At 42.3% G+C, this 60,948-nt stretch overlaps 4 protein-coding genes across 14 annotated transcripts in view; 2 read left to right on the top strand and 2 right to left on the bottom strand.

Annotated features, from left to right (window-relative positions):
• Positions 1-1,070: 1,070 nt before the first annotated feature.
• On the top strand, positions 1,071-22,399 carry LOC112220417 (suppressor APC domain-containing protein 2). Of its 2 annotated transcripts, none has more exons than XM_024382319.2 (6): positions 1,071-2,230; positions 15,682-15,812; positions 18,637-18,783; positions 19,475-19,579; positions 19,880-19,996; positions 20,262-22,399. In XM_024382319.2, the coding sequence occupies exons 1-6, from the start codon at positions 1,420-1,422 to the stop codon at positions 20,388-20,390; spliced, it is 1,440 nt and encodes a 479-aa protein (XP_024238087.1). In that variant the 5' UTR covers positions 1,071-1,419; the 3' UTR covers positions 20,391-22,399. The 2 variants fall into 2 exon arrangements, with proteins under 2 accessions (XP_024238087.1, XP_024238086.1); XM_024382318.2 differs by having other exon boundaries at positions 1,076-2,230; positions 19,877-19,996.
• Positions 22,400-28,345: 5,946 nt separating this feature from the next.
• On the bottom strand, positions 28,346-31,749 carry LOC112220418 (zinc finger protein 664). Of its 3 annotated transcripts, none has more exons than XM_042302358.1 (2): positions 31,490-31,749; positions 28,346-30,546 (listed from the first exon to the last, which is right to left on the bottom strand). In XM_042302358.1, exon 2 carries the CDS (start codon positions 30,398-30,400, stop codon positions 28,952-28,954), a length of 1,449 nt encoding a protein of 482 aa, XP_042158292.1. In that variant the 5' UTR covers positions 30,401-30,546; positions 31,490-31,749; the 3' UTR covers positions 28,346-28,951. The 3 variants fall into 3 exon arrangements, with proteins under 3 accessions (XP_042158292.1, XP_024238089.1, XP_024238088.1); XM_024382321.2 differs by lacking the exon at positions 31,490-31,749 and adding an exon at positions 31,131-31,237; XM_024382320.2 differs by lacking the exon at positions 31,490-31,749 and adding an exon at positions 30,791-31,118.
• LOC112219723 (PH and SEC7 domain-containing protein 1) lies at positions 31,166-47,281 on the top strand. 7 transcript variants are annotated; one of them, XM_042302353.1, is made up of 17 exons: positions 31,166-31,251; positions 31,833-31,973; positions 32,066-32,214; positions 33,223-33,317; positions 35,310-35,867; positions 36,190-36,268; positions 40,970-42,266; positions 42,445-42,525; positions 42,655-42,826; positions 42,960-43,049; positions 43,174-43,217; positions 43,425-43,597; positions 43,796-43,866; positions 44,007-44,152; positions 44,491-44,635; positions 44,896-45,042; positions 45,154-47,281. In XM_042302353.1, exons 5-17 carry the CDS (start codon positions 35,331-35,333, stop codon positions 45,436-45,438), a joined length of 3,267 nt encoding a protein of 1,088 aa, XP_042158287.1. In that variant the 5' UTR covers positions 31,166-31,251; positions 31,833-31,973; positions 32,066-32,214; positions 33,223-33,317; positions 35,310-35,330; the 3' UTR covers positions 45,439-47,281. The 7 variants fall into 7 exon arrangements, with proteins under 7 accessions (XP_042158287.1, XP_042158290.1, XP_042158285.1 ...); XM_042302356.1 differs by having other exon boundaries at positions 35,176-35,867; positions 36,208-36,268; XM_042302351.1 differs by having other exon boundaries at positions 35,176-35,867.
• Positions 47,282-60,176: 12,895 nt separating this feature from the next.
• The window catches only part of LOC112219724 (paired box protein Pax-8-like), a 13,373-nt gene continuing 12,601 nt past the window's right edge, over positions 60,177-60,948 (bottom strand). For both annotated transcript variants that reach the window (XM_042302349.1, XM_042302350.1), the window contains one exon: positions 60,177-60,948. This exon is cut by the window's right edge and continues 345 nt beyond it. The gene's annotated coding sequence lies outside the window, so the exon portion shown is untranslated.

Below are 60,948 nucleotides of genomic sequence, written 5' to 3'. Positions count from 1 at the left end.
TGGCAGTGTATGTGCGTGACAGGAAGAGAGAGACAGGGTGAAAGGAAAAGGAGGGGAGGGAGGCTGGTAGAGAATTGAGGATTAAATTGACTCTGAACCTGCCGATCAGTAAAAGAACACCACTCACATTGGCAGTGCAGTCTATCTCTCTCTGTCACGTGCACACACACACATGAGCATGCACACGCACGCACACACACCATCTTTTTCTCTAGCTATGCTACCACATAGGAGCGTGCACAAGCTGACCCCGGTGGAGTAGCCAAAGAGGGTTTACTGTTAAGATAATTCCTTCCATTAATGACCAAAGCCACTGGGTGTAGGACTTTCTACTGTATGCAATTGTCAGATCCTTTACTATGACAATCAATTTGATCTCACCCTCAGGCATTCAGTGATTCTGTTCCCAAAATCAATATGTTATCAATAATGACTAGTACTGTGTTGGTTGGTTTACAGTGAGAGGAGAGAGTAGAAACAGGGATACATCATAAATGTAGCCTATATAAGTTGCAGCATTCCCCGTGACAGAGTGAAACTTAAATTACATCAAACTAAAAGTTGTCCTCAAGGGATGAGAGAAGAATTCAAGTCTGAGCAAGCGAGGCTTGAGGATGAAATGGAAGTGACTGCTCTTCTCTAATGATGTATCTACACAGAGGAAAGACAAGATAGCTGTGACTTGTGTTAGCTATAAGAACCTTTTTTCTGAAGATATATTACGATATGTTTGGTCATATAAAGCTTACAAAGCCCTATATGTTAAACAATGTGAAATATTAGTTGCTTAGTCAGTTAAAACACTTTCATTTATGGAATATAGTGGTGATACAATGCTCTAATGTACAATGTATCACTCATAGGCTACAATGTATCATACGCCTATTACTATGTATAACCATTATTGTAAACATCTTGGATAAAGACTGCCTATTTATTTATTTTTTTTTACAATTAGACCCGGATGTAGGGTAAACACACATATTTCCTCACTCATTAAGTGGGTAGGGTATGAATCCTTGGGCGAATAACGTCCGGCTCAATGAATAACAAAAGCACAACTCAAACCTCTACCTTCCACAAGTTCCTACCAATAAGCGCACGGCAATTCTGACGATGACCAATGGCTGTGTCCCTAGACAAATCTGCGCAGACTTTTGAAGGACTGTCCAGTTGAAAAAAAGTATCCTGGAGCTGCAAATCCGGAGAGAGAAAGCAGTGTTTCGTCAATGGAAGGCATAAAGAGAAATGGGTAGAATTTCTAATTCATTCTGAATAAATATAGTAGGCTAGGCTACTTATTACAAACGAATAGTTGTTGTATCACGCGCAAAGTAATAAGACTTTATAACCACGTTATAAGATATATCTTGGTGAGGTTTGAGTTTGCCATTATTCAGTTCAACGATTGATAAATGAATGGCTTTGATAGTGACTGATCGGAGGTGCAAATTGAACGGGTCATCGACAATTTACGGTAGGATTGGCACAAGAAGAGAAGGCAAGACAAGCAGAACCGGTAAAATGCAGCCTAAAGACACGGAATATTCAACAGATGGGTTACCCAAAGCATTTTTACACAGTTTGAGGACACTCTTTGACATCCTTGATGACGGGAAGAGAGGGTATGTGCACATATCGGAGATTGAGAGTCGATGGCAAGGGGCAGATACTCATGATTTGCCCGGCGGGGTGCTGGAGTGCCTGAGGCGGGCGGCCCCACCGCATGGTTGCCTGACATTTGAGCGCTTCGTGGCGGGGTTGCGATACTCCATGCTGAACCCGGACAACAACAACCAAATGAAGGGCCCGTCTGCCGTGCACCCGGAACACCCGCACTCTAAACAGCACCATCTGCCAGCGCAAAAAACAGCCCCGCTTTCTGCCTGCTCGGTCGGAACTCGGATTGAAAACAAAGTTATTCCACTGGATCCGAGCAACGGGACCAACAAAACGCATCACAACCGCGCGTCCTCACTTCAGAGTCGGTCCAGACATGAGGAGGGGAACACTGGATACCCAGTCACCTCTGCCGCAGGTGGCCCCGTGCGGTACACCAATGCGGGTTATGAGAGATCAGGCAGAAGTTTGGAACGGATTCCCATTGTGCTCGAAAGCGGTTCGTATCGAGAAGATTCGGTTCGAATGGTGAAGCAAGCTCATCCACAGCAGATTCGGGTGAGGTCCATAGAGTCCCTTGCGCTCGAGTCACCAAGCCTCCAAAAACCAAGTAAGTTTGAATGTCACTCTTGATTGATTTCACATTGTGATAAATTAAATACATATCTGAATGAGTATTGAGTGGGTCTGCAGGAGAGATTAATTATCTAAGATCAGGACCAGTCATCCATCTCTCTCTCTCGCTGTCTCTCTCCATGGGTGTATTTTGTTTCTCACTAGGGTAAGCGATCGGGAAAGATTCAATGATGTAAAGCTCATTGATCGTCACTCAGTAATGAGATCAAGTGGGTTGTAAACCGGTCAGGGCTATTCTGCTGTCTCAGTCTCATTGACCCAGGTGTGGACATAGAGGGGTATGAAACATACACACGAGCACTTATCATCGCTATACCAGACACACAGACATCCTCTCACTAAACCTCTGCAGCACAACAGGTTAAGTTCCAGGTTACAAAATGTTTAGCATCAAACTAAATCAGTAGTGTAAAGTACTTAAATAAAAATACATTAAAGTATCTACTTAAGTTGCTTTTTTGGGGTATCTGTACTTTACGATTTATATTTTTGACTACTTTTACTTTTACTGAACTACATTTCTTAAGAAAATAATGTACTTTTTACTCCATACATTTCCCTGACACCAAAAGTAGTCATTACATTTTGAATGCTTAGCAAGATAGGAAAATGGCCCAAATCACACAATTATCAAGAGAACATCCCTGGTCATCCCTACTGCCTCTGATCCTCTGGGCACACTAAACACAAATGCCTCGTTTGTAAATTATGTCTGTGTGTTGGAGTGTGCCCCTGGCTATTTGTACATTTTAAAAACACTAAAATGGTGTTTGAAATTATTTATACCTTTACTTTTAATTTTGATACTTAAGAATATTTTAGCAAATACATTTACTTTTGATATTTAAGTATTTTTAAAACCAAATACTTTTAGACTTTTATTCAAGTAGTATTATACTGGGTGACTTTCACTTTTACTTGAGTCATTTTATATGAATGTATCTTTACTTTTACACAAGTAGGACAATTGGGTACTTTTTCCACCACTGGACTAAGTGTCAGCTGCCCTCTGAGCTCTTGATGCATGCAGTCTAGCAGGTTGACGTTTATTGTCATGAATCCTGCCCTGGAGGCAGAACTGAGCGATTTCCTCTAGATGGGCCAGCTGCAAAGTCAATATTGGCTATGTGTGATCCACCGCCTCCATTCAGCCTTATGTAGACTAGTAACATTTGAAATGGCTTTTTATTTATTTTTTACATTGGATAAAAGTAGAGATTCAGAGCTACAAAATGGTATATCATACACTGCAGTTGAGAAACAATGAGAAAGTAATTCTGCTTTGAAAGTTGACAAACTTGTAACCCCACTTTTGAGAAAATGTCCCTTGAATGTTTTGGTACACCTACTGGAGAGCTCGTCTTTGTCTACACCTATTCAGCATCGTTCACACACCCTTAAGCCTTAGCCCCACCTATCTCTTTACAAAACTCCAGGTAAAAATACACTTCATCTAGTACTTGGCCTATATCCTAATCTGACTTTAAAAGTGTCCAGATAAAAATATTTTATTTATATTTTATAATTAGCCTATTAGATGATGCTTACCCAGACATTTGTCGAAGTAGATGGGTCATGTGAAAGAAATGCTATAACCACCCCCAACCACATCTAGAAAAGTGGATGGGTCACTATTGTCTAGACATGTACAGTACACATGTTCATGATATACAATAGATGTCCGTAACCACCCCCAGACATACCTGGCTAACTTGATGGGTCATGTAATCATTCTATTGCAAAGTAGAGTCTTTTGTTTAGACATGTAGCCAGCTAGCTAGCTAAACAATGAACCATAATCCCAGCCCATAGCTACAGTACAAATGGATTGTCATAGCTAGCCACTATGCATGAAATGATAGAGTATGAATCTGCAGGTAGGTAAAACTGTTAATGTTAGCTAGATAGCTGTGTACTGTACATGTCTAGACAATAGTGACCCATCCACTTTTCTTGAAAGTCCAATATCTTAAAATCTTGACTGCTGACATGCAAAACATTTTGGGGCTGTATCAACAGTGGACTAATGAAAAAGATACCAAAAGATAGTTTTTGAGTGGATTTTCCATTTAAGATTCAGTGCTGGCAGTCAACATATAATAATAAAATAATGAAAAACAGAACACATTACCTGGAATGACATTCACTCTCACAGGTGGCGAAAAATAATAAACTGAAAGCCACAGCCCCAATAGGCCAGGCCTCCAAAATCACATTGATCTGTCAAAGTCGTTATTTGATTTCAGACTAATTGAATAGGTTGAAAGAACCAAAGCGTAATTTTGGATCATACCAATTAGAAAAAACACTTCAGATGAAGAACTGTGCCGTCCTACTTTTTACAGTGCAGGACAAGTACTGTGCAATAGGCTCCATTTTGAGTCAGCTAACTGATTCCCAGATCTTTTGATCACATCCTTTCTTTTAGTGTGAAGGTGCCTACTCTGAGCTTGTCATCACAGCCTTGTAACTTCTAATTTGACCTCACCTACACACATGCTAACACCAAACCTTACCCTACACTACACACATACTGCTAGTGTCAGTGTTTATGGACAGCTCTCTTCAATAACGTAGCTGTTTGTTCTCTCCCTCTATGTGAAGATGATAAGACCAGCCACACCGCTGCTGTACATTTTCTAGCCATGGAACCACTGGAACCACTGCCAAATTGCCACATTAGAACAGTTAACCAGAGCCCACAGCTAGGGGCCACAGCTAGGGGTCAATCCTTCCACACTCGCTGGTATTTTACTAATGGGTGAGCTCAGCTAACTAACCACCATTATTTCAAAGCCCTGGTATGCCTTTTAAATCTCTCCGCTCCAGTGAAAAGTGTGTAATTGAGTAATTGGCCTCCAACTTGTCCAGCGTGAGTCACAGATCATGTCTCAAATTCCTCAGGATGCTTAGCCAGAGTTTAGACTGGGGTTTGGACTACTGCTAACGGGATCATCAGCCCTGTGCCCTCATTAGACTGGCCTGTGTTCACCGAGGTCGGGAAAGCCATGAAGAAAATCCTGCTTTGTCGCACACACACACACACACACACACACACACACACACACACACACACACACACACACACACACACACACACACACACACTCTCTCACTCTCTCTCTCTCTCTCTCTCTCTCTCTCTCTAATGGCCTTGCTGAATCCAAGCCTGTCTGTCTGTATAACTGGGAATGTCTGAAGCTATAACTGTGACATGTCCGTGAAGAAGCAGCCTGGAGGCCCTGGCTAGCTACTTACATCAGTGCCACAGAGCCACTCTAGAGGAGCCTGTACATGGGATTGGAAAGTGTGGTGATTGGTGATGTTAACTCCCCCAGCAAACCCGCTGGATTAGAGCAGATTACCACACGCAGGGTAATTGAGGCACGGCAGCTGTGAAATTCTGCCCACCCCTGAAGAAGCGGCCATTACCCTGCACTCCCTCTCTCTCTCTGGCACCCTATTATCTACATAGTGCACTATATAGGGAATAGAGTGACATTTGGGATGCTGTCTCTTCTTGGGGGATGTCCACAACCATGGATAGAGGTCACGGCTGCCCCTGTGGTACTCAGTGAAGAGGCTGATGTGGTATTGGAGCAGGGTAATGGGCCAGCGGCTGGTGCTGGATTGTGGGCTATGGTTTACAGAGCTACTGACCCCAATACGTTAGTGTCCTGCCAAGGTTATGCTGAATTAAAGGCATAATAACAATTATCATTCCTCTGGAGCACTGGAAAATAATTCCTAGACTTTTAAAGGCAGCTTCTGGACAGCATCACTGTGTGGGTGAAATGACATCCATGCTATATGATGCTCTAAACATTAGGAAAGATTTAACATTTTTCATGGCTGCAGATCCTGCTGTTCTATTTCTGTGTATCTGAGCAGTGAGCTGTAGGCAGCCAGACAGGCGGAGGAGGCTGTGTGAAAGTGGTTGGACAGAGACAGAGAGAGAGAGAGAGCCTGTCAGAGCTTGCCTTCCTGACCCGTCTGACTGCAGATTAGCTGTGAGGTGTGAGGAACAACTCACCTCAGGAAAAACTGGCTCGAGAGAGAGAGAGAGAGAGAGAGAGAGAGAGAGAGAGAGAGAGAGAGAGAGAGAGAGAGAGAGAGAGAGAGAGAGAGAGAGAGAGAGAGAGAGAGAGAGAGAGAGAGAGAGAGAGAGAGAGAGAGAGAGAGAGAGAGAGAGAGAGAGAGAGAGAGAGAGAGAGAGAGAGAGAGAGAGAGAGAGAGAGAGAGAGAGAGAGAGAGAGAGAATACTGCTATAGACAACATGACATCACCTGTGGATGCATGGAGCAATAGAAACTGTTACAAAGACGTCCCTCAACTGCCTGGAATGTTATTCATTCACAGCACAACAGAGTTAGGAATGTAGCACAGGCAAAGTCAGTGCCATATGTGATAATGTCAATATTTCCATCAACACTGAGTTAATAATAGACAATGCTACGGTAAATGTTAAACTATTGTTAGCCTTCTATCCAAGTGTTAAAGAGACTCTATAATGAGTGCAAATAAAATGAGCTGAGTCTAGATCAGTTGAGTGTGGTAAAATAAGCCTACAGGTTCCCCCGTGGGTCACCATCTTATCTTCAGCTGAGCAGCATTCATACTCTGTAGGGCAGATTCTGACCCTGATATGATGATTTCAATACTAACTAACTATCTTTCTTGCTGTCTCTCCCACTGTCTCGCTCTTTCTCTTCTCTATACTCTCTCTCACTGACTGGCTCTTTCTCACATGCTCCCTCAACCTAACCTCTCCTCTGCTGTACAATCAAAAAAGTTTTTCATCACAATTTCTTGCTGCTGGAATGGAAAAACAATACCTGTTGTGTTTATGTGTTTCGACCAAATGGGAAATGGCACATCGACAGAGGAAACCATTTCAATTAGCAATGCTGTTATAAGGTGTGCAAATGAGGCTTACGTACACTGGTAAACAATATCCTCTTTGGGTGCCAGAGTCCAACTTGAAGACTATCTAGAAACACTAAACTAGGGGCTTTACATATTTCTTCTTACATATTTGGCCACTCTGAACCCCACATACTTCTGCCCTCAAGGAATTATATCCAGTTACCGATTAACAGGATTTCTGGGAGTCATGACACAACATGGAAGAGTATCATGTTTTTTCTGCTCTGTTATCTACTATCACCTGAACTTGCATTTTCTTCTCATCTCCCCCCCTCAGAAATGTAACTTGTCCACATTCAAAACAACCAGAGGGAAACCTCTTGTCTCTCAGTTGATATTGGTTAGCAGGGAGGTTAGCTTCCTCGTGTGGCCACCATAGGCACTGCAGGATGTCTCACACACAAAATCAAATCAAATTCTATTTGTCACATGTGCCAAATACAATAGGTGTAGACCTTACAGTGAAATGCTTACTTACAAGCCCTTAACCAACAATGCAGTTTTAAGAAAAATAAATGTTAAGAAAGTATTTACTCAAATAAACTGAAAATAAATAAAAATAAGAAAATAGAAAAATAACAAATAATTAAAGAGCAACAGTAAACTATCAGTAACGAGGCTATATACAGGGGGTACCGGTACAGAGTCAATGAGCGGTGGCACAGTTTAATTGAGGTAATATGTACATGTAGGTAGAGGTAAAGTAACTATGCATAGATATTAAACAGAGTAGCAGCAGCGTAATGCAAATATGGGACGACAATGGAAATAGTCCAGGTAGCCATTTGATTAGCTGTTCAGGAGTCTTATGGCTTGGGGGTAGAAGCTTTTAAGAAGCCTTTTGGACCTAGACTTGGCAATCCGGTACCGCTTGCTGAGGACTTTGGCAAATTTTATGGGGTTCCTCTAACACCGCCTGGTATAGAGTTCCTGGATGGCAGGAAGCTTGGCCACAGTGATGTACTGGGCCGTATACACTACCCTCTGTAGTGCCTTGCGGTCGGAGGCCGAGCAGTTGCCATACCAGTTGGTGATGCAACCAGTCAGGATGCTCTCGATGGTGCAGCTGTAGAACTTTTTGAGGATCTGAGGACCCATGCCAGGGGGAAAAGGAGTTGTTGTGCCCTCTTAACGACTGTCTTGGTGTGTTTGAACCATAATAGTTTGTTGGTGATGTGGACACCAAGGAACTTGAAGCTCTCAACCTGCTCCACTACAGCCCTGTCAATGAAAATAGGGGCGTGCTCAGTCCTCCTTTACCTGTAGTCCACATTCATCTCCTTTGTCTTGATTACGTTGAGGGAGAGCTTGTTATCCTGGCACCACACTGCCAGGTCTCTGACCTCCTCCCTATAGGCTGTCTCATCGTTGTCAGTGAGACACACACACACTCACAAGATTTGGGGTGGGTTTGTGGTGATAATGTGTTAGTCTGATGTTATCTCTGGTGATTCAAACTCAAATTTGCCTGATGTGCACCATGCTTCAAACAAAAGAGAATTGTTGACTTGCATAATCAAATCAAATGTATTTATAAAGCCCTTCTTACATCAGCTGATATCTCAAAGTGCTGTACAGAAACCCAGGCTAAAACCCCAAGCAGCAAGCAATGCAGGTGTAGAAGTACATAAAGCTGGAAAGGGTTACAAAAGTATCTCTAAAAGCCTTGATGTTCATCAGTCCACGGTAAGACAAATTGTATATAAATGGAGAAAGTTCAGCACTGTTGCTAACTCTCCCTAGGAGTGGCCGTCCTGCAAAAATGACTGCAAGAGCACAGCGCAGAATGCTCAATGAGGTTAAGAGGAATCCTAGAGTGTCAGCTAAAGATGTACAGAAATCTCTGGAACATGCTAACATCTCTGTTGACGAGTCTACGATACGTAAAACACTAAACAAGAACGGTGTTCATGGGAGGACACCACGGAAGAAGCCACTGCTGTCCAAAAAACCCCATTGCTGCACGTCTGAAGTTTGCAATAGTCACCTGGATGTTCCACAGCTTTACAGCAGAATATTCTGTGGACAGATGAAAGTTGAGTTGTTTGGAAGGAACACAACACTATGTGTGGAAAAAAAGTCACAGCACACCAACATCAAAACCTCATCTCAGCTGTAAAGTATGGTGGAGGGAGCATCATGGTTTGGTGCTGCTTTGCTGTCTTAGGGCCTGGACAGCTTGCTACCATTGACGGAAAAAGGAATTCCCCAGTTTATCAAGACATTTTCTAATACAATAAAATTGTATTTGTCACATGCGCCGAATGCAACAGGTGTAGTAGACCTTACAATAAAATGCTTACTCACAAGCCCTTAGCCCTTAATCATCAATGCAGTCTTAAGAAGTAAAAAGTAATTGAGGAGCAGCAGTAAAATAACAATAGTGAGGCTATATACAGGGGGCACCGGTATAGAGTCAATGTGCGAGGGCACCGGTTCGTCGAGGTTATTGACGTAATATATACATGTGCGTAGAGTTATTAAAGTGACTAATGCGTAGATAATAACAGAGAGTAGCAGCAGCATAAAAGAGGGGGGGTGCAAATGGTCTGGGTAGCCATTTGATTGGATGTTCAGGAGACTTATTGCTTGGGGGTTGAAGCTGTTTAGAAGCTTCTTGGACCTAGACTTGGCACTCCGGTACAGCATGCCGTGCGGTAGCAGAGAGAACAGTCTATGGCTAGGGTGGCTGGAGACTTTGACAATTTTTTGGTGCTTCCTCTGACACCTCCTAATATAGAGGTCCTGGGTGGCAGGAAGCTTGGCCAAAAGTGATGTACGCTCTGCAGTGCCTTGCGGTCGGAGGCCAAGCAGTTGCCATACCAGGCAGTGATGCAACCAGTCAGGATGCTTTCGGTGGTGCAGCTGTAGAACCTTTTGAGGATCTGAGGACCCATGCCAAATCTTTTCAGTCTCCTGAGGGGGAATAGGAGTTGTTGTGCCCTCTTCACGACTGTCTTGGTGTGCTTGGACCATGTTAGTTTGTTGGTGATGTGGACACCAAGGAACGTGAAGCTCTCAATCTGCTCCACTACAACCCCGTCGATGAGAATGGGGGCGTGCTCGGTCCTCCTTTTCCTGTAGTCCACAATCATCTCCTTATTCTTGATCACATTGAGGATGAGGTTGTTGTCCTGGCACCACACTGCCAGGTCTCTGACCTCCTCTATATAGGCTGTGTCATCATTGTTGGTGATCAGGCAATCCACTGTTATGTCATCGGCAAACTTAATGATGGTGTTGGAGTCGTGCCTGGCTGTGCCGTCATGAGTGAACAGGGAGTACAGGAGGGGACTGAGCATGCAGGAAGTCCATGATCCAGTTGCAGAGGGAGGTGTTTAGTCCCAGGGCCCTTAGCTTAGTGATGAGCTTTGAGGGCTCTATGGTGTTGAATGCTGAGCTGCGGTCAATGAATAGCATTCTCACATAGATGTTCCTTTTGTCCTGGTGTGAAAGGGCAGTGTGGAGTGCAATAGATTACATCATCTGTGGATCGGTTGCGGCGGTATGCAAATTGGAGTGGGTCTAGGTTTTCTGGGATAATGGTGTTGATGTGAGCCATGACCAGCTTTTCAAAGCACTTCATGGCTACAGATGTGTGTGCTACGGGTCGATAGTCATTTAGGCAGGTTACCTTAGTGTTCTTGGACACAGGGACTATGGTGGTCTGCTTGAAACATGTTGGTATTACAGACTCAGACAGGGAGAGGTTGCTGTTCTATCATACCTATGCAGTGTGTAACCGCCATCTGTATGTTAATCATGTCGTTGTTCAGCCACAACTCGGTGAAACATAAGATATTACAGTTTTTAATGTCCTGTTGGTAGGATATACGTGCATTTAGCTCATCCAATTTATTTTCCAGCGATTGTGCGTTGGCCAGTAGTACGGATGGCAAGGACAGATTAGCCACGCGTCAGCGGATCCTCACAAGGCAGCCCGATCTCTTTCCGCAATATCTTTTCCGTCTCTTTCTCCTGCGAATGACGGGGATGAGTGCCTGTTCGGGTGTCTGGAGTAAATCCCTCTCAACCGACTCATTAAGGAGAAATGCTTCATCCAGATCCAGGTGAATAATCGCTGTTCTGATTTCCAGAGGCTCTTTTCGGGCAAAAACAATGGTAGCAGCAACATTATGTACAAAATAAGTTACAAAAAATGTGAAAAAAACAAACAAAATAGCATGCATGGTTGGTTAAGAGCCCATGAAACGGTAGCCATCCTTTCTGGCGCCATTACATTTGGCAGGAGAATGTTAGGCTATCTGTCCGCCAATTGAAGCTCAACAGAAGTTGGGTGATGCAACAGGACAACGACCCAAAATACAGATGTAAATCAACAACAGAATGGCTTCAACAGAAGAAAATACGCCTTCTGAAGTGACCCAGTCAGAGTCCTGATCTCAACCCAATGGAGATGCTGTGGCATGACCTCAAGAGAGCAGTTCACACCAGACATCCCAAGAATATTGCTGAACTGAAACAGTTTTGGAATGGTCCAAAATTCCTCCTGACCGTTGTGCAGGTCTGATCCGCAACTACAGAAAACGTTTGGTTGAGGTTATTGCTGCCAAAGGAGGATCAACCAGTTACTAAATTCAAGGGTTCACATACCTTTCCCACCTCAGTGTGAATGTTTACACGGTGTGTTCAATAAAGACATGAAAACATATAATTGTTTGTGTGTTATTAGTTTAAGCAGACTGTGTTTGTCTATTGTTGTGACCTAGAGGAAGATCAGATCAAATTTTATAACCAATTTATGCAGAAATCCATATATATCCAAAGAGTAGCCTAGCTCTATGTATTTGATACTAACATTATATAAGAGCAAAGATACCCAAACACTAACATGTACCTAAAGTTTATGTTATTCCTTACAGCAAATGGTTATGTTTTCATTTAATGTGTTAGGTGATGGGTACCCAGAAGCATATACAGAGTTCCAACAGTATTGGGACAGTGACACATTTTTCTTGTTGTTTTGGCTCTGCACTTTGAATTTGAAATGATACAATGACTATGAAGTTAAAGTGCAGACTGTCAGCTGTAATTTGAACGAATCGTGAATAATGACGAGTGATAAAGTTACAGATGCACAAGTATCAAACCCCCAAGACATGCTAACCTCTCACCATTACAATAACAGGGGAGGTTAGAATTATTTGGAGGGGTATGATATTTGTGCATCTGTAACTTTGTCACTCATCATTATTCATGATTCATTCAGGATTATCCGTAATCATGGTAGCATCGACATGAATGTAGAAGTGTTTAGAAACATATTCTATTCTTATTTACAATAAAAGTGAATCTAAAATGACACAATACATTATTTACCATTAATTTCTATTGGGCACAAAATAATCTGAAACACAAACAAAACAAGCAACATTTCCATAGACATGGAAATGTCTGCTCTATCCAAAATTACAACCAACTAGTTGCAGCATTACCACAAAATATGGAGGAGGCAGGTAGAAGGGGGAAAGTAAGGAACTTGTCTGTCGGCCCTGCATTAAAGACCATCATTTGTTAAAGAAAACTGTGATAAATAAAAATATATACCAGTTTCATTTTTAAGGACCAAAAAATTGACAGCTGTGCCATATAAATTGCAAAATAGTTGGGAACAGATTTTTGATGTACCGATTCCATGGCACATGGTTTATGAATTGACACGCAAAACGACGCCGGATTCAAAACTTAGAATTTTCTATTTAAATGATTATACAAAATTCTTGCAACCAATAGAATGTTATATATATGGGGGATACAATCTTCCCAGCTCTGCAGATTTTGCTGTGAGGAGGCAGAGTCATTAGATCATGTATTTTGGTACTGTCCATATGTAGCTTGTTTTTGGTCACAGGTCCAGGAATGGATGAAGAATTGCAACATTTAGCTCGAACTAACACTACAGATAGCAATACTGGGTGATTTGAAAAGTCATAGTCAATGGATTATTAAAATAATATTTATTTTAGCAAAAATGTTTATCTTTAATTTACAATCTGTAGAAACTATGAGAATAGAAAGGTTCAGTACTTTTGTGAAACATCACAGCACAGTTGAAAAATGTATGTCAAATAGAAATCCAATATTGTTGGTGTTAAGAGATAGCTGGGAGGGGTTGAATGGAGCTGAAGTGTGGTGCTAATAACAACAAGATAACCATTGTAAAACATACGGGGTCTGTAAAATGTATATAGGTTCATAACTTTTGTGAAATAGCACAGTTACAAATATATGGCAAATAGAAATCAAACTGGATGGACATCAGAAATAGAGGCCAGGACTAACAACAAACAAAATATAACTATTGTAAAATAGATTGTGTCTGTAAAATGTGATTAGTATGTATGAGCTGGAAGTAGAAGCCTAAGTGTTATTGTTTATTAGTTTACTCCAATTGCGGGGGGTTGGGAAATAATAAAGGAAGGTATATTCTTTCTTTTTTTAAGTGTGTATGTTAGTTTACATGCACTCAATTAGTATTTGGTAGCGTAGCCTTTAAATTGTTTAACTTGGGTCAAACGTTTTGGGTAGCCTTCCACAAGCTTCCTACAAAAAGTTGGGTGAATTTTGGCCCATTCCTCCTGACAGAGCTGGTGTAACTGAGTCAGGTTTGTAGACCTCCTTGCTCGCACACGTTTTTTCAGTTCTGCCCACAAATTTTCTATAGGATTTAGGTCAGGGCTTTGTGATGGCCACTCCAATACCTTGACTTTCTTGTCCTTAAGCCATTTTGCCACAACTTTGGAAGTATGCTTGGGGTCATTGTCCATTTGGAAGACCCATTTGCGACCAAGCTTTAACTTCCTGACTGATGTCTTGAGATGTTGCTTTAATATATACACATAATCTACCTCCCTAATGATGCTATCTATTTTGTGAAGTTCACCAGTCCCTCCTGAAGCAAAGCACCCCGACAACATGATGCTGCTACCCCCGTGCTTCACTGTTGGGATGGTGTTCTTCGGCTTGCAATCCTCCCCATTTTTCCTCCAAACATGGTCATTATGGCCAAACAGTTATATTTTTGTTTCATCAGACCAGAGGACATTTCTCTAAAAAAGTATAATCTTTGTCCCCATGTGCAGTTGCAAACCGTAGTCTGGCTTTTTTATGGCGGTTTTGGAGCAGTGGCTTCTTCCTTGCTGAGCGGCCTTTCAGGTTATGTCGGTATAGGACTCGTCGGTATAGGACTCGTACTGTGGATATAGATATTTTTGTACCTGTTTCCTCCAGCAGCTTCACATGGTCCTTTGCTGTTGTTCTGGGATTGATTTGCGCTTTTCACACCAAAGTACATTAATCTCTAGGAGACAAAACGTGGTACCTTCAGGCGTTAGGAAATTGCTCCCAACTATGAACCATACTTGTGGAGGTCTAGAATTTATTTTCTGAGGTCTTGGCTGATTTATTTGGATTTTCCCATGATGTCAAACAAAGAGGCACTGAGTTTGAAGGTAGGCCTTGAAATACATCAACAGGTACACCTCCAATTGACTCAATTGATGTCTATTATCCTATCAGAAGCTTCTAAAGCCATTAAATAATTTTCTGGAATTTTCCAAGCTGTTTAAAGGCACAGTCAACTTGGTGTATGTAAACCTCTACAGTGAGTTATAAGTGAAATAATCTGTCTGTAAACAATTGTAGGAAAAATTACTTGTGTCATGCACAAAGTAGATGTCCTAACTGACATGCCATAACTATAGTTTGTTAACAAGAAATTTGTGGAGTGGGTGAAAAATGAGTTTTAATGACTCCAACCTAAGTGTATGTAAACTTCCGAGTTCAACTGTATGTATAAATGTATGTGTATGTATGTGTATATATATATGTGTATATGTATGAATGCTTATATATATGTATAACCACACATATATATATGTGTGGTTATGTATGTGCATGTATGTATGTACTGTATGTATATATAAATATATATATATATATTGGGTGGAATATATATATATATATATATATATATATACCAAAAATATATGGGAGATTGGAAATGATGCAGACAATTAACATTGATGGAAGCAACAATCTACCCGCAATATTAAATCTGATCCACCTCCCCCCCAAAAAACAGCCGAGTCACAAGCTTGATGTAGTCATTGTGTGCTATGAATATGAAACTAAATGCTTAACTTTTTACTACTTTAATACACATATAAGTGAATTTGTCTCAATAATTTTGGTCCCCTAAAATGGGGGGACTATGTACATAAAGTGTTGTAATTTCTAAACATTTCACCCAATATGGATGAAATTACCATCAAATTAAAGCTGACAGTCTGCACTTTAACCTCATAGTCATTGTATCCAAAGTGCTGGAGTACAGAGACAAAACAACAGAATTTTCACTGTCCCTATAGTTTTGGAGCTCACTGTACAATGTACTAACCAGACAGTTGATACCTGTGTTCCAGACAAGATCTGGAAGTCAGTTGGTGACCACCCCTTCCTGCCCTCTCTCTGGTCCAGGTATTGTGGAGGCTGGTTTGCCGAGGTCCCAGAGTGAATCAGCCACAGGATTCACTGCCTCCAGACGCCATGGGCGGAGCCGGGATGAGCAGAGACGCCACACCATCACCAACGGAGTGGGTTATGGAATGGTACGTACACGCGTGCTCACTCACACACACACACACACACACACACAGACACACACACACACACACACACACACACTGTTGCACAGATTTAAGAGAGGCAGTCAAACAACCATGTTCTCAACGTTGGTGATGTTCAGTGATGGTGTTCATGTTAGGGGTCATTTTATCTAGAGGGTGGAGCTGAGAACAGTTCCATATATAAACAGACCTTTCTGCTCTGTGCAGACTTCTACTGCTCTCTGGCACTTTGTTTCTGTTGGCCAACACCCACCATTCCACCCCTTTCCCTACTTCCCTCCCCCTTTTTTCTCAGTCCAACCCCTCCCCTACTGTTGCCCTCCCAATCTCCTGCCCCCCTTCCATGCCTCCTCTCTCTCTCTCTCTCTCTCTCTCTCTCTCTCTCTCTCCCTCTCTCTCTCTCTCTCTCTCTCTCTTCCTCTCTCCCTCTCTCTCTTTCTCTCCCCCTGCCTCTCACTTCTCTGTACCCTACTCTCTCTCCCTCTCTCTCTGTCTTTTCCTTTCTCCTTCCACTCTTTCTCTGTGTTGAGTTGTAGAGGGAGCTGCTCCCCCTCCCCCTCCCTCCTCCCCCCTCTGATTGTCTGTCCACATGGTAATGAGCCGGGTCGGACCCAGGGGCCTGGAAGCAGGGGACTCGCTTGGTCCACCCGGCCCAGCCTGGACAGCCGTTTGGGCAGCCTACACCACTGTCTTCATCCCTCTCAGCAGTAGTCTGTACAGCAGCAAGGCGCTGCACTTTTTCCTTTGGGTGAGTGAGAACAATTACAGGAGAGACGAAGAGAAGGAAGGATATTTGGACTGGCGATTGAGGAGTTTCCATGTATATATATGTCTACTACGCACTCCAGATGCATGTCAAGCTGTGTCAATATTTAACTATGGAGTTATGAGCAGAGTCAGAGAGAGATAACAAGTTGTCAACTAGCTGAATGTTTGACAGTTCTGTTGTGTGTCTGTGGTTAATGAGTTGTTGAAGCTAGTGAACATTGCCAGTGGACAGTGCTAGTGTGGGTTCGTATCAGGTTGTGTCTTGTTGATAACGTGTAAACCCCTAGTTGTCATGTTAATGCTCTAGCAGTTGTATGGTCGTTTGTACTGTTTGGAGCTGCTGTGTAGACTAGCCCCATGCACATTATATAGAAATAAATCATGCCTCAGTATTGAAAATAGGAGAAATCTTCTCCCTGTATTCTCCCTGTATTGGATTTTGGTGCTGTTGTTTATATGCTTCTCCCTGTATTGGATTTAGGTGATATTGTTTATATGCATGTGGCAACCCCTGCAATCCGTTTTATCACAGGGACAGTTTTAGGACTCATCATTGTAGTCTGTATAAAAATGTGGGATGGACCTCTCTGTCTGTAAGAGAAAAAGCAATGTTCCAGAAACTCCCTTCATATGTAACTTCATTAAAATCACAAGTTACCAAACCCAGTCTCAGGAATGGATAACACTAGAGATCCTTTCAGTCTCCACACATTTTTGTGGAACGAACTGCTGAGTTTGATTTTTTTAACCTTTATTTAAACAGGGAGTCACATTGAGATTAAATATATATTTTACAAGAGAGCCCTGTATACATTCCAATAAAAACATATATATATATGTGTACACAATTAAAATAAACATATTTAATAAAAGCAATCACATTCAACTACATAGAGGTCCCCAATCAATCATTTAACTGCCTGAGTGGCACCAGAACATATAACTGCAGGAAACTCTGGGGCGACAGGTAGCCTAGGGGTTCGAGCGTTGGGCCAGTAACTGAAAGGTTGCTGGATTGAATCCCCGAACTGATGAGGTAAAAATCTGCCATTGTTGGTGTTTGTTGTATGCTTTGTCATTTTAACACGGGTGATGTTAGCCTTGTCAGCTAGCTGGGACATGTACCCCCTCTCCCCTCTCTAACTTTTCTATCATTCCCCTTGCACCTCCCCCCTCTCTCTACAGAGCTGCCCTGCCTGTGGCCCACCACACAAACACACAGCCTGACACTGGGTCACGCTTAATTCCAGCCACAATCCCCCCCACCCCTCTCCGTCTTTCTCTGCTCTCTCTCTCTTTCATCTCTCTTTCTCCTCTCCTCTGTCCTCTGTTTGCAGGTCCCATTCAACCCAGCAGGGCCAGAGCTGAAAGGGGAAATGTGTTTAGTATGCAGTGATGGCACAAGAGGTTTATCCTGGCTGGTTATAGTCCAGATCAGATAACAACAACAGTATCAGCACACTCTGACAATGCTGGTTGGTTTATGTCATTGGGAAACAGGCTTTTGTACAGACATGGTTTTCCCAACAGTGATAGTGTATAGAGAGAGTGGATGACACATCAGGTGGCTGAATGCCAGGAATGGGGCCTGTGCTGTGGCACTGGAGGATAAGATGGTCAGCAGAACTCAATGCTGTCTGCCTGCCACTGGGACAGGACGGCCTGTTGGAGTGGCTACTGTTTACCCATTCTTAGGTCTATGCACGGTTGCCATGGCGCCGGGCTGATTGCTCCTATGAATATTGCTCTTCCTTTTGAGGTCGGGGTACAATGCTGGCACAATTGGCCCTGGGCCATTGTCTCAGGACAACATGTAGAGATGTAGCTTTTTGACCATCATAAATGTGACATGCAAGCTTAGCTAATAGACAACATTTACCCTGGGATTATTGTAAATTAGGGACCCCTTTTTTGGAACTCAGGATGAGTCTAAGCTTGAGGAGCAAGCAGCAAGCATACAGAGTCGCCAAATGACTTCAGGTTAGTGACCCAAGTTGATGATCATAGTGAGATAGATGTTGACTCCCTCTTGCTCCAGCTGAAGCAGATGAAGGAGTTGGAACAGGAGAAGGACTCTCTGCTGGCTGGTCTGGAGGTGGTGGAGCGTGCTAGAGAGTGGTACCAGAACCAGATCCACAATGTCACAGAGAGACAGAGACACGTGGGTCAGAGCAACCACTGCACGGTAAGGACTGTTCATTAGGCAGCAAACAGAAGAAAACAAACTGAAACAGGGAGGGACTACCTCCTGGACTTGTCCATTTTCATTTTAAAAATGAATATGTCCCGAGGGCCTCCGAAGAGGCACAGCGGTCTAATGCACTACATCACAGTGCTAGAGGTGTCACTACAGACCCAGGTTCCATCCCAGGTTGTATCACAACCGGCCGTGATCGGGAATTGGCCCAGCGTTGTCCGGGTTAGGGGAGGGTTTGGCTGGAGGGGGCTTTACTTGGCTCATCGTGCTCTAGCGACTCCTTGTGGCGGGCCGGGCGCCTGCACGCTGACCTCGGTTGTCAGTTGGAAGGTGTTTCCTCTGACACATGGGTGTGGCTGGCTTCCGGGTTAAGCGTGTGGGTGTTATGAATTGTGGTTTAGCGGGTCAAGTTTCAGAGGATTCATGCCTCGACCTTTGCCTCCTGAGCCCGTTGGGGAGTTGCAGCGATGAGACAAGATCTAAATTGTGGGGGAAAAAGGGAGTGCAAATATACTGTATATATATATTTTTTTAAATTACAAGTAAAAAAAACATGAATATGTCCTAATGAACATGACCCAGGTCATGTACAGTATAATGCAGTACAATAGGTATGGATAATATATAAATGATCTGAAACTGTCTAGTTCTTACTGTCTCTCTTTCTCTCTCCCACCAGGATTTCTTCACAGAATCCCAGAATCAAAGTCGCATGGATGTTCTGCTTCCCAAGCTGCAGGAAGCCAACCGCTGCCTTAATGACCTCATTTCCTGCTCTGGAATGGTGAATATTGATGATTCACCTTGAAAGAAGACATATTACCTGACTGTGTGTAACTCAGCCGCCTCACTGCCCTATGAGGAATGGTTGTCTCATATAATTGTGCAATTTCTAAGTTCAATTTCTAAGTTCAAGTTCCAGTAAGAGGAAAACTCTTACTGAAATCCTCTCAGTGGCAATTATATGTTGAAAGTTCTTTCTATATTTTAGACAGAGAGTATAGTCAACCCTAAACACTGGAGTCTTTACTGAAATATGGTAAATAATGGTGAATCATTTATTTCTCTCTCTCCCTCTTAGCAGTCTTTCCCATTCTCTGGCACCCAGCCAACAGCAATCTCCTCCAGCTCCCAGCCTCCTGCCACTGCCCCACCACAAGCCATTCAGAGACTGAAGGACCAGAACCGCCTTCTCACCCAGGTAAACTGAAGATACTGTTCGATGTCAATTAAATGTACTGTATATACGGTATATGTATCCGTCCCCACTGTCCCTCTATGATCGTCTAACCTCTACCTATCTCTTCTCTTCTCTCTGCTGCATCGAAGCTCTGTATGTACACTCCTTAAATGCACAATAAAAGCTTGTTTAAACTCTCTTCTCCCCGGTCCATGTCTCCCCTCCTCATTTCCTCCTCTACCACTCCTCTCTCCATCCCTCCATTCCTCTCTATGCCCTGGTGTAGGAGGTGACTGATAAGAGTGAGCGCATCACTCAGCTGGAGCAGGAGAAGTCTGCTCTGATCAAACAGCTGTTTGAGGCTCGCGCCCGGAGCACGCATGACAGCAGCACCATGGACTCCACCTTCATCTGAATACAGACACCATAATACAACTGTAGTGGTCTCCAGCTCTATCTGACCCCCCCTCACAACAAGACAACTGTATCAGACTCAACTCACCACTCCTGGCATGATGAAAGCACCTTGAACTTTGACCCCCCACTTGACCACACCCTTTGGATCTCACCAACTGACAACTCCACATAAAATGGCCTGCACACTAATCTGGGCCGACCTCTCCCAGAGGAGAGGGACTCCCGACTCTCCACCGTCCTCTGATACCTCACCCACTGGGCAGAAAGCCTGGAACACCATAGTCTAACCATTCCTAACTGGGACCTGCCCAGGATTCTACTCCCCCTCAAAATACTCCAAGGATCTATTGTGATCCACTAGGATCCTACCTTATTGGACCAGACTTTACCAGACTTTCCAGACTTCCCTCCCATCACAGTATAAGCTATGTGATTGGACATCATGAACTAAATCTCAAACCCCTACATGGAGCTACTGGATCCCTGACATTCATCATGACAACAGCTCCTGTACAAATGCATTAGTTGGAGGGGTTCCATTGGACACACACCACACAAAATGTATTTATTTTATGAAACATTTATTCCAGATACTTTGATCTCAGTCATACTTTGGTAGATATTTCTCCCCTTGTATTCCAATATATCCACTTGTGTATCTCAAACCTAAGTGAAATGGGCTCTCCTGACCTGGAGGAGCTTACTGGTTTCTAGAGAGCTTTTCCCATCCCTGGGTGCCGAAGACGTGGATGTCGATTAAGGCAGCCCCCCGCACCTCTCTGATTCAGAGGGGTTTGGTTAAATGCGGAAGACACATTTCAGTTGAATACATTCAGTTGGACAACTGACTAGGTATCCCCCTTTCCCTAAGGATGACAACATGACTGTATAGTATATAATTTACTATTTGTCACTCTTTGTACCCTTAAGTGAGCCAAATACACATGATGTGAAGCACTAGTATATATAGTCTATTATAAACTGGGTGGTTTAAACCCTGAATGCTGATTGGCTGACAGCTATGGTATATCAGACCGTATACCACGGGTATGACAAAACATTTATTTGTACTGCTCTAATTACGTTGGTAACCAGTTTATAATAGCAATAAGACACCTTGGGGGTTGGTGGTATATGGCCAATATACCAAGGCTAAGGGCTATATCCAGGCACGCTTTGCGTCGTGCGTAAGAACAGCCCTTAGCCGTGGTATATTGTCCATATACCACACCCCCTCAGGCCTTATTGCTTAATTACCCATCATCTTAAGAGTATAACAGAAGCGCAGCATGTAACTGTTGTTTTGTTTCCCTTGAAGGGAATGTATTGAGAGCACTAGAAAAGTGACACATGTCCTACAAGCCAAGGAGACCTAGTAGAGGAGAGGGTAGGAGAGAAGTTTGCACGTAGAAGAGACTTGAAGATGAGAAGGATTGGTATTTTCTGAATGTGTTTGAGCCCTGGTCCCTGGTGGCAGAGGGACCACTGGAACGGGACAGGGTTCAGAGAAGAGTAATGTTGGATTGGCTAGTGGGAAAAAACGAGTCCTCCTTGATTGATAGACTTCAAATGTAATGTAATGTGCTGTAATGATTCATGCGAGACTGGCTTTATAGTGCGACTTCCTCTCTGCCTTCCTACAGAGGTGTCTCAGAGCCTTTGTGTCAAAAATGAGTAATGCCATGTTAGTACAGGATGAACAGAATGTGCTTTGTGAGACCTGGCTCGCTGAGAGGTTAAAACCAAGCATATGTACTGCTGCTCTTTCAATGCTGTGCTCATAATGGTCCCAACCGAACCAGAATCTAAACCAGTGGCCTCATAAACCACATAGTCAACTGGGCCCATTCAATCTTGAATCCTCTTACATTTCTAATTGAGAAGATGTTTTTTTAATGGCAGTAATTGCTATTTAACGTAACTATGTAATGATTTTGCAACGCAACTCCTATTAGGTACTGTTGTGAAGTCTGCATATAAATACTCTCTGCTGTGACTGACTGCCTAGCTGTCTCTCCTGTTTGATTTTATGTCTTTGGTCTTGTGATTATCTTGCTTCACATTGCATGTTAGTGAATGCCTCGCTGTCCTTTCCTCTTTCTATTTAAGTATTCCCACTTAACAGTAAAATGAACTTGACCATAAGGTGCTATAATCAGGCCCCCTTTTTATTTATCTTGCAGTGTTTCACCTTGAGATCACTTTGGCTTCACTCTTCTATTCCTTTGTATTTACAGGGTCAATCCAGATGGTCATCAGTGGTAGAGGGTTTTGAAGATTTGATATATTGCCTCTTGTTGCACAAAGTTTTCTTGATTTAGAAAGAGGTCACCTCTATTCAGGGGGATGTTACAGGATGTTGACTGAAAAGCTGTTGGGTGCAGGTGTCTCCAGTCATGTTTTACTTGGAACAGTTGGGAGCTTAGACCTTTCATATTACTCCTCAATTAATATTCCAACCTCTTTTCCAGCACGGCAAACATTTAGAAAATGAAGTAAAATAGAAAAAATACTTACTTTGGTGAAACAAATGTTTATATGGAAAGCACACTGGGAAAAGATGACACATTTTGTATTAATATTTGATTGAGTTGTCAGAAAACATGAATTCAAATCGAAATCAACCAAACCTTGATTGTTGATTTTGTAGTTGGAACCTGGGTTAAATTTAGAAATCGGAAACATCTATCAAAGAGCCATGTCGATGCAATGTTTGCATTATGGGAACAACGTAGTCTCAAACAATGTTTGCCAGTACGGGGTGTCTATGGAAAATCTAGAATCTTAAAACTGCTGGTACACAAATGTCTAGATGTAAGTATGTCAGTGAGGAAGAGAATAGGTATTCCATGAGATGTGATGTGTTTCTCCTGCATGGGGGAGAGAATGAGGCCTGGTTGTGTGAGGTCTGTCTAGAGAGAGATTGACTGATACATCCTCATCTGATACACTTTGTTCCCCTTCTATTGTATAACTCCTTGTGTCTGTTGTTGCTTGTTAATAGCACTATTAAATAATCACACACATATACACTAGCACTGAAAGGTTATGACTGATTTTGTTTCCAAATTGTCCATTCTCATCAAATATAAAAGTCACTAGTGCCAAGTTGATAGACAGGTTGAGATGAATAACCTTTGATTGTGTGTTATTGTAACAGGAGGGATGGACAGACACACAGTGTAACTAACCAGAAGATCTACCATGCTTAATGATGTATCAATAAGAATATCATTGAGAATATTAGGCACCACTTCCAGATTGCTAGAAGCTATATAGTCAACTCTCAGATAGAGATCTTTGTATCTTCTCTGTTGAGAAATAACACGTGGCTTCTCTGACAGATCAATGACACCCATTGTAGTTGAGTAGGGGGCTCTTGCCTCACAGATAACCATCCGATTAGGAAATGTCCTACTACGTTCTCACTGTAGGACATAATTCATCCAATATTCATGTTGTACCCTTGGATTTTATGAGGTCAGATCCAGTGGAGGAGATTTTAATAAGGAATATAATTCTGTTTGTCCTGGGCATATAATTCTCTGGAAAAAACTTGATTGGAATTGGTGTAATGTCTTGCCAAAGTTTTAGAAATGGTGAGACAGCGGGGTTTATTCATTAGAGACGTGAGTTTAAAATATATTATATATGTAATAACTATAGAGCAAATTAACAATGAACATATGACATTCACATTTTTGATTACACTACATTTCACCAGCTTGAAACACAACAACAACAACCATGAACATTCCTAATTAATTACGATTATCTTAGAGTCCACTGATTCCACTTGAAGCATGAATTCCCACTAATTAAAAGGGCACCCAAAGCAGCAACAACTAAGCATATTGAGTCAGAGACTCCAAGGGCAGTTTTCCTCTGCTGTTCATCTCTCTCTCAGAGACTAACTAAACAGAATGGCAATGGCATCCCAGGGGCATCATGTCGTCTGCATGACTGACTGCTGCATGGTGGGGTCGTGACTTTTACACAACGTACTGTCTGTGGGATAGGAGAAGCATGAAAACAATGTCTGGCATTATGTGTTCTTCAATTATGTGATTTCAGGTTGTCACTTTTCTCTGAGATACTTGCAAGAGAAAGGGATTTAACTCAACTAAATGGCATCTCCTTTAAACCTATCAGTTTCATTGCTGTCATTTTCATCAAAATTGGCAATCTAATGAGACATTTCCTGAAACTGATAACTGAAATTACAAGGAAATTACATGAAACAAAATCAGAATGGAATAATTAAAATGTATATGACATTTGAATGTGGGGACATTTAAATGAACTTTGGTTAGATCTTTTGTCTGCTGATAAAAACAGAACCTGGTCTTGTGGCTGCAGGTGGAGCTCAGAGCCCCGGGCTGAAAGTGGCGCTTGTCTGGGAGTCTTCCCTTATATGAGCAAAATATGTCCTGTATGAACATAGAACTAATGTAGACACAACCTTGGATTCAGTCACGATGAACAAACCTGGGTTGTCTTTCGACAGATGCTGTGGCGAGTTGTAACCATTAACCAAGATAAACACACAAAGTTATACAGAAGTTATAACCATATTCAACCCAAAAAAATCAGACAGAAACAAATCAGACATACAAATTAGTAAAGGAATCAGGTGAATCCTTCTGGACTGGATCCAGTTGAGTTGATTGACTGTCATTAGATGAAAGGTTTATTAAAATACTTTAAAGATAACCACCAATATGTGACATCATAGTGAAGTGTCATTTAATTACAATTTAGAATTGAAAAAAGCTTCCTTCGTTTGTGTAGATGTCTTTATTTCTCTAAGTTACGGTTCTTCCATAATTGTATGAAAATGAAGAAAGAACAATCTGTGCTCTGTAATTTGAGAGGTCATCTGAAAGGTCAAACGAACTCTTTATGAGATCCGTTTCTGACATTAAGAGTAGGCTATTAGGAGCTATTCTATATATCTGTACAGATAACATGCCAAACAGCACATGCAGGCTATGCATCAAGGAGCCTTTTTCGCCAATGAAGCCAAACACAAAATCCTCACTGCCAATGTACTGTGTACACCACTGACAGTCATCACAGCTCACGGATCACAAAATAATGCATGTCATGCCCATGTAACAGATTACCCGTTGTTACACTGAATTTCAGAAATGATCTTCTGGATTGTTACATCAGTTGTTTACCACCAAATTTCCGTCAGGCTCCAATGGCGTGTTGCATCATTGCCAATCAGTGTGAATGGCAATGGCTTCTCACGACACATTCTCCAAACAAACCAATGGAACCATTATACCCACACCTCTCTTTAAATGTATTATTATTACTATATGTATTATACTATAACTGTTTAATAAATGACAAAACAGTACTGTTACATAGTGTTTTAGCCATGCAAATAGCTTAGTGATGTGTGTACAGTGAGTTAACGGCCAAGCGTGCTATGGATGCCAGGGGAAACATTTTCCAGGTTTCCACACCCTTATCTTCATGTGGTGATTGGAGCGTCAGGATCCCCGTAGTGTTGGGTCATCGGTGAGGGGGTGTTCTCTACACCTTATTTTGAGGTGAGGGCTCAGTCCATACTCACACACTCACAGATGAACACAGATGAAGAATTAAGGAGGATGAGCAACAGTGGAGACACCACAGTGCAAGACACCATACAGTGGAGACACCACAGAGCAGACACCATTCACTGCAACACAGAGCTGAACCAGCTGAAGACATACTGTTCCTTCAAACCAAAAGCCCTGTAACCAGTAAGTCTGTTTCTTTATTTTGCATAGACTGGGAGGTTCTCTCCATTCAAATGTTTTATTTCCAAAAGCCCTGTAACCTACCAGTAAGTCTGTCTCTTTATTTTGCATAGACTGGGAGGTTCTCTCCATTCAAATGTTTTATTACCAAAAGCCCTGTAACCTACCAGTAAGCCTGTCTCTTTGTTTTGTATATACTGGGAGTTTCTGTCCATTCAAATATTTTCAGAAACCATCAATGGGCTTCTTATCAGTCGAGCTCCAGGTCAGGTGTCCAGAATGTAGACTATTATTAGAACAGAACAGAAGAACCAAAGTTTTAATTTATATTGTCAAGCATTGTATATGAGTCTGGGCTTTAGCTACCGTACATAGGAATATCTCCTAGGAAACAGAGTACATACGGCAAGTCTCAGTCTTTATTACGTACCTAGAAACTAAAACGGGATGTACTCACAGTTTACGTTTAAACAGTGGTACATATTACAAACATGTGGCTTGGGGAATATATCAGACAACTAGATTCTGGAATTAGGTAACATGATTTATTTTTTAAGACAGATATTAAGTCATGTTGATGTTCTTCAGTGGGTAAAGAGAAAAATGAAGATGCTACAGGAAAGGTTGTTTTAAGTGTCAAACTAGCTGTTAAAGAAGTTTTGCTAAATCTGACAAGTTTGTATTATTTGTTTGTCCAGATATAGAGTTCTTGTCCGGTGTCTACTGAGTCTCCCACTAGTCCAGTCATCATGGAGGTGTTCTTCAACTCGTCTTTGCTCTTCATCTCACACAAACCATTAAACTCCAGCATAGGGGACAAGACTGTATATGAGCAGTGTGACGGCATGCCAGCCGTTCTTCTCTTCTACCTGGTGCTGCAGTTCATCAACATGTTCTTGGGGATCCCAGCCAACGTCATGGTGCTGTGGCTCCTGCACAAGAACAAGAGTGACTCCACCACCTCGGACATCTTCATTCTGCACCTGGCCATCCTGGACACCTTCTTCTGCCTCATCCCCCCTCTGGAGCTGGCCAACATCGTCTACCTGACCACCAGCAGCACCTGGTACGTGCTGCGCTTCTTCTACGGCGTCAAGGACTCCTCTCCACTCTTCCTGTCCTGCATCTGCCTGGACCGCTACATGGCCGTGCTCCACCCAATCACCTTCACAGAACTCAAGGACCGCAGCCACCGGCCCGTGCTTGCCGCCGTCGTGTGGATTGTCACGCTGGCCTACTCCACCGCCAAGTGCGTGGGCAACATCGTGAACTTTGACAGGGTCTTCACAGTCATGATCCTGGCAGCATTCGCCTTCATGGTATTCTGTAATGTCGCCATCCTATGGGCCCTGAGGCAGTCTGGGCCGGGCCGTGACGAGATGCACCCTGTCAAGAAGAGAGCCTTTAAAATGGTCCTCATCATATTGGCAATCATTGTTTTGAACTACTTCCCTCCTGTGGCTCTGTTCCCCTTCCAGCAATACTTCTCCCCAGATGTATTCCAGTGCTATATCCACTACATTGCCTTTGGCTTCATGGACATTAGCAGCAGTATCCAACCTGTGCTTTACCTGTCAAAAGAGAAAATACTACCACAGAAACCTGGCTGCTGCTGTACCAGAAATACAGCCAACTCAGGATGATCCCTCAACACACATACTGTACTGGTAGAAGTCTGGTTATTATGGTGGGAAGTAGTTTTGGTCCAAAACTGACAATGTGAGGACACAAGATGTTGGTAGACTACTAGTAGACAACTATTCTCAGATTTAAGGTGAAACTAAATTAGCATATGGGCAAAATGTTTTTTTTTTAAACTTCCTTTATATCTTTGTTTTTACTTACTTCATGCTGCATGTATGGGGATGGAAATGCCTTCGAGAAAATAAGGCTATCTAGAAAGTAAATGCAATAAAATGTTGAGCATACTCAGTTCTTTTGACATGTGTTTGTATGCCGATGTCATTTCATGTTACTTCTGTTGTATCAAAGGTGTGTAATGAATTAGTAACACAAATATTAACACATACTCTATCATGTCTTCGAGGATTATGCATTTGGTTGTCTGTATACCAACTGATTTGAATGCTGGTGTCAGAATGATAAAAGGTCAAAAATTAAATTGTAGAAATAAATACAACACTGTAGAAACTGAGGAATGGAGGTATTTGGTTTTGATAAATTATTTTTAATTTGTTATATTAAGGATAGATCCTCAGTAGCAAGTCAAATTTATGTATCATTTACCACAATACATCGGCCAATTAATTACACTTTGAATAATAAATAATTTCGAAAGTTTGGCATCATTCTTACCAAAATAATCCAATATTCTACCATAACATTCATGTCTTAAAAGTATGGCTTCTAAACCCATTAACTGTGAAAATTAGTGACATGTTCATAGATGAAATAAAATGGTTTGTCTCTAGGTAAAAGCCATTGCAACCAATCATTATTTACACCTTGCACAGCCTAAAATGCATGACACTCTTTTAAAGAAAATCAACATTTTGTTGATCGAGAATATGCCTTAAAAGCTATGTACAGTGTTAGAACATAACATTACCGCTTTATACATAGAAAGTCTAACACAAATGACAATCATTACCATACTTCATTACTGGCAAGAATGGCTCTTAGGCTACATACGCTCAAAGCTGTTTCCTGTCCTACTACTTGGGGAAATCTAAGCTTGAGTTCTTGTGAAATTCAGCAGTGTTTCTACAATGTACTGATACATCAACATTAAATAGCCATATAGAGTGCACTGTAACACATACAGTAACATGACATAACAGTCTTAGTCTTCAGTCTTTATTTCCAGGTTATGGGAAACATCAGTCCTACTGGTACTGCTCTCATTCTCCTCAGTCCTCAGCTCCTCGGTCCTCAGCTCCTCAGCTCCATGAGTCTTCTGGTGCTTTTTGAGGGATGACTGGTCGGTGTAGGTCTTCCCACACTGGTCACAAGGGTAGACCTTCTCCTTGGTGTGGACCTGTTCGTGTCTCTTCAGATGGCCAGACCTACTGAAGCTCTTCCCACAGTAAGAGCAGCTGAAGAGTTTCTCCCCTGTATGAGTCCTCAGGTGCAGCTTGAGGCTGCTCGCCACACTGAACCTCTTACCACACTCTGAGCATGTGTACGGTTTCTCTCCTGTGTGCATCCGCTTGTGTATGGTGAGGTGTCCTGCCTGGCTGAATGTCTTCTCACACAGGTCGCAATGGTACGGCCTCTCCCCTGTATGAATCCTGTAATGTGTTTTCAAGTCCCCCATACCATTGAACCTCTTGCCACACTGTACACAGCAGTAAGGCTTCTCACCAGTGTGGATTCTTTGGTGTATCCTCAGGTTACCTGCGTTGCTGAAGGTTTTGGCGCACACAGTGCAACTGTATGGCCTCTCTCCTGTGTGAGTTCGTAAATGGACTTTAAGCTGGTTGTGTTCACTGAAGCGTTTCCCACAGTGTGGGCAGCAGTACGGTCTCTCTCCCGTATGAACACGCTTGTGTATTCTGAGCTGGCCCGGGTGACCGTAGTTCTTACCACAGAGGTCGCAGCTGAACGGTCTCTCTCCCGTGTGAGTGCGTTTGTGGGACTTGAGCAGGTCTGCTCGGCCAAAGCGTTTGCCGCAGTAGTTGCAGCAGTGGGCCTTCTCGCCACTATGAGTCCTCAGGTGGATGTTGAGGGATTGCACTCGACTAAATGTCTTCTCACACTGGGTGCAGTTGTAGAAGCCTTGTGCGTTTTTAGAGGACTCTGCAGAGTTCAAAGTGGGTAAAATATCCTCCCCACTCATCCCAGCAGGGTTAGATCCCATGTCAGGGTAGTATGTCAGGAAGGGGTCTTCTTCTGGTTCAGCCTCTCCAGTTACATTGTGACACAGCCTTCCCTCTGACTCAACAAAATGGCCGCACTCGTCTCCCATCTCCATGTGACTGTCAGATACTATGGTGACTTTGACGTCACTGTCGCTGTCTCTAGAGTCCACATCTGTGTCCAGTGGTGACTGAAGGTGTTCATCATACTCTTCAGGAATGATGTAATTTACCTCAGCACTCTCTGTCTTAATTTGCTTAGAAGCCAGGTTGAGAGGAGACGGGGGCTTTGAGAGGTCTATGGCGTAGTCATCCTCCATATCAGGTTCTGTCTTTATGTTTTTGAACATTAAGGCAGAAACGTTTTGGAGGCATTCTGGTTCCTGCTGAGTTGCTGCATCTGTAAAAGAGACAGACCCTCTGCTCTGAGGCATTTTGTCCTTCTGCTGTCTCCTGGAGCTCCTTCGCTCATCACCCTGTGTTTTGATTGGCTTCTGGGATTGGCCGACAACTGAATGGCTGGAACAGGTCTTCCTTGACAAGTCAGGGAGGTGAACAGCATCCTGGTTACTTCCAGGGTCTGTGCAAAACAAAACACATGTTTAAGTTTTTTTTTAAGTAAACTGTTATCCATGGTTTCAATGGGTGCCTGGAAAAGAACATGTAAACATGCAACAGAGTGAGGGTCAGCTTGGCTCGGTGGCCATATTGAGGGCGGCTTGTACCTCAAGTTTGGACAGCTAGGCCTACCTCGCCATTATGCAACCAGGTGTGCATCGATAGATGCACACATTTTTAAAACAACTGTGCATTAATGTACATACCCTTAACTATCGAATCCTTGTTGTCTTGATCGTGCAACCTTTGTCTAAGATCTTCATTCTCAGTTTCAATTCTTTGTAATTTACCCTTGTACTCAGACAATGTCTGGTCCACTGACTCCAATATGTCACTCACTGTGGCTTTAAAAATCGCATTCAGAGACGACTCCAAGAATACTTTTAAATCTTTTGACTTGGCCATAGTTTACTAATAAATAGGATACAAATAAACGATAAACATACTTTAAAACCTTCTAAACTATCTTACAAGATGGGTGTGTATGATGTTGCTGCCGTGTACGGAACAAAGCAAACCAGTAAACGTCGCGTGAAAGTGACGTACCGTTCCTTCGTTTTGTTGTTCTCTTTCCGTAGTGCCTTTTTACCGCCTCCGCAGTTTAGGAGTACGCATAGCATGTGTGTTGGCCGTCTATTCAAGCGTATTAGCCACCTGGCAGGTAAAGGTACGTTTAATGTTCATTAATATGACATACATTTAGTGCATTCTGTCGAGGGGAGCTTGTAGGGGGTTGTTTGGTGATTTGACACGTGTTTACTGTTCAAGTAGCTAGTGTTCAAGAAGCATAGATCCAAGTTATACTACTTGTCACAACAACTAGCTCTTCATGTGGTGTCCTACTGTATGTAGTGCTACAAAACAACATCATTTAGGAAGTCAACACATGTAAAGTGCTTGTTTACCTTTATTGTTATTTTGAGGTTTACATGGAACAATCCTTATGAAGAAACAGAGGGAATGTTGTCTTGTAACAGCGTCTTCTTCCTCTGTAAGTAGACCTGGGGAATAGGGTCCAATGGCTTACATCGTTATTTGCTTAAAAGAATGCCTGCTGTGTTCTGAGGCTCTACGAGTTCACTCCCTTGTGTCAGTCTGAGTTTCAGGAATGAAGTTCAGACACTCCCCTAACCCGTGTGGGTGCCTTTAGGCTGTGGGCAGAGGCCCAATGCTCTCAGGTGTCTTTGTGCGCTTTCTCTGACTGCCAATCACAATGTGCCTTTTCTTCCTTTTTGTTGCCTCTTTCAGCTCTCTCATTCCACTCCTCCTTCCCCTTCCCCTGTCTTTCCCAGGCATATCCGTGTTGCAGATGAGCAGAGAGTGGCGGAAGTCTGGGATCTGTTGCCTGGAGATGAGAGGTATCTGTCACAGAGGAGTGGATCAAGACTTGTGAGTTGCATGCGTCCTCTCTCTGTGACACCCCTAGCTAGCGCTGTCTGAGAGAGGCTGTAAGACTTGTTTGTTGTGGGTCTGTGTTGCAGCACCCAGATTGACAAGTCACTGGAGGGATTACGCCGTGTGCTGTAAGCCATCTATCTACATGGCAATAAAGAGTTTCCCCCCCCCCAGACTGACTTAAAGCCCTACTAGCTAACTGATCATATGATACCCCTTGAGAAAGCTTGAAAGGGTAAGTCGATATCCAAGTTTACTATGAAATTGGCAAGTGTTACTCTGTGAAACCTTGGTCGTTTTTAGGGACATTATTAACTTTGTAGCTCTAACTGTGCATTTAATGTATTTTAGTTTTTAATGATCTTAGCCATGTTCTGCTATGTCTAGTTTCCAGACAACAGTAGTGCTTATTATCTAGAGTATTTCCACACATGAGTAATATACTGTATTTTAACCATGTTAGTCTGTTGGTATATATGGTTTCATTCAAGTTTGTGGTTTGATTCCTGCATATTTTTATGTGTCATGTAGCGGCTTTAGTTGTGTCGTTTAAGAGTCAATGTGGTTACAATCAGTTTGGAATCTCACTCTGATAGCCTGTGGGCTGCTTCAACACCTCTAGACTAGAGTTTCATGCAAAGTGTATGCTAATACAACGGTCCACTGGTAAGGGATACCAACAGATCCACATAATTACTGGGACATCCACAAGTTCATGTAATGGTTCATCAGCTATGCTAAACCTTTGCCATTGTCTTCTTGTCGCTATTCCTTATACTTTCATTCCCTAATTTGGCTAAATTATGTTGGTAATTTTAAAGGACACAACTGAAATCTCTGTTTTATCAATGCACGTTTATTCCTCAACTTTAAAAATCTGAAATCTTAATCGCCAGCATCATTCAAATCTAAGCACACAGATTAGTGTTGTTATTACACCAAACAATACATAGGCCTATATTGTGTCTGCAAGGGAACAATGTTCCTCTAATTAGATTTCAAGTGGAACCCATGACCTCCTGAATAGCTTCAAATCTTATACCTAAGGAAAGTTGATAACTGTAAAGTGTTTCGTCCAGACTCCAATGAAAGAGTAAAAGAGTTGGTACAATACGTGTGGGTCTTTATACAATCTCAATGATCTGAAAATCTCAATCGCAAAAATTCAATGAGGAACTATGAGGTGCAGAAAGAACGTGTCCATTGATCATTCTAACTTTCTTCCACTCTTTGGTATTGGTAGATGGAGCGCCAGCCCAGCAGCCTGACAGGAAATGAGAAATGATCACCCAAACAGGAAGTGTGGCCAAGCATTGTCCCGGATGTCGGTTGTGTGACGTGAGTAGACTATTGAAGAAAAGACTGAGAGAGTGACAGAGAGAAATGGAGTGAAAGTTTAAAATGGAGGGAATGGGTGTCCAGTATCTGAAAAATTTCCACATTAACCTACTTTTTATGACAGCTCAATTCTGAAGACTTGAGGGCTTAAAATGAGGCTTCACATGAATCATTACCAAAATGCTGTGTTTAAATCAGATAGTGTCCTTGGTATGGATCAACAACATACTATTGTATATCTTCACTGATATTTTCAGGGTCTGTCCATGGACAGTGACATACATGTACATACATTTACGTACATGACATGAATGTACATTGCGATAGCTCAGGTTCATGGTTAGCAGTAGACATGAATATTCATGGCATCTGTTCACACCCCAACCCTCTGGCTCTCAATCTCTCTCTCTATCTTTGCTCTCCACCTTTTCTCTCTCTCCCTCTCTCTCATTCGGAGAGAATACTCTTCTGTGGTCAGGAAGTAAATGCGCCTCTAATGTTTCAGCAAAAGTCATTGCAAGGCACGTCCGCCATGCCACGCCAAAAGAGAGTGCAGTAAACAGGGTTTATAAAATAAATTAACAGTGTTTGGTATACAGAAGTGAATGGTGAGTGTTGGCTTACGTTTAATATGTTTTAGAGGCTCTTGGTTTGTTTGTCACTGAACCATGGCTGTTTGTGTGTGAGAGTGACATGAACCGCCACAGGTCTACATTTAGGGATTTTGTCTTTCTGTCAATTTAAAGAATGTTAATCGCACACCATAGTCCAGTTTTAGAAAATGTATGCAATTTACTAATTTACTTACTGTAAGAGTCTTAATATATTAGTCAGGTAGACAGTATTGGTGAGTAGATTTTAGACAGCAGGCAGCAGACTGGTATTTTCTCTTGGATGTACTGCACCTGTTTAGATGGGCTTTTCTTTCATAGCTGCGCAGAATATATATACAGTACCAGTCAAAAGTTTGGACACACATACTCATTCAAGGGTTTTTCTTTATTTTTACTATTTTCTACATTGTAGAATAATAGTGAAGACATCAAAACTATGAAATAACACATATGGAATCATGTTGTAACCAAAAAGGTGTTAAGCAAATCAAAATATATTTTATATTTGAGATATTTCAAAATAGCCACCCTTTGACTTGATGACAGCTTTGCAAACTCTTGGCATTCTCTCAACTAGTTTCATGAGGAATGCTTTTCCAACAGTCTTGAAGGATATGCTGAGCACTTGTTGGCTGCTTTTCTTTCACTCTGTGGTCCAACTCATTCCTAATCATCTCAATTGCGTTGAGGTCGGGTGATTGTGGAGGCCAGGTCATCTGATGCAGCACTCCATCACTCTCCTTCTTGGTCAAATAGCCCTTACCTCTCAACAGTTTTCTTAGTATTAGCCTATCTAGTCATTTCATAATCACCCAAGTTTGGTAGCCTATGCTGTTTGAGGCAACACTTTCTGGCCATGGCCATGGTTGTTCATGCGGTGGTCACAATATATCACTGATCAAATGTTCTCATAAGGTTCTCAAAGATTTTGTTACAGGAACAGATCTTTTTTCATGCACATTTTTTTTTGTATACAGCGTTTGATAATTGAAATATCAGCCTCAACTTCTAGAGTTGCTTTTTTCTTTCTGAAGGCTAATCTGGGACATTTCTGGGGACAGCTCTAGACAGGGACAGGCCACCAAAATCAGGTACTCTCCCTGGAAATTGGGGACGTCTGGTCACCCTACTCTACAAACAGTACTTTGGGAATTTATGAACAAGGAGTCAGTAGTTACTCTGGGGTTTGGATTAATGTGTGTTGTGTAGTCATTTTGTTGTACATGAATGTTCTTGCTTACTAGGGCAGCACCGGAAGCTGTAACCAACCACAGGAGTCTACCATGACAGCATCATTGTGACCTAATTCCGAGATGGATAACCTGCCCTGCACAGAGTAATGAGACTGAACTAAGCTGAACCGTATCTCTCTGCTTAGGACTGAGTGAAGAGAGAGGTTATGGAGGAGGCTATGGTGTGCTCTCCTCTCCCAGACCTCAAGCAGCTAAACAGCCAGACATGCACCTCCTTGGAGCTCCTACCACCGAGCAGGCCCCTGGAGGAGGCTATTCGGTGGGGAGAGATGGAGAAGCAGGTGAGTGAGGCCGACAGGGAGAAAGAGGACAACTCTCCTCAAACTGGAAGGATCTCTGAGGAGCCAGAGGAGCACTGGGACTCCATGACTTTACCCGTGTACCCCATGACCTGTCCCAGTGTCCTTCTGTCCTTTGCCACAGTGCAGTGGGACATGCCTGACCTTTCCCCTGACACACCCTTCCCCATGACTGACAATAGCTTGGCCGATGAGCTGGATTCCAGTGGAGCAGCCAGTCTGGACTGGACTCTGAACCCGCTGTCCCTTCACCACCACCACCAACAGCAGCAGCATCAATCCTGTGTGACAATGATAAACATAGAGCTGTCTGTCCAGGAGAAGACAGAGAAGCACAATAGACCGGAACAGCAGTTGCCTCTGGACAGTGAAAACTCCCATCCGGTACGTCAGCCCAACAGGGAGGGACTGTGGTTATGTGTCTGTTTGAGATGATAGCATTGGGTACAATGTGTGTGCGTGTGTGTGTTTGTCTGTCTGCGAGAGTGCAAGAGGAAGATAATATTTAGAGTGATAAATACCAATACTTCTGTGTTCATAAATACCAGTATTTAAGTTTCAGTCATAGGTGGAGAAGAGGTGGATGGAATATATACCGTTATACGTATCAGTCATCTGAGACCCAGGTCCCCTCTGTCTGAGTGCTGATCATCCCACGTCTTACTTAATCACAAGTTCTCCCCGGCCCGATGTTTATTGTTGACAGCTGCTGTTGCAATTCCAGGCATGTGACACACCGAGCCCAGATGTTGAGGCTTCAGCACAACAGCTATTTGAGGAACATGGTGAGTGCAGGCCCTAGTCATTGTTCACAAGCAAATCACAGGCGAACTCTTATGTTAGCAACGGTCATCGAAATTGTTAAAAGGTTAAAAAAAATGGATTCTATTAAATGCATGAGTTGGACAATAGATGAGGATGCTCCAAACTTATAGAATTTTAAAAATCCTAGCTTATATATCATTGTACTGGCACTGACAAAGAATGAATGAAGTTTAGGCATTTTGGTGGGAATTCAGGTATTCAGTTTATAGTAGAATTGAACTTTTTTTATGCACTCATATATAGAAATGTTTTCTTATATCAGTTTTTTTTAAATGCATTGTGATAAAATAAAGAACTATATGTGCCTCATTTGCATATACAGTACATTCGGAAAGTATTCAGACACTTTACTTTTTTAAAACATTTTGTTACGTTACATCCTTATTTAAAAATGGATTTTCCTCATCAATCTACACACTATACCTCATAATGACAAAGCAAAAACAAGTTTTTAGACATTTTTGCAAATGTATTAAAAATTAAAAACTGAAATATCACATTTACATAAGTATTCAGACCTTATACTCAGTGCTTTGTTGAAGCACCTTTGGCAGCGATTACAGCCTTGAGTCTTCTTGGGTATGACGCTACAAGCTTGGCACACTTGTATTAGGGGAGTTTCTCCCATTCTTTTCTGCAGATCCTCGAAGAGCTCTGTCAGGTTGGATGGGGAGCATCTCGCTGCACTGCTATTTTCAGGTCTCACCAGAGATGTTCGATCGGGTACAAATCCGGGCTCTGGCTGGGCCACTCAAGGAAATTCAGAAACTTTTCCCCGAAGCCACTCCTGTGTTGTCTTGGCTGTGTGCTTAGGGTTATTGTCCTGTTGGAAGGTGAACCTTCTCCCTAGTCTGAGGTACTGAGCGTTCTGGAGCAGGTTTTCATCAATGATCTCTCTGTACTTTGCTCCGTGCATCTCTTCCTCAATCCTGACTAGTCTACCAATCCCCTCTGCTGAAAAACATCCCCACAGCATGATGCTGTCACCACCATGCTTCACCGTAGGATGGTGCCAGGTTTTCTCCAGACATGATGCTTGGCATTCCGGCTAAATCTTGGTTTCATCAGACTAGAGAATTTTGTTTCTCATGGTCTGAGAGTCTTTAGGTGCCTTTTGGCAAACTCCAAGTGGGCTGTCATGTGCCTTTTACTGAGGAGTGGCTTCCGTCTGGCCACTCTACCATAAAGGCCTGATTGGTGGAGTGCTGCAGAGATGGTTGTTCTTCTGGAAGGTTCTCCCATCTCCACAGAGCAACTGTGGAGCTCTGTCAGAGTGACTGTCAGAGTTCTGTCAGAGTGACCATCGGGTTCTTGGTCACCTCCCTGACCAAGGCCCTCTAGGAAGAGTCTTGGTGGTTCCAAACTTCTTCCATTTAAGAATGATGGAGGCCACTGTGTTCTTGGGGACCTTCAATGCTGCCAACATTTTTTGGTACGCTTCCCCAGATATGTGCCTCGACACAATCCTGTCTCGGAGCTCTACGGACAATTCCTTCGACCTCATGGCTTGGTTTTTGCTCTGACATGCATAAAAACCTGTTTTTGCTTTGTCATTATAGGGTATTGTGTGTAGATTGATAAGGGAAAACATTTATTTATTCCATTTTAAAATAAGGCTTTAACATAACATTGTGCCAGCAGAATACCAGCCTGCATCCCACTGCTGGCTTGCTTCTGAAGCTAAGCAGGGTCTCCCTGGATGGGAGACCAAATCCTGCTGGAAGTGGTGTTGGAACTCCAATAGGATCCACCCTTTCCTCTGGTCTAAAGAAAATATCCCAATGCTCTGTGTAGGGTGCTGTCTTTCGGATGGGATATTTTACAGGTGTCCTGACTCTCTGTGGTCACTAAAGTTCCCATGGCACTTATCGTAAGAGTAGGAGTGTTAACCCTGGTGTCCTGGCTAAATTCCCAATCTGGCCCTCATACCATTATGGTAACCTAATCATACCCAGCTTACAATTGGCTCATTCATCCTTTCCCCTGTAACTATTCTCCAGGTTGTTGCTGTAAATGAGAATGTGTTCTCCGTCAACTTATCTGGTTAATTCAATTTAAAAAATAACAAGTGTGGAAAAAGTGAAGCGTCTGAATACTTTCCGAATGCACTGTACATAGTATACACTGTACATAGTATACACTGTACATAGTATACACTGTACATAGTATACACTGTACATAGTATACACTGTACATAGTATACACTGTACATAGTATTTACATGAATTACTAAATTAATATAAAGGGGTGGAACAGGGCTGCAACCACTAAAAACTTGCCCTGTCACTAGTCTTATACCTGTCACTAGTCTTATACCTGTCACTAGTTTTATACCTGTCACTAGTCTTATACCTGTCACTAGGCTTATACCTGTCACTAGTCTTATACCTGTCACTAGTCTTATACCTGTCACTAGACTTATCCCTGTCACTAGTCTTATACCTGTCACTAGTCTTATACCTGTCACTAGTCTTATACCTGTCACTAGACTTATACCTGTCACTAGTCTTATACCTGTCACTAGTCTTATACCTGTCACTAGACTTATACCTGTCACTAGTCTTATACCTGTCACTAGTCTTATACCTGTCACTAGTCTTATACCTGTCACTAGTCTTATACCTGTCACTAGACTTATACCTGTCACTAGTCTTATACCTGTCACTAGTCTTATACCTGTCACTAGTCTTATACCTGTCACAGTCTTATACCTGTCTAGTCTTATACCTGTCACACTTATAGTCACAGGCTTATACCTGTCACTAGTCTTATACCTGTCACTAGTCTTATACCTGTCACTAGTCTTATACCTGTCACTAGTCTTATACCTGTCACTAGTCTTATACCTGTCACTAGTCTTATAGTCACTAGTCTTATACCTGTCACTAGACATATACCTGTCACTAGTCTTATACCTGTCACTAGACTTATACTAGTCTTATGTCACTAGTCTTATACCTGTCACTAGTCTTAGACTTATACCTGTCATTAGTCTTATACCTGTCACTAGTCTTATACCTGTCACTAGTCTTATACCTGTCACTAGTCTTATACCTGTCACTAGGCTTATACCTGTCACTAGACTTATACCTGTCACTAGGCTTATACCTGTCACTAGTCTTATACCTGTCACTAGTCTTATACCTGTCACTAGACTTATACCTGTCACTAGACTTATACCTGTCACTAGACTTATACCTGTCACTAGACTTATACCTGTCATTAGGCTTATACCTGTCACTAGTCTTATACCTGTCAGTCTTATACCTGTCACTAGTCTTATACCTGTCACTAGACTTATACCTGTCACTACCTGTCACTAGTCTTATACCTGTCACTAGTCTTATACCTGTCACTAGTCTTATACCTGTCACTAGACTTATACCTGTCACTAGTCTTATACCTGTCACTAGACTTATACCTGTCACTAGTCTTATACCTGTCACTAGTCTTATACCTGTCACTAGTCTTATACCTGTCACTAGTCTTATACCTGTCACTAGACTTATACCTGTCACTAGTCTTATACCTGTCACTAGACTTATACCTGTCACTAGTCTTATACCTGTCACTAGTCTTATACCTGTCACTAGTCTTATACCTGTCACTAGTCTTATACCTGTCACTAGTCTTATACCTGTCACTAGTCTTATACCTGTCACACTGTCAGACTTATACCTGTCACTAGTCTTATACCTGTCACTATATACTGTCACTAGGCTTATACCTGTCACTAGTCTTATACCTGTCACTAGACTTATACTTATACCTATGTCACTAGTCTTATACCTGTCACTAGACTTATACCTGTCACTAGACTTATACCTGTCACTAGACTTATACCTGTCACTAGACTTATACCTGTCATTAGGCTTATACCTGTGGCTAGACTGCCTCATGAATTATTCATTACTGTTGTTGTCATGTAACCTTGCATAATTCAAAGTGTGTCAAGAGAAGGATACTATGCAATTTAAAATAAAAAACACCTGGCTCTAGATTACACCTATCAATACATACTTTACATTATTTGCGAAATCAGACACATTTTAATAATCCAAGTGTTCATTTTTGGAAATTGCTTTCATTTCAGAGCATCTAATTTGAAAAAATCAACACTCCATCAAAATCAAGTTATTTTTTTCCTCTTTCTTGTGAGGAGACGGTGTGTTAAGTCTCAGACGAAGCATTGTTTCAGATACAGCGGAAAGCCAATGTAATCCATTGAGCTCATTTCAGCCATTACCGGAGTGTGTTTGATGGGTAATTACCAAAGTTTCCTCAGTTGTTACGTTAAGAGAAAAAAACAATGGCACAAGCAAGAGTGGGAAAGAGTCACCTGAGTAAAATGAAAGCAATCAATCCAGCGAGATGAGTTAAGTGACAAGTGGATTTTGCACCCCCTAAACACAGGAAATATATGGCTGAAAAGGAGAGATCCTTAGGTGGGCAGGGCATGTGCGTTGCCACTTATATTAGCACACAGCTGGCATTTTTCCAAACACTGATCATTCCAACCCAATTTGAATGTTTATTGAACAATTTTTGACATAATCTGATAGATGCTACCATTTCAAATGCTTTTGACTTCTCGTGCCACTTTTACTTCATAAAGTACCGAGTGACTTGGTCAATGTTAATATGGGTATCTCTGTGTTCAGACTCTCTTTCAGAAAGCTCTCCGCGGCAGGAGACAGAGAAAGAGATGGGACAGCCTGTGACAGAAGATACTATCCCACCCTCTGACAGAGCTCCTAGCCCTGTACAGACAGGAGAGTCAGAGACTGGGCAGGATAGTGAGAGTCTAGACTCTGTACTGGGAGAGGAACAGGAACAGACTAGCAGAGTGCTAACAATACCGATCAATTCAGAGCAAGGATCAAGTTCTGCGAACTATGAGGAGAAGGAACAGGATGTAACTAATTTAGTTTATAATGGAGATTGTGACGAGCAGACAGAACAGACCGAGCAGTCAGAGGGGAGGGAACAGTCAGATAGGGAGGGGGAATCCGAGACTATAGAACTCTTAGAGCACCTGTTTGAGCCAGCTGAACTGAAAGAACAGTCAGAACTCACAGAGAAGTCTGAACACAGTTGGCAGTCAGAGCCTAACCACACAAAACAGAGTGAATACAAAGACAACACCGAGACAACAGAGCAGCCAGAAGAGTCTGAGCAACTTGTAGAGTCCGACCAGGTAGAGCATTCAAATCAGTTAGGTGAGGAAGAACAGCAAACTGAAGAGACCCGTTTACAACAGGCAGAACAGTCAGACAAGATAGACCAGTCAGAGTCAGAGCAGACAGAATGTTTAGAATCAAAACAATTGCAACAGACACAACATTCTCAACAAACAGTGCACTCAGAGCAGACAGAATTTTCAGTGCAGACGGAACCACAGACAGAAACATCACAGGAGATGGAACACTCAGAAGATTCTGAGCAGTCAAAACAATCAGGGGAGACAGAACAGACGGAACAGTCAACAGATTCTGACCAGTCAAAACAATCAGGGGAGACGGAACAGTCAGAGCAGACGGAACAGTTAGATCAGACAGATAACAAACCAGTACATTCAAAGCAGTTAGATCTATATTTCCATTGCACAGAGGAACTTGAACAGTCAGACCATACAGAAGAACAGAAACAGTCAGAGATTGAACAGCCAGCGCAGACTGAACTGACTGAGTTGACAGAAGAGGGTGCACAGACAGAGCATTCCAAGCAGGTAGAAGAATTGGAACCAAAAGAGTATAAAGAGGATTCATGTTTGCCGCCCAGGGAAGGAAGTTTAGAGCAACTGGAGTCTCAGGTACAGCAAACAGAGGCCTCAGAACCAGTGGTGGTCCATATGAATGGGGGAGTTTTGGACAGGGAGAAGGCCTGCAGGCTGGCTGAAAGACTCTACAGGCTGGATGGGATCCACAAGACAGATGTGGTCAAACACCTAGACAAAGAGTAAGAACTAAAGGCCGCAAAACATGGAGTGACCAAACGTTACATTACATGGTTCTTATGCAGTAGTAACTATCAGGGTAATGATCTAGTAAGTACGTTCAGAGTTTCTTTTGCAGAAGGGGTCACCTTGAATCATGCACTTGACCTGTCCTTGTTTCCCTGCTCCTCTCTAATTCAGCAATGGCTTTAGCCAAGCTGTTGGGCAGGAGTACCTCAAGTTCTTTGACTTCACCGGTCAGAGTCTAGACCAAGGCCTGAGGTAAGTCCTTCACACGTCCTAATGAGATTTCTCCTAGTTCACTATAATAGTAACAAGTAATGCTCTTAAATTAACATATTCGGTTGATAAATCATTCTCTACTTCCTCTATTTTGCCCTCCTCTCCCAGGTCTTTCCTGAGGGTGGTGGTGCTGATCGGTGAGACCCAGGAGAGAGAGCGAGTACTGCAGCATTTCTCCTGCCGCTTCCAGCAGTGCAACCCTCACACCTTCTCCTCTTCAGGAGAAGTACTCACACTCACCTGTGCTGTGATGCTTCTGAACTCTGATCTGCATGGACAAGTGAGTCCCCACTGCAGTGATGACATACTGTGGCAAACGTGTAGATATTTAGGCCTTTCACTGTAAGGAAATGGTTGTGTGGGTTGTGGGATATCTACACATTTAAACATAATGTTTTTGTGTCTGTCCTCAGAATGTGGGTAAAGCCATGTCTGTGTCCAGCTTTGTGTCCAACCTGGATGGGATGAATGAGGGTGAGAACTTCAGCAAGGAGCTGTTAAAGGTAAGATTACACTCCTCATTCTACACCTACTCAATATTTCAGTAGAGACTGTTAAGTGTCCTTATGTAAGACTTAAGTGTCCTTTCAGTGTCCTTCTTTCAGTGTCCTCTTGTCTCTTTCTCAGGCTCTCTACAACACCATTAAGAATGAGCCTCTGGAATGGGCAGTGTAAGTAGTCTGACTTAAGAACAAGGAAATGGGTATCATTATTCTAAATTATTTACCACCAGCTGTTCAGTATCACAGTATTCTGTTACTTTTCCCAATAGATTTTGATTTTGTTTCACTTCTCACCTTTCATATTTTAATTCCTCTTTTATTTAATCCCCATTGCTTCTTCATTTCTCCCCTCATCTCTCTATATGCCCTGTGCAGTGATGAGAAGGAACTGAAGAGCTCCATGCTGTTGGTGGAGGATGCTAAAGAGGACGCACCCTTGCGCTCCAAGAGCAACCCGTTCCAAGATGTGCCTCATGACAAGAAGGCCACAGTGTTCAAACAGGGCTTTCTCAAACGCAAGGCCCACGCTGACATCGATGGCAAACGCAGTGAGTTAGATTGTGACACTGTTTGCACAAAAACATAGGAACTAAAATGTCAGGGCAATAAACCATGTACAAGAGCATCATAGTGTTTTGATTAATCTTTTGATGATTCATCAGTCTGACTAAATGATTTAGTATGTGAGTGTGTTTGAGAAGCATCCTTTGACCTCAGGAGTGATGTAATGTAACTGTGTGTGACAGCTCCTTGGGGGAAGAGAAGCTGGAAGACCTTCTTTGGAGTGCTGAAGGGAATGGTCCTCTACTTACAGAAGGTTAGTCTCCTCCTCCTCCTCTTTCTTGTCAACTCCTCCTTTTCCATACTTACCATTGAACAGCCTCTTGATAATGTCCAGGATGCCTTTTACACTAACCCCTCACTGCTAGTTACCTTGTCCACCCCCCCCTTCCCCAGGATGAGTATAAGATGGAGTGGCTGAGTACAGAGGAGGTGGTCAGTGTGCACCATGCCCTGGCAGAGCAGGCAGCAGACTACACTAAGAGACCACATGTCTTCCGTCTGCAGACTGCCGACTGGAGGGTCTTCCTCTTCCAGGCCTCGTGAGTCTAGTGTGTGTGTGTGTGTGTGTGTGTGTGTGTGTGTGTGTGTGTGTGTGTGTGTGTGTGTGTGTGTGTGTGTGTGTGGTAGTGTCAAAGAGAGACAAGAACTATATCTATGTAGTATTGGAATTGTGAATGTACGTTTGTTATACATGAGACTAATGTTTTTGATGGTGTGAAGGAACAAACAAATGAATCAGGATGCAACAGTCTGGTAATCCCATGACTTTGCCTTTAATTCACATGATATGTTCTTATACAGTATATAAAACTAATATTAGATATATGTTAACTAATACAGTATATTCTATGTACATGGACCCATTGTCGTCCTTCAGCTCCACAGCAGAGATGAGTTCATGGATCAGCCGTATTAACCTGGTGTCAGCCCTGCACTCTTCTCCTCCCTTCCCTGCTGCCGTGGGCTCTCAGAGGAGGTTCTGCAGACCCATCCTGCCTGCCTCCCAGTCTGCTCATACACTGGTACTGTACTCACCACACACTTTCACACTCTTGGTTCACTCCCCATAGTCCCTGTCTCTTTGTTTTCTAATCTAATGCATTGTTTTCATCTTTGTAAATTGTGATATTTAGTGGTCTAGTAGTACGTTGAGACTGTTATGTACTATAGTTGTGCTGAGGCAAGTCAGGTCATCTGATCCTAGATCTGTGGTTAGGGACACCTTGTACCTAGTGTGTTCTGAGCCTGTTCACTGAGCCTGGCTCTCTGCTGCCCCCTGCAGGAGAGACAGCTGCAGTCCCATGCTCGCATGCTGCTGTCCTTCCAGGAGGACCTGGCCTACCTGCAGCAGAGTCTCCCTGAGAGCCGCAGGGCCAAGGCCAAGGAGCTGGAGGAACACCGTGTCAGAGAGGAGTACCTGCAGCATGAGGTGTGTGAGAGGACGATGAGTCTGCGTGGTGTGTGGGTATGGGTTTGTGTGTGAGTATGTTCTTGTTTGGTCTTTAACTAACAGTCCCTCTCACCCCACCTCTCCCTACAGAAATGTCGCTACAAGGCCTACATCCAGATGCTGGAGGTCTGGAAGGGTTTGAATCAGTCAGTCGACACTGAGGTGGGAACCAGCGAGCTCAGCCTGTTTGACAGAGCTGTGTGTAAGGACACAGTGGATGAAGAGGGAGAGGAGGGAACCCTGAAGAAGTCCCACTCCAGCCCCTCTCTGGATGTGGAGATGGCCTTGCCCCACGTGGTCAAAGTCAAACGCAACATCTCGGAAAGACGGACCTATCGCAAGATCGTCATACCTCGACGCAACCGGGACATATGAGAAAAGGTGCCCAAAAGGGATTAAAATATGACTCTTACATGAGTTTTTAAATGGCTCCTTTGAGGACATAGACACAATGTGTTACTTCTAAGCACTGTCCTTTTCGTTTTCATTTTCAGCAAGAAGGCAAAAGTCATCAAAACAGAATTAATCAATCTCAGGGATCTTGCTTGTGTCCTTTTCTTTGTTACATTTGCTTTACATAAAAGTATTTAATTAATATTTGTGCACTTTCAATTGAACAAAATGAATGAAACCTCAGAAGTCAATGCTCCCTGCTGAGACAGGTCAAGAAGAGTGATAATGTTTGTCTCTGAATTATTTTATTCCCTTTAAAATGCACATGAACATACCTACACCTCTGAATTTCCTGTGATATGTTGAGATTCGTGTTTATTTCTATTAGAAATGTATCTCTGCAGTTACAAAATGTTACTTGTCTGCGCCATATGGTCTATGTATGCAGTGTGCAATTGTAACCTCAAGGGGGTGCTATACAACAGCATATTACACATGAAGGCATGTACAGTTTGAAAAATCATCAAAATTATGTCAATATGCTCATTTTAAGTTCTTGTATCTTTTATGTAATTTTATATAAACATATTTGAACTGCATCTCCATGAAAGACTAACACTACCATAATATTACACTATAAGTATCACAATTATTTTCTGAGAACAGAGAAGTTTATGATAGTTAATTTATTTCAATCCCAATTAGCCTTTTTGAGTTTAGTTCAATTATCCATCCCGATTCATTGAGCCGGCCAGTCACATATCCCCTTGTGGTAATAGGAATGGCATAAAGGGAATTAATAGCAGACAAAGACAACTTTTTGATCTCTCTTGGTGGCACATGGAGGAGTTCTGGGCCGTTTTGTTCTCTTTCAGAGTGACATCTTCAGCCGCGGTCAACCTGGAGTGTCTCAATAAAGAACAGGATGTTTCAGAAGACCCCCACATTGCTCCTTAATGTCACTGTTGTGGATGACACACAGGAATGTGATGTGACAATAAGGAACGCAGTTAGGGGCACAGACAATACAGATTGGTCTAACCTTGTCTCACTGGGCTGGTCTCTTCAGGATCAAGATTGGTAGCTTTAACAGGAACATACGTACATTCATAAATAAATGATACATTCATAATTTTATTGGGAACCAACTACTAGGGCCCAGAGTTTTCCTTGTTCAGGTCACTTGGTAAGGATAAAGAGGGACCCTTCTTATGAGACATGGTTTCATCAAATATGTCATTTTATGATATTGCTGATACAGGACCTGGGTTAATGTGATAATGCTTATGTGTATGTATTTTCTGGGAAAATAGTTCCTATTCATTTATTTTAATAACAACAGACTATTAAGATGAAGTCAGACTCTAAAGATGTGGATGATTGATTGAGCAAATGATTGGCAGGAGCATCAGGCCATGGCAATGCTCCAGGTGTGTCTGCCTGATAAACTGAAAAGACGCCATCTTGGAAAACCTTCATGTTATTGGTCTGTTGTACATGAATTGTAACAGTAGGAGAAGTCCAAAATCCTGCTGTTCTGGGACAATGTTAACCTGTTAAACACATGAGACCTCATTTATCAATGATGCATAGGCACAAATCTAGGTGTAAATCATGGGTGGGATTATTTCAACGCAAAGTGTGAGATTTATCAATATGACTGGTTGATTGAGTGGGCGTAGATTTACACACAGCCATGACCATGCATACGCACAGGGCCAGTGGTGGAATAAGGGAACTCCTTGTCAAGAGTAGAATTGGGAAAATGTATGTTGAAAATTTGTAAAATTGTGAGAGTAATAATTAAATAATTATTATACGATTATACGATTTCATAGTATTTCCATTGTGAATTCATGCAAAATATCTTGACATGCTGTAGCCTATAATTTGACCACATCAGTGCATTTATTACTATAATCCATATAAAGTACAGTCATTTGTTAAATTAGAGGTATGTGTGAAAGTGCAGCTATTGTTGAAATACTATAGAAGACAGATAATGGGAAATGGAATGAGAAATGGCTTGCTCCGTTTGAAGATTTGGCCTAGGCTGCATTTCTCCGAGAGCACGTTTTTAGAGACAGGTGGGACTTTTTCTGCAGAAAGTACAGATTGGATCATCCGATATCCTTTCCCAAAACCAATGTTATAGGATTTTTGAGGATTTAAGACCTACTTTAAAAAGACAAACACATGCTATTCCGGTTCACATCCAAGTCTTATCTGCCAAACTAACCCTGATTCAGATGACCACCCTATCCATGCTAGGAGACGTAATTTATAGGTCGACAGGTAAGGGTGCTCTCAAGCGGCTAGATATCCTTTACCATTCGGCCATCAGATTTGCCACCAAAGCTCCTTATAGGACACATCACTGCACTCTATACTCCTCTGTAAACTGGTCATCTCTGTATACCCGTCGCAAGACCCACTGGTTGCTGCTTATTTATAAAACCCTCTTAGGCCTCACTCCCCCCTATCTGAGATATCTACTGCAGCCTTCATCCTCCACATACAACACTCGTTCTGCCAGTCACATACTGGTAAAGGTCCACAAAGCACACACATCCCTGGGTCGCTCCTCTTTTCAGTTTGCTTCAGCTAATGACTGGAACGAGCTGCAAAAAACACTCAAACTGGACAGTTTTATCTCCATCTCTTCATTCAAAGACTCAATCATGGACACTCTTACTGACAGTTGTGGCTGCTTCACCTGATGTATTGGTGTCTACCTTCTTGCCCTTTATGTTGTTGTCTTTGCTCAATAATGTTTGCACCATGTTTTGTGCTGCTACCATGTTGTGTTGATACAATGCTGTGTTGTCATGTGTTGCTGCCATGCTATGTTGTCTTAGGTCTCTCTTTATGTAGTGTTGTAGTGTCTCTCTTGTCATGATGTGTGTTTTGTCCTATACTTTTATTTTAATCCCAGCCCCCGTCCCTGCAGGAGGCCTTTTGCCTTTTGGTAGGCCATCATTGTAAATAAGAATTTGTTCTTAACTGACTTGACTAGTTAAATAAAGGTTAAAGAATATAAAATCCACCCTCGTGTTTTTGGCAAGAGCTTTCAGTGGGAGCTTTCCGATTGGCATCTCACAGCCGTCGAGACAATGTTTTGGATGCAGTCATCAGCAAAACGAACAGTAACACATACAATTTCCATACAGAATCACACAACATGTTGAAGTCAAGATGCGTTTCTTTGCCATGATGCCATCAATTGGTTCCCAAATACAAACAGAGCAATAGACGGCACTCACATCGCCATGAAATCACCATCCCAAAATGACTTCAACTATGTGAAAAGGAAAGGCTTCCACTCTTTATGTGCAGGTGATAGAAATATTTGATGCGGAAAAGCTGCTGCTGAATGTGGTGGCAAGGTGGCCAGGTGGAACGCACAACTCGTTCATTCTGCAGAACAGCAATGTTGGCCTATACACCTACAGCTGCAAACTGGTCTTAGAGCATTTCATATGATTCTGTACATAAATCCAAGACCCTCCATCTAGAACGATATGTTACGTTTCATATGGTATGTATTAATTTGTGGATGTCGATCACACATTTCATATGATATGTTACGAATTTGCAAAACATACAACTTTTATGAATTTGCAAAATGTGCTACAGTGGGGCAAAAAAGTATTTAGTCAGCCACCAATTGTGCAAGTTCTCCCACTTAAAAATATGAGAGAGGCCTGTAATTTTCACCCTAGGTACACTTCAACTATGACAGACAAAATTAGGGGGAAAAATCCAGAAAATCACAATGTAGGATTTTTAATGAATTTATTTGCAAATTATGGTGGAAAATAAGTATTTGGTCAATAACAAAAGTTTATCTCAATACTTTGTTATATACCCTTTGTTAATGACAGAGGTCAAAAGTTTTCTGTAAGTCTTCACAAGGTTTTCACACACTGTTGCTGGTATTTTGGCCCATTCCACCATGCAGATCTCCTCTAGAGCAGTGATGTTTTGGGGCTGTTGTTGGGCAACACGGACTTTCAACTCCCTCCAAAGATATTCTATGGGGTTGAGATCTGGAGACTGGCTAGGCCACTCCAGGACCTTAAAATGCTTCTTACGAAGCCACTCCTTCATTGCCCGGGTGGTGTGTTTGCTATCATTGTCATGCTGAAAGACCCAGCCACGTTTCATCTTCAATGCCCTTGCTGATGGAAGGAGGTTTTCACTCAAAATCTCACGATACATGGCCCCATTCATTCTTTCCTTTACACGGATCAGTCGTCCTGGTCCCTTTGCAGAAAAACAGCCCCAAAGCATGTTTCCATCCCCATGCTTCACAGTAGGTATGGTGTTCTTTGGATGCAACTCAGCATTCTTTGTCCTCCAAACACGACGAGTTGAGTTTTTACCAAAAAGTTATATTTTGGTTTCATCTGACCATATGACATTCTCCCAATCTTCTTCTGGATCATCCAAATGCTCTCTAGCAAACTTCAGACGGGCCTGGACATGTACTGGCTAAAGCAGGGGGACACGTCTGGCACTGCAGGATTCCCTGGCGGCATAGTGTGTTACTGATGGTAGGCTTTGTTACTTTGGTCCCAGCTCTCTGCAGGTCATTCACTAGGTCCCCCCATGTGGTTCTGGGATTATTTTTTTCTTGTGATCATTTTGACCCCACGGGGTGAGATCTTGCGTGGAGCCCCAGATCGAGGGAGATTATCATTGGTCTTGTATGTCTTCCATTTCCTAATAATTGCTCCCACAGTTGATTTCTTCAAACCAAGCTGCTTACCTATTGCTTACCCAGATTCAGTCTTCCCAGCCTGGTGCAGTCTACAATTTTGTTTCTGGTGTCCTTTGACAGCCCTTTGGTCTTGGCCATAGTGGAGTTTGGAGTGTGACTGTTTGAGGTTGTGGACAGGTGTCTTTTACACTGATAACAAGTTCAAACAGGTGCCATTAATACAGGTAACGAGTGGAGGACAGAGGAGCCTCTTAAAGAAGAAGGTACAGGTCTGTGAGAGCCAGAAATCTTGCTTGTTTGTAGGTGACCAAATACTTATTTTCCACCTTAATTTGCAAATACATTCATTAAAAATCCTACAATGTGATTTTCTGGATTTTTTTTCTCAATTTGTCTGTCATAGTTGAAGTGTACCTATGATGAAAATTACAGGCCTCTCTCATCTTTTTAAGTGGGAGAACTTGCACAATTGGTGGCTGACTAAATACTTTTTTGCCCCACTGTATATGTTAAGAATTCTAGCTAGGTGGGTAACGTTAGGTAGCTGGCTAGCGTTAGCTAGGCTAGGGGTTAGGGTTAGAGTTAAGAATAAGGTTATGGTTAAGTTTTGGAATTAGGTTAAAGGGATACTGTTATGGTTAAGGTTAGCTAAAAGAGTCAGGGTTATAGGATGGGTTAGTTAAAAGGGTTAAGGTTAGGGGAAGGGTTAGCTAACATGCTAAGTAGTTGCAAAGTAGCTAAAAAGTTGCTATTTAGCTACAATTCAAAAGTTGTACGTTATGAGATTTGAACTCGCAACCTTTGGGTTGCTAGACGTTTGCGTTATATGTCCACCCAATCACCATACTTTAGTTTTTGCCTTAAGTAACAATCTGTCTTACGTAATCATACCAAACATAACATATCATACTAATTTGAGTGTCCTGGATTTACATTTACTATGTTAAGTCTAGTCTATGAGACCAGGCTGGCCTAAAGGAGGGGGCTGTTGAGGATGGATGGCTGTGGAGTGTTGCCTACTCATTTGCCTATTAATTTGTCCTGATGGTCCTCTCTTTGTAGCTATGTTTTTATTCTTACTGGTCAAGCCACAACTGAGCGAGCCAAATAACACCTTTTGGTTACACTCAATTTCAGACACTTGCACCTCTATTTCAGTCCCCCCCCATGGTTGTGCCATTGTATTTCATGGTACGGCATTGTATATACTCTACAGGCTTTAAAGGGATGATTTTGACCATATATGGTTAATTAGGGGTGTTTCGAAATACAAAACATCCAAGGTACTGCAAGAGCACTGAGGCTGAGAACAAATTGGAATTTATCAATAGTTATCTCCTACTGGTGTGCATATGAAGCTGGTAGGATTGTTTGATAAATCACACTTTTTAGGCATATGACCATTCTAAATTCAGTTCTTAGTAGAATCGTTTCTATGCCATATTGATAAATGAGGCCCATTCACATATGGTTTCTTCTTAATGCATGCAGGGAAGAAATTGCAGTGCATACTTTGGCTTTCATCAATGGATGGGTCTTGACCCAGGCTTTATGCATGGCCTCTGGACCATGACAGCAGCAGTGGTGCTGGGTTGGAGTGCCATCTTGCTCCGCTCCACACAAAGAGTGGCCATGGCAGTGAGGCAGGCAGGACTCAGGCTTGCATTAGCAGAGGTTAGGGCCATACTTCAGATGGAAAGGTCCTGTTTTTGTTCCGCCTTCTACTCCCCCATTCTGTGGACTGGAGAGCTTTGTGGCGCTCTGTCAGGGCTGGTTGGGTAATTAAAAAGGCCAAGCCAGAGTTGTGATCATTAGGGGCTTGTCCAACGGTTGCATTGGGCAGCAGGCTCAAAATAAGCCCCTCCATGCATAAGGTGTGACACATGCACACAAACACTCGTCCTGTTCTGAACGCCATATAACATTCCAAAAGCTCTAATATAGACACACACACACACACACTGTATGTGTCCCTTTGCTTCCTTTTCTCCGTCTGTCTCCTGCCTCTGCACTATGTCCCTGCCGACACACATTGTCCATCTGGTGCTGACGCCTCCCACGCTCTACTTGTTACTTTTTTATCTTTTATCCACACTAACCCTTTATTTCTCGCTCTCGCACCCCTCTGTATTCGATTTAGCTTTTAACTCCCTCTACCTCTCCCCCTCCTCTTTTATATCCTTGGTCTTTCAGTCGCTCCACTCTTGACTGCTGGCGTCGTGGCGTGGCTTCCTCTGTGGCCCGGCTCTTGAATTCTCTCTTTCTCCCTGTGATCTTTTCAGGAGTCTCTTTTCCATTTGGAACCTGGTCCCCCCTTCACTGAACCACTCTGTCAGCTCCCTCTGTTCCACTTGAGGTAGAGAGTCTCTAGTGCGCGTCTCGACCCCTGGACTGGAACACACACACACACACACAAGGAGCAAGAGAAAAGGTGCTCAATTTCATAGTTATATGCTGTTTCCTTAAGTAACTCTATTGTTGATCCATTTTATTGTTTCATTTCAGTAGATTCATGTTCACCATCGTATTTCCTATTGCTCTCCTCCTTCTGTTTTCTTTTGTCTCTGTCAGGTGACCAGATGAGAGGGCACAGAGGCTGGAAGTACAGAAATAGCACTGGCTACATCTATCCTTTTCTTATTCCTGGACAACACTCTATATGTTGTTTTCCCCCTTTAAGACTCACAGACATATTTATTTTACATGCTAAGCAGACCCAGGCCGAACATGAATAACACTTCGATGTTCTACTCTTTCCTCCATACCCTTTAGAATGAAGGCCTTTGTACCCGTGGAGTCTCTCACTGGAACAGCTAAGGTAAAGTGCCTGGCTTAAGGGCATTTCAATGCATGACCTAACTTTGCCCTCTCCACTTCCACACACTCCTGCCTGTGACAACACTCCCTGGGCAGGGATTCAGTGCTTCTCAGACACACTAGCTGCAGACAAACATAACGATACATAGCGTTTAGAGGCAGCAGGATGCTGCCGTTAGAGCTCTTCATCTGGGAAGGCAGGACCAACACTGAATATATGTTGACTGTGTTTTTCTTTTCAATCTAAGCTTGACTGATCTTTAATCAGTAGTTGTGATGGGGTTTAATCTTGGTGTTATTCATGATAGATCTACAATAGTACTTTATAGCAAATGACATGTTGAGTGTGAGGAAAGTATGTTTTGAAGAGTCTGATGGAGATACCAGTGTTGGTCTTGGTTGACTCTGTCCCCATGTCCAGAGTTCAGGACTCTCCCTCGGGGCAGTACCTGATACCTGGCAGATTTTATCCAGGTGGGTGTATATAGGTGCGTGTGTGTTTGGGTCCGGAAGGTGTGTGCTTTGAAAGGTGCGTTTCTCTTGATGTCTCCAGTCAATAGTGCTTCCTGCCCTCAGGGCTGTGTGCTAATAGGCCAGTCAAACAGAGGGCACCTGTCTTTCACCTCCGATCCTACCACAGGCTCACAGAGACCGTCTGTTTGGCCACTTCTTTCCTGTTTGACCACTGCAATTGTTTTATGTCCTTCTATGGTTTAATGGACCGATGAGATCCTTAAAGTTGCTGAGGGTGTTTATTATAAATGTTTGAGGGAGCAGAACTGTTTTCATCTGTACAATTGAAAGTAGAACTCTTATTAAAATATGTTGATTGGTAATCACAAGCTTTTCTTAGGTTGATTCTGACAAAGAGGAAATATGGTGACATCATAGAGACCATTCAGAATTGGTATAAAAATGTCATTCCAGGACAATGAGCTCATTTTAAATAGTTCCAATTATTCACGTTGGTTTGAAAGAGGAGGAACCTTTATGTAACAGACCAACAGGGCTCACATTAATGAACGCAGCGCCATCCAAATCAATAAATTAAGGTGATGTGTTCACTCACACAGTCTGGGTTAAGTGCTTTTCTCCAAGCCACAAAGCCTGTCCTCACAAAGGCGTCCGGCAGACAAGAGACCCTCAGCGCAACCTTGCAGCCTCGCCATTCACAGTTTAAAACAACAGCAGCCTGTGTTTCATTTAGGCAGACAAATATTGTCTTGTGCACAATGCTTATTTGCGAGTCTGAGTTGGTTCACCAGTGTCTCAGGCCCAGAGATAAGTGGTGAAGTTTCCAGTTGACTGGCGCGGGACAACTCTGACCCGTCATTCCACTGATTGCCACACACTCCGCTCTGCACTGCCTTTTTGTCAGCAGCTCCTCCAGGGGCCCCTATCTGTCTCTTAGTTTGTCCCAGTAATGGCTACACACACATGCACCACACACATGCACTGCACGCACCACACAAACACACACACACACACACCACTCTGTCCCTCTCTGTGTTAAATGTAGTTACCCCAAGCCCCCAGCGCTCTCCCCATCCTGCTGGCTTTGTCTCCCCTCAGCTGTTCCGGCCGGGTGCCTGTATTGTGCTGCCGGGCTCATTACTAGAAGCACTGTGGCCCAAAACCTCAATACTAATAGGCCCACTGTCGCCCAGAACCAGGATTGGGATGGGGAGGATGTGTGTGTGTGAGGGAGAGAGAGAGCGAGAGAGAGAGAGAGAGAAAGAAGGGGGGTGAAGAGAGAGAGAGAGAGAGAGAGAGAGAGAGAGAGAGAGAGAAGAGAAGGGGGAAGGGGGTGAAGAGAGAGGGAGAGAGAGAGAGAGAGAGAGAGAGAGAAAGAAGGGGGGGTGAGAGAGAGGAGAGAGAGAGAGAGAAAGAAGGGGGATGAAGAGAGAGAGAGAGAGAGAGAGAGAGAGAGAGAGAGAGAGAGAGAGAGAGAGAGAGAGAAAGAAAGAAGGGGGATGAAGAGAGAGAGAGAGAGAGAGAGAGAGAGAGGAGAGAGAGAGAGAGAAAGAGGGGGATGAAGAGAGAGAGAGAGAGAGAGGAGAGAGAGAGAGAGAGAGAGAGAGAGAGAGAGAGAAAGAAGGGGGATGAAGAGAGAGAGAGAGAGAGAGAGAGAGAGAGAGAGAGAGAGAGAGAGAGAGATTAAGTATTTGTGTTGTAGTTGTTTGTGGCGGCATTATGTTGTTTTCGACTCTTTGGCTGCAGGATTGTTAATGCTTAACAGTTGCTGTTATTATTTCCCTGGCAGTCCATCAGCTGGCTCTGTATGTGGAGGCTTTGGAATTTGAATTTGATGCTTTGGGGGGGATTGCCTCATTTTGCTGCTGTTAAAGAAACAGAGGGGACATATACTTTAAAGCTCCTCTGTGTCTCTGGATGTGATGTGTGTTTCTGTGTGCCTGCGAAGGAAACTGAAAAACTGTGTTCTGTTCGATTGATGTTAGAGTGGCATCCCACTTCAACAACAATGGAGTAGGGAGCATTGTCAAAGTAGACAGGACAAGACAGGACAGGACAGGACAGGACAGACTGTAGAGGAAGGGAGTGAGCATGAGGGTTGCAGCTTGGACATAAGATAGAGAGGTGTGAAGAGAGAGAGAGAGAGAGAGAGAGAGAGAGAGAGAGAGAGAGAGAGAGAGAGAGAGTGAGAGAGAGAGAGAGAGAGAGAGAGAAACTGCACGCTGGGTATGTACATCGTCAATGGTAGGCTTCGAAGGGACTCCTACATTAGCTCATGTCTTGGCAGTAGTACTGTAGACAACTTTATCACTGACCTCTACCCAGAGTCTCTCAGAGCGTTCACAGTCAGGCCACTGACACCTCTATCAGATCACAGCAAAATCACAGTCTACATGAACAGAGCAATACTCAATCATGAGGCATCAAAGCCAAAGGAACTGAATAATATTAAGAAAGGCTATAGATAGAAGGAAAGTAGTGTGGAAACCTACCAAAAAACAATTAGGCAATAACAAATTCAATCCCTTTTAGACTACTTTCTGGACAAAACATTTGACGTTTGACTGTAATAGTGTAAACTTGGCAGTAGAAAACCTAACCAGTATATTTGACCTCTCAGCTTCCCTATCAAGTCTAAAAATGTCAAACAGAAAACCTAATTTTTTTTACAACAATGACAAATGGTTTGATGAAGAATACAAAAACCTAACAAAGATATTGAGAAACCTATCCAACCAAAAACACAAAGACACAGAAAACCTGAGCCTACGCCTTAGCTATGGTGAATCACTAAAACAATACAGAAATACACTACGGAAAAAGAAGGAACAGCACGTCAGAAATCAGCTGAATGTAATTGAAGAATTCATAGACTCTAACCACTTCTGGGAAAATTGGAAAACACTAAACAAACAACAACACAAAGGGTCTATCCAAAAACAGAGATCTATCCAAAACAGAGATGTATGGGTAAACCACTTCTCCAATCTATTTGGCCTTACAACAAAACACAAAAGGCAAAAACATATATATGATCAAATACAAATCTTAGAATCTTAGACCCACTGTATTCTTCCAATTACATTGAATTTACTAAAGGAAAAAAGCCCATTGTAAAACAGAGCCCATTGTAAAGCACCAAGAATGCAGGCCGATACTCGCTAATGATCAAAATCCAGAAAAGAGACATTCAATTCTACAACCACCGAAAAGGAAGTGATACCCAAACCTTCCACAACAAAGCCATCACCTACAGAGAGATGAACTTGGAGAAGAGTCCCCTAAGCAAGTTGGTCCTGGGGCTCTGTTCACAAACACAAACAGACCCCACATTTTTGGTGTTTTACAATGCGCTCTGTGGACCTTGTGGAAGGTTTGGGAATCACTTCCTTTTAGGTGGTTGTAGAATTTGTAGAATTTAATATCTCTTTTCTGGATTTTGATCATTAGCGAGTATCGGCCTGCATTTTTGGTGCTTTACAATGGGCTCTGTTCACAAACACAAACAGACCCCACAGAGCCCCAGAACAGCAACACAAACAGACCCAACCAAATCATGACAAAACACATTGGAAAGAATTAACAAAAAAACTGAGCTAACTAGAATGCCATTTGGCCCTAAACAGAGAGTACACAGCGGCAGAATAACTGACCAATGTGACTGACCCAAACTTAAGGAAAGCTTTGACTATGTACAGATTCAGTGAGCATAGTATTGCTATTGAGAAAGGCTGCCATAGGCAGACCTGGCTCTCAAGAGAAGACAGGCTATGTGCACACTGCCCACAAAATGAGATGGAAACTGAGCTGCACTTCCTAACCTCCTGCCAAATGTATGACCATATTAGAGACACGTATTTCCCTCAGATTACACAGATCCACAAAGAATTAAAAAACAAACCCAATTTTGAGAAACTCCCATATCTATTGGGGGAAATACCACAGTGTGCAATCACAGCAGCCAGATTTGTGACCTGTTGCCACAAAAAAATTAGCAACCAGTGAAGAACAAACACCATTGTAAATACAATGAGGGAGGGATGAGGGAGGGCAGGAGAGAGAGGGGAGTGAGAGAGACACAGTATACAGTAAATAAAGAGATGTCATGACTCATCTTCGTCAGTTGCTAAGTACTGCCCTGATTACATTGTATTGCTTGCCAGTTATCATTGATATTGTGTGCTTAAAACCATTTTTCAAAAGGCAGCTTAGCCTTAGTTTTATTTGATTTTTGATGGTTCTTTTCATGGTAAATTAAGGCCATGATACATTCAGTCTTTGAAGGGCGTACAGTAACCTAGGCCTATGTTCATAAGAAAAGCAACACATTTATTGAAATAAATTAATATAGTAAAAAAAACAACAACACTAGGCCTACATGACAAAAAAATGTGCCATGGTAAAACTAAAGTAAACTAAACAAAATGCTATTTCAGCCTGTAATTCTATAATGTATGAATCTTTATTCTGAAGTAGGCTACCACCCTCAGTTAAGCAGTGAATTTCAAACACAGATTCAACCACTAAGACCAGGGAGGGTTTCCAATGCTTTGCAAAGAAGGGCACCTCTTGGTAGATGGGTAAAAAAAACTGACATTGATGATCCCTTTGAACATGTGATCCCTTTGTGCAAGTTATTAGTTACACTTTGGATGATGTATCAATACACCTAGTCTCTACAAGGATACAGGCGTCCTTCTTAATTCAGTTGCCAGAGAGGAAGGAAACCACTCAGGGATTTCACCATGAGGCCAATGGTGACTTTAAAACAGTTACAGTTTAATGGCTGTGATAGGAGAAAACTGAGGATGGATCAACAACATTGTAGTTACTCCACACTAACCTAATTGACATAGTGAAAGAAGAAAGCCTGTACAGAATAGAAATATTCCAAAACATGCATCCTGTCTGCAACAAGACACTAAAGGAATACTGCAAAAAAAAAATCAAACTAATTCACTTTTAGTCCTGAATGCAAAGTGTTATGTTTGGGTCAAATCCAATACAACTCTCCATTTTTCCAGGATAAAAAAGAAACGAATGGAGTTAAGCACATGCAAAGTCCCAGAGGAAAACCTGGTTCAGTCTTCTTTCCACCAGACACCGAGATGAATTCACCTTTCAGCAGGACAATAACCTAAAACACAAGGCTAAATCTACACTGGAGTTTTTTTTACCAAGAAGACAGTGAATGTTGCTGAGTGGCCGAGCTACAGTTTAAACTTAATTATACTTCAAATACAATGGCAAGACCTGAAAATGGTTGTGTAGCAATGGTCAAAAACCAATTTGACAGAGCTTGAACATTTTTAAAAGAATAAAAGCCAAATGTTGCACAATCCAGATGTGGACTTACCCAGGAAAGACTCACAGCTGTAATTGCAGCCAAAGGTGCTTCTACAAGTTATTGACTTGTGTGTGAATACAAAAAATTGCAGACATTTCATAAAACATTTTTTCACTTTGTCATTCAAATCAAATCACATTTTATTGGTCACATACACATGATTAGAAGATGTTATTGCGGGTATAGCGAAATGCTTGTGGGTAATGTGTGTAGGTGGGTGAGGAAAAATATATGTTTAATCAATTTTGAATTCAGGTTGTGATACAACAAAATGTGGAATAAGTCAAAAGGTATGAATACCTTCTGAAGGCACTGTATGTGGCATGCAACCTATTACATTCGACAGCTCACATTCAATGGTTAATTGCGCGGAAACTCATTGATGAAGTTGAATATGAAACAGTAGGGCTAGGGGAAAATCAAGCCAGTAACGAATTGATCCCTAGTCTAACATTAAAAATAATACAATACGAGACAAAACGGGATTGGGTCCCTTTCGAAACCAAAATACATTTTTTTTCCAGAGATAGCCTTTATGTATATACTACTCTCCAACATCGTGTGGTGTGGTTTGGTATTTCGTATTGGCTGTATCCACGGCGGAGAGGCAATCCGTCAAGTCCCGCGGCCTTTGCTGTGACGGTGGGTCCAGGTGGGCTGTGGCACCGCCGAACCATGGCCTCGTTACCGCGGTATAATAATGAGGCCGCAAAGAGGGGAGAAATAATTGCAAATAAAACTACATGATGCAGAAAATAAAATAATAAATTAAACAGATGTGCGTGTGTTCAGGATCATTGCTTTCGTCCTCTTACGTTTCCAGTAAATTGCTGAGTTGCAGAAAATAGGAAACATTTAAGAGTTTTGCAGTAGAACCATATAGGCCCTACTACTACTAGTACTACTACTAATAATAATAATAATGATGATGACAATAAGTTACTCTGTTATAACTATTTAGTTCACTATGTACAGTATTTATTGTGCACAATGGGAACCCTACGTCCTACATCCATGGCAACAAAGTAGGCCTACTGTCTTTGTGGAGAATTTAACAGCACAAATAGGACACAGTACAGCAGTGTGACTGTGAAGTAGTAAGATATGGTCGGATAATGTGTTGATCGTTTTAAAATAGCAGAACAACTATTTCGACTGTAGGCTAAACGGCCTTCACCTATTTTACACCTAAAGATTTTCACTGATACTAGACCCCACAGAATTGGACCCAAGTTTTAAATTCTGCTTGTGTGACACAAGCCTACATACTATTCCAGTTTTGTGATTATTACACAATCGTAGTTTTGACTTGATTTAGTAAGATGTCCAAAAAATATGCAAGGCAGAGAATCACTTTGTCATGCTTTATTTTATTAAAATAATTCTTTAGAAATTCCGATATTTACATCTTCAATAATATTAATAACAGTATAAGAAAAAAAGTGTTTAGTCACAGTTCTTACGAAACATCAGCATTACAACAAACTCGAAATATCATTGAAGAAAACCCCCCAAATCTTTCATGAGTCATTAATCCCCACAATATTCACCCCAAATCATCCCCATGATAAAGTTGCATTTTTTTCTTAAGAGCAGTTTGCAATTTTCTATATATACATATTGCCAAACAAGAGTAGCGTAACCCAGACAGTTCAATTCATGTCGCACATTTTCTTTGACAAAGACATGAGGACATTTTGCTATGTTAATGATACCATGTGTGACTGTATTCCTCATTTAGACTATTGGCACTGTGTTACATTTAAGATCTGGAAGGTTTTGCTGGATGATGAGCTCAAATAGGCTGAATTTTGAATTCAACAAAGAGAATCCTGAAAAACATACCCTAGAATGCAAAAGGGACATGTGTATTGTATAAAACTGTTGTAAACTTGATGCAAATTCAGGCCTAACTTCACATAAAAGCAGTTACCACACTGTGACACCATAATTCATCCTATGATGTCACCATGAAGTCAAAAATGCATGTCAGAGTTGTAAAATGTGCTAAAAATAAAGTCTTTGGTGAAACAGCTTTAGAGTGATGTATACATGATGCAGGATTCAGGGCGTTGCCACTGAAAAAGTCATAGAAATCAGTTGCCCAAATGTATTACAGTGTTTAGAATGT

This window comes from Oncorhynchus tshawytscha, linkage group LG20 (genome assembly GCF_018296145.1).
Source record: "Oncorhynchus tshawytscha isolate Ot180627B linkage group LG20, Otsh_v2.0, whole genome shotgun sequence".
NCBI classification, from domain to species: Eukaryota; Metazoa; Chordata; class Actinopteri; order Salmoniformes; family Salmonidae; genus Oncorhynchus; species Oncorhynchus tshawytscha.
Note: the sequence above shows the minus strand (reverse complement) of the source record. Positions and strands in the feature narration are given on the sequence as shown.

Bases quoted from the DNA above. Each gene is read 5' to 3' on its own strand.
- LOC112220418 (XM_024382320.2), bottom strand. From the start codon at position 30,989: ATGGCCAAGTCAAAAGATTTAAAAGTATTCTTGGAGTCGTCTCTGAAT. The intron at 30,547-30,790 runs GTATGTACATTA...TGTTTTGCACAG, and splicing joins CAAGGATTCGATAGTTAAGG to ACCCTGGAAGTAACCAGGAT.
- LOC112220417 (XM_024382318.2), top strand. From the start codon at position 1,420: ATGGCTTTGATAGTGACTGATCGGAGGTGCAAATTGAACGGGTCATCG. The intron at 18,784-19,474 runs GTAAGGACTGTT...CTCTCCCACCAG, and splicing joins GTCAGAGCAACCACTGCACG to GATTTCTTCACAGAATCCCA. The intron at 19,997-20,261 runs GTAAACTGAAGA...GCCCTGGTGTAG, and splicing joins AGAACCGCCTTCTCACCCAG to GAGGTGACTGATAAGAGTGA.
- LOC112219723 (XM_042302353.1), top strand. From the start codon at position 35,331: ATGGAGGAGGCTATGGTGTGCTCTCCTCTCCCAGACCTCAAGCAGCTA. The intron at 43,598-43,795 runs GTGAGTTAGATT...TGTGTGTGACAG, and splicing joins TGACATCGATGGCAAACGCA to CTCCTTGGGGGAAGAGAAGC. The intron at 44,636-44,895 runs GTACTGTACTCA...TGCCCCCTGCAG, and splicing joins CCCAGTCTGCTCATACACTG to GAGAGACAGCTGCAGTCCCA.